The following is a 72,089-nucleotide window of genomic DNA, read 5'->3' as shown; positions in this document are numbered from 1 at the left end:
AAACACCTTTTTCTCAATGATTCTAGCAAAATATTCTGCAGTTGCTCCTCATTGGCCTGGGGAGGAACATGTGCATATCTTTGGAATAATCACTAGATCCAGGAAAATGGGATATGTTGATTGTTCGTTCCTGGGTCATATGTCCACTCCTGGACCTAGGATGGGGGTGAATTGTTTCATTTGAAACACAGGAACTCAGAATAGGTAAGAGGGTGTTTCTCCAAAGGAAAATCAAGGTGTTGCTATCAAGAGAATGAGGAACAGATGATGGCAGGCAAAATGCAATAAATACTACTTCGTGATGTCTAAATGTTCTTCTAATGCCAATATGCTATGTTTTAATCTTGAGTCACTGAGTATCTTGAATGATACTGGTCCATTGTTTTATAGAACAGTGCTGCCATTGTTTATAAAGTTCAGCATTCTTTCCATAATCTCTGGAAGAGTAAAAGAAATATGTTATTAATTTTGAAGTTTGAAGTGTATGGAAGTACATTTCTCTACTAAAAATGCGAAATTGGACCCCCAAGGAACTATGCACCAGCCATCATCTTAAGAAGTGCAAAGTTGCCCGGCGCGGTGGCCCACGCCTGTAATCCCAGCACTTTGAGAGGCCGAGGCGGGCGGATCATGAGGTCAGGAGATGGAGACCATCCTGGCTAACACGGTGAAACCCCGTCTCAACTAAAAATACAAAAAATTAGCCAGTCATGGTGGTGGGCGCCTGTGGTCCCAGCTACTCGGGAGGCTGAGGCAGGAGAATGGCATGAACCCAGGAAGCAGAGCTTGCAGTGAGCCGAGATTGCACCACTGCACTCCAGCCTGGGCGACTGAGTGAGACTCCGTCTCAAAAAAAAAAAAAAAAAAAAAAGAACTGCAAAGTTGAACTTCACTGCAGAGGATTATTCTGAGAGGTTTGCTTTCTTTTCTTTTCCTTCTTTCTTTCTTTCTTTTTTTTTTTTTTGAGATGGAGTCTCATTCTGTTGCCCAGGCTGGAGTGTAGTGGCACGATCTTGGCTCACTGCAGCCTCTGCTTCCAGGGTTCAAATGAAGCTCCTGCCTCAGCCTCCAGAGTAGCTGGGATTACAGGTGTGCACCACTACGCCCGGCTAATTTTGTATTTTTAGTTGAGACAGGATTTCACCATGTTGGCCAGGCTGGTCTTGAACTCCTGACCTCAGGTGATCCACCTGCCTCAGCCTCTCAAAATGCTGGGATTACAGGCGTGAGCCACCACGCCCAGCTAAGAGGTTTGTTTTCTAACGTGGTTTTCTATTGATGGCCATAAAAATAGAATTCTATAAACCTACAAATAGCTACCTAAATAGAACGCTAACCATCACATAGCGAAGAACAATGAACTTATTTATTAATTAAAATATATTGATGTTTACGGTGTATCGATAATTTTTCTGTTTTTCTGAAAAATCTCTGTGCTCATTTATAGGTTAATGTTTAATGTTTTTGTGCCTTTTTTTTTTTTTTTGCTACAGCTTCTAAAGCATAGGGCACAGAGCAACGAGGCCCTGAGACCCAGGGCCTAGGAGAGGATTCTGTGGATATTTGCTACTTCACTTGTTTGTTTTGCAAAACTGTACCCTATTGCATGATGCTTATGTTTTCCTGCTGTTCATGGAAGTATCACCAATGTTCATTAACATTCACGAACCAGGATATAGTTATTTTTTTTTAGCACTTATGTTGTCACTAGGGTAAGCTATGAAATAGAGGTGGAAAAGGCCAGGCACAGTGGCTCACACCTGTAATCCCAGACCTTTGGGAGGCCAAGTTAGGAGGATCACTTGAGCCCAGAAGTTTCAGAACAGTCTGGGCAACATAGCAAGACCACATCTCTAGGGAAAAAAAAAGAGGGCCAGGCGTGGTGGCTCACGCCTGTAATCCCAGCACTTTAGGAGGCCAAGGCAGGAGGATCACGAGGTCAGGAGATCGAGACCATCCTGGCTAACACGGTGAAACCCCCTCTCTACTAAAAATACAAAAAATCAGCGGGCGTCGTGGCGGGCACCTGTAGTCCCAGTTACTCGGGAGGCTGAGGCAAGAGAATGGTATAAACCCGGGAGGTGGTGAGTGGAGATCATGCCACTGCACTCCAGCCTGGGCGACAGAGCAAAACTCCGTCTAAAAAAAAAAAAAAGAGAAGTGCAATGGTTCTGTCTGAGGAGTATAGATTATACAGTCCCACGTCCTGGCAATGGTTTATAAAATGTGGGATGCCCCACTTCCTGTCATTTGTCATGAGCTGTTAGTTTCATGCAATATTTCCTTTTCCTTAGTTGTGAATTTAATCTCTTATCTTGTCATTCATACATGCATGGTCACTACCTTTCTCTTCTCTACATGACCAAGGATAAGAGGTTTGTCTCTTGAGTAAAATGGAGCCCACCATGGGATGTACTCCTAATTAAATTTTAGAAAACTAATGTTATTTTGAGGATTATTTGTTCCTATTTTCTTTGTCTATACTGACAAGATGGTTAACTTCTACTGAACAGAAATGAAACAGGGCATGGCACTTTAAATACTATCTGTGAACAGAAATGATGGACAATGCACTTTTTTTTTTGTTTTGTTTTGTTTTTTGAGACAGAGTCTTGCTCTGTCACCCAGGCTGGAGTGTAGTGGCATGATCTTGGCTCACTGCAAGCTCCGCCTCCTGGGTTCACACCATTCTTCTGCCTCAGCCTCCCGAGTAGCTGGGACTGCAGGCGTGTGCCACCACACCCAGCTAATTTTTTGTATTTTTAGTAGAGACAGGGTTTCACTGTGTTAGTCAGGATGGTCTCGATCTCCTGACCTCGTGATCCTCCTGCCTTGGTCTCCCAAAGTGCTGGGATTACAGGCATGAGCCACCGTGCCTGGCAGGATAATGTGCTGTTAATATACTGTTTACCTCTGGAAATTAAGATTAGAAGTTAGGCTGGGTGCAGTGACTCATGCCTTTAATCCCAGCACTTAGGGAGGCAGAGGCGGGAGGAGAGCTTGAGCCCAGGAGTTTGAGAGCTGCCTGGGCAATACAGCAAGACCCTATTCTCCACAAAAAGGGGGAAAAAAAGACTAGAGGTTAGGGTGCCATGGAAAGTTGGAAGTACTCCTTATTTATTTATTTATTGAGACAGGTTCTCGCTCTGTCACCTAGGATGGAGTGCAGTGGCATGATTTCGGCTCACCCACCTCAGCCTCCTGTGTATCTGGGACCACAGGCACACGCCACTATGCCCAGCTAATTTTTTATTTGTAGAGGCGGGGTTTTGTCATGTGGCCCAGGCCAGTCTCCACCTCCTGGGCTCAAGTGATCTGCCTGCCTCAGCCTCCCAAAGTGCTGGGATTACTTATAGGCATGAGCCACCACACCCAGCTGGAGGTATCTTTTACATTATAAAATAAACTTTTCCATTTAAGCGTAGTTTATACTGACAAAAGTACATACATTTTAAGTATATAGAGCAATGATTTTATGAATTTTGACAAGGGGAACACATTCTGACCAACCCCAAGTCAGGAAATAGAACGTTAACCGAACCCCAAGCTCCCTTTGTGTTCCTGCCAATCACTACTTCCTCTTTCCCAAAAGTAAACAACTATCCTGAGTATTGACAGCATAGGTTAATTTGGCCTGTTTTGGAACTTAACATGAACTTTATTCCTTGGACCTCGCTTTTTCCACTCAACATTGTTTGTGAGAATCATCTATGATGTTGTGTATGCTCACATATTTATTGCTGTATAGTTTTGCATTATAACCACCATTTGTATTTTCATTGTTTCCAGTTTTTTGTTTTTACAAAATGCTCCTAGGAACAGTTTTTCATTATTTGACCTTATACACTATACTAAGGTTTTTTTAAAACCACGAAGATGATTTAATTAAAAGAAAACCATCATTAATGAGGATTGCTCCATATCCTTAACAATTCTTAACCCTTTGACTACCCATTCTTCATATTCTTTTTCAATTCCTCTTTCTTCCACTTCTCAAATGTGTTTACAACTTTAAGATTGAGTCTTAATCTCTGTTGCTTTTTTTTCTTTACATTAGTTCCTTCACAGAATTATTGCTGTGAGGGCTTTCATGTTGCTTTTATATAAATGACTTAAATCAGTGTCCCTTCCCCAACCCCACACTCACACTCATTTATTAGTCAGTCCTTAAGCCCTACATTTCATTTCAGTCACTTTCCTATTTATTACACTAGCTTAGCACTAATCCTATGGCTTTATACCCAGCTTAACTGTAAAAGGCAAATACTTTTTTATATGAGGGTCTCTGTCCATATAAACATTTGAGTCACTCAAAATCAGCAGTTCAATCTTGTGGGATCCCACAAAATAATACTGCTCTTACTAGGCACCTTTCTAGAAGTAGGCTGACTGCAGCCACAGCATAAGCATGGGTCCAGGAGCTCCCCTGGACATCTGGGAAACCCCACTTGGGGGAGAGTAGAAGAGGAACCAAATGACAGGTAGGGTGTTGGAGAGTGCCCTGAAGGGATGCAATGGACATGAGGCCACTGTCACCTTGCCTGGTCTCAGGCAGTGGACAAGACTTGGAACTATTTGAGAAAGGCACTCCAAAGCATGGGGGTCAGAGAGAGGAGGCCCTGAGGCCCAAAGCCTAGGAGAGGATTCTACTGTCTAAGGGCAGTCCGGTCTTCTTATTACCTTCAGGGTAAAGTCCAGTCTTCTGTAACATTTTAATTTCTCCACAATCTGGCATAACTCTCTAACATTTGTACAGGAAGGACCTTGATTCAATGGTGTGCTGGAACTAACTTTCACTGCTTCCAAGAGGCAATCATGGACATTTCTTCCCAAGTCCATGTTTAGTGATGTCACATTGGTAGCTTGAAATTTTCCATGGCGGCTTATTGGCAAATGCTACAAATCATGTTTTTCTGGTTTAAGAGCCAGTTAAACATATAGCCATACATCACTGCATAGATTACTGTGGAAGGAATGTCTTCTTACTAGAGTGAGAGACGTATGTTTTACTAAGGCCCCCAAGAAAAGTTTGTTTTCAAAGTGTTTCCTGGTCAGAGAGTTTTTTGGAACTGAAGAATTTAAAGGGAGAGTAAGAAAATTTACCAGAAAAGGATGGAATTCTAGGAAGGTTTTATTTATTTACTTGAGACAGAGTCCTGCCCTGTCACCCAGGCTGGAGTGCAGTGGCGTGATCTCAGCTCACTGCAACTCAGCCTCCTGGGTTCAAGCGATTCTCCTGCCTCAGCTACCCAAGTAGCTGAGACTACAGGCATGGGAGACCATGCCAGGCTAATTTTTGTGTTTTTAGTAGAGATGGGGCTTTACCATGTTGGCCAGGCTGGTCTCGAATGCCTGGGCTCAAGTAATCTGCCTGCTTTGGCCTCCCAAAGTGCAGGAATTACAGGTGTGAGCCACTGTGCCTGACCAAGGAAGATTCCTTTATATAAACTTAACTTAAGGCCTTTGTTATCAGGCAGACATGGAAAAGTTGGACATGTCTGTCATTATTTTTATAAATTTAGATGATTTTAATACCAAAGACTAATAAGGAAAAAACAAAATTAGATCCAAAATTTATATAAAAATATTAGTAACTATAATCCAATAGTTAAAAATTGGTATTAATAATAAAGAATACCCAATTAGGGGCTGGGCAAGGTGGTTCACGCCTGTAATCCCAGCACTTTGGGAGGTTGAGGTGGGTGGATCATGAGGTCAGGAGATTGAGACCATCCTGGCCAACATGGTGAAACCCTGTCTCTACTAAAATACACAAAATTAGCTGGGCGTGGTGGCATGTGCCTGTAGTCCCAGCTACTCAGGAGGCTGAGGCAGGGGATTTGCTTGAACCTGGGAGGCAGAGGTTGCAGTGAGCCAAAATCACGCCACTGCACTCCAGCCTTGTGACAGAGCAAGACCCTGTCTTTAAAAAAAAAAGAATACCCAATTAGGACTTATTGTAGGAATTCAAGGATAGTTCAATATCAGGAAAACTCTCAGTATAATTAGTTATATTAGCAAGTTTTTTTTTTTTTGTTTGTTTGTTTGTTTTTTTTTGAGATAGAGTGTCACACTCTCGCCCAGGCTGGAGTGCAGTGACGTGATCTTGGCTCACTGCAAGCTCTGTCTCCCGAGTTCACACCATTCTCCTGCCTCAGCCTCCAGAGCAGCTGGGACTACAGGCACCTGCCATCACGCCCAGCTAATTTTTTGTATTTTTAGTAGACATGGGGTTTCACCATGTTAGCCAGGATGGTCTCGATCTCCTGACCTCATCATCTGCCCACCTCAGCCTCCCAAAGTGCTGGGATTACAGGTGTGAGCTACTGTGCCCAGCCTATATTAGCAAGTTTTAAATAATCTAAGTAGATTTTGAAAAGATAATTGATAAATTTCAACAGCCATTTCTAATAAAACTCTAAAGTCAATGAAAGAATTGATATATTTGACTATATTAAAATTGAAAACTTCTGACTGGAGCACAGTGGCTCACTCCTATAATCCTAGCACTTTGGGAGGCCAAGGTGGAAGGATTGCTTGAAGTTTGATACCAGCCTGGGCAACAAAGCAAGACCCCATCTCTACAAAAACAAAACAGAAAAATTTGCTGGGTGTGGTGGTGCATACCTGTAGTCCCAGCTACTTGGGAGGCAGAGGCAAGAGAATTAGTTGAGACCAGGAGCCAGAGGCTGCAGTGAGCTACAATCATACCATTGCACTCCAGCCAGTGTGACAGTGAGACCGTGTCGCAAAAAATAAAACAAAATAAAAACTTCTTTTCATGAAAATATACCACATACAAAATGAAAATGTAATCTGTAGACTGAGAGAAAATGCTTGCAAATTTGTATTTTCATAGAAGTTTTTTTTTTTTTTTTTTTTTTTTTTTTGAGATGGAGTCTTGCTCTGTTTCCTAGGCTGGAGTGCAATGGCACCATCTCAGCTCACTGTAACCTCTGCCTCCTGGGTTCAAGCAATTCTCTGCCTCAGCCTCCTGAGTACCTGGGATTACAGGCACCTGCCACCATGCCTGGCTAATTTTTTTGTATTTTTAATAGAGATGGGGTTTCACCATCTTAGCCAGGCTGGTGTTGAACTCCTGATCCTGTGATCCTCCTGCCTCAGCCTCCCAAAGTGCTGGGATTACAGGTGTGAGCCACCACGCCAGGCCAGAAGTTTTTTTTTTTTTTTGAGACTGGGTCCTACTCTGTTACCCAGGCTGGAGTGCATTGACATGATCATGGCTCACTGCAGCCTTGACCTCTCAGGTTCAGGTGATCCTCCCACCTCAGCCTCCTGAGTTGCTAGGACCACAGATGTGCACCACACTCAGCTAATTTCTATTTTTTATTTTTTTAATTTATAAAATATATTAATTGAAAAAAAATAGAGATGGGGTCTCGCTATGTTGCCCAGGCTGGTCTTGGACTCCTGGGCTCAAGCAGTTTTCCCATCTCAGCCTTACAAAGTGCTAGGATTACAAGTGTGAGCCACTGTACCTGGCCTAGTCAGAAGATTTAAATAACTTCTTTTTGTTTTTGTTTTTTTTTGAGATGGAGTCTCACTCTGTTGCCCAGGCTGGAGTGCAGTAGTGGCGCTATCTTGGCTCACTGAAATCTCTGCCTCCCGGGTTCAAGCGATTCTCCTGCCTCAGCCTCCTGAGTAGCTGGGATTACAGGCATGTGCCACCACGCCCAGCTAATTTTGTATTTTTAGTAGAGACAAGGTTTCTCCATGTTGGCCAGGCTGGTCTCAAACTCCTAACCTCAGGTGATCCGCCTACCTCGGCCTCCCAAAGTGCTGGGTTTACAGGCGTGAGCCACTGTGCCCGGTGCTTTGTTTCTTAAGTTGTGTGGTTGGAAAAAGGTTATTCTTTATTTTTCCTCTCTAGCTTCAAGGTCCTTTTCATGCACGTCCATGTGAAGAGACCACCAAACAGGCTTTGTGTGAGCAACATGGCTGTTTATTTCACCGTAAATAAACAGCCCGGTGCAGGCGGGCTGAGTCCGAAAAGAGAGTCAGCAAAGGGAGATAGGGGTGGGGCCGTTTTATAGGATTTGGGAAGGTAATGGAAAATTACAGTCAAAGGGGGTTGTTCTCTGGTGGGCAGGGGTGGATCTCACAAAGTACATTCTCAAGGGTGGGGAGAATTACAAAGAACCTTCTTAAGGGTGGGGGAGACTACAAAGTACATTGATCAGTTAGGGTGGGGCAGGAACAAATCACAATGGTGGAATGTCATCAGTTAAGGCTGTTTTTACTTCTTTTGTGGATCTTCAGTTACTTTAGGCCATCTGGATGTATACGTGCAAGTCACAGGGGATGCGATGGCCTGGCGTGGGCTCAGAGGCCTGACAGTCCTCTTATCTGTTTTGTGCCCCAGGAGGCAGAGGCTGACCTACATGACCTGCACCAATGAGCTTCCTTGCTCTCTGGCTTCCAATTGGGTCCAGCTACTAGGGATCGTAAGGAGATGGGGAGGGGTAGAAGAGTAAAGCTGGGCTATCATCCTCATGTTTGTCTTTCGCTCAGGTTTTTCTTATTTACTTAAATAGTCTATGTGAACATGGAGAAAATATGACAGACACAAATCCAGTTGTTGACATGGGTGTGGTAAGAGTTGGAGGTGGGGTAGAGGTGCTGATATGAGTGCAAGGGAAGGAAAGAAGAAAGAGAAAGCCAAACCCAGAAGGAAAACTAAAAGGATGTAAGGGTCAGATCCGGGCATTTTATGAAAGCTCTCTAGTGGATTCTGTTTTTCATCTAGACAGAATCAGCCAATGCAAACTCTTTGAGGCAGAAGGAGGCCAGCATGGCTGGGCTGGGTGACTGAGGGGAAGGATGGTAGGAGCAGAGGTGAGAGGTGGGGTGGGGACACTGTAGGAAACAGGATTTGGCTCTTACTCTGATGTCTGAACTAACAGCGTTTTGCTAATCTCATCCATAAATTCTCATATCACTTGGGAGGAGATTTGTCAAACTCTCCCCTCCCCTTCACCGCCACCCTTATGGGGTTAGTCTCACTGTGCCTGGGGCTAAGGAGTGGGGCATTTCTAACCCTCGGCATCTGCGCAAAGGGCTGATGGGTAGTTTCCAAGTCAGAACTGGAAGAACAAGTCAAATCTGGGTTGCCAGTCAGGTGGGATAAATAAAGAATGGAAGCCAAGGTATGGAGTCAAATGCAGGGCTTTAAGGAACCACGCCAGACAGGAGGGAGGGGCAGCGGTGCAGGCCAGTGGGAGGGAGGGATTCAGGAAGTGAGGCGCAGATGTGGCAGTTTAATTTATCTTCATCACAAATCTTGAAATCACTGGAGCAGCTACTTGCCCTCTTACAATCTAGACATCAATCTAGAGTTTCAATTTCCTCTTACCAGTCTTCTATTTTTTCATTTGTAAGATATTCCCCTTGATAAAGAAAAGAGAAGTGAAATTGTTAAAATAACCAATTTTCTTTGTTTCTCAGCGTCGCCATCTCAGTCCATTCTCTTCCCACAGCCACAGCAATCTTTCTAGTAAGCAAAGCTGATTGTGTCTGGCTCTCTCTCTCACATTTACAATAAAATCTAAACTTTCTTTCTTTTTTTCTCTTTTTTGGGAGGGAGGGTCAATAAATCTTCCCTAATTTTATCCCCGCCCCCTTTTAGAAAACGTTCCTGGATCATCGCTGCATTTTTTCTATTCCTCTCTGTAACCTTGCCATTCAAAGAGATGCCATTTGCGGTTACAGCAGTTTTTCAACAGTGGCAGTATTTGAGGTCAGATAATTCGTTTGTCGTGGTTAGCTGTCTGTGCACTGTGGGACGTTTAGCTGCATCCCTGACCTTTACCCACTAGCTGCCAGTAGCACTCCTCCAGTGGTGACAGGCAAAAATGTTACCAGACATTTCGAAATCTCCCCCGGGAGCAATATTGCCTCTGGTTAACCATTGGGATAGGGTGTGCTGTTTCGTGTCTACCCTCCCCCACACCTGCTCTTCTTTCTGCAGGCAGTGGCCTTCTCCCTGCGGTTATCCTGGCAAACGCAGGCTCATCTCTCAAAGTCTCTGCTCCATCCTCCCTCCCTGGTGAAGCCTTGCCCGTCTTCCAAGGTGGAGTTAGGCAAGTTGGCTCTCCCATTTAGATGGCACCTTGCTATTAGTCAGGTCAAATTGTATTGTAACTCAATGGAGTTGTCTGTTTCCATCTCAGGCTGAGGGTTTAGAAGGTCAGATTGTTTTTTAGCATTTTGTGTCCTGTACCCAGTTAAGTACCTGGGTCAGAATATTGACATCTATGTATATCTTTAACAATTTATGTTTCAATGTTGGAAATGATTAAAACAGTTTAGAAATAACATTTAAAGGCAGATTAAATTTTTTTGCCTCATAACTGATATGATGTCTGTGATATCTAGTTTTTAATAAGCCACCACATCTCACATATGATATTTTGTATATGATTTGTGAATGGTTGCCTCTAGTTATTAAACTTGTTTTTGTCAGGTCGGGCCACATAGTCTCACGCCTGTAGTCCCAGCGTTTTGGGAGGCTGAGGTGGGAGGATCTCCTGAGCTCAGGAGTTTGGGATCGGCCTAGGCAACATGGTGAATGAAACCCCATCTCTACAAAAAAATATAGAAATTAGCCAGGCGTGATGATGCATGCCTGGAATCTTACCCCAGAGGCCGAGGCAGGAGGATCTCTTGAGCTCTAGAGACGGAGGCTGCAGTGAGCCAAGATAGCACCACTGCACTGCAGCCTGGGTGACAGAGCAAGACCCAGGTCTCAAAAGAAAAAAAAGAAAAAAGAAACAAATAACAAACTAAGACACAAACACACCCATTATCCTAGGCCTCATTAGGCGATAGAAGTTTTTCAGCCCCGTTGTAATCTGTTGTATTTTCAGTCTCATTACCTACTGAACCGTCATTATGTGTCATGTGACTGTACTCTTGAATAACCACCTGCATAAAGCCACGCTATTATTTGACAATAATTTAGTATTTCTTCATTTTTAGTTATTTAGGACCAACTATACTTTAAAACGTTATTCCATTTAGGAAGCTCATTATCTATCAATAGTAATTGTGAAAAATATTTTTAACTTTTGATTTTTAAATACCTTACCAATGCTGCCATCTCCTGGATGCTTTTAAGCACTGTAACAATCAAGGAAGTTTACAGTTCTTAATAATGGTTTCCAAAAATAACATGATATATGCCTATAAAAAGCTTTTATTTTTTGCCCTATTCTTTTTCTTTTTCTTTTTTTGGTTAGTTTGCAAAAGGCCTGTATACATTTTCACTATTTGCTCCATAAAATAGTTGACTATCTACCTACCTTTCTAACCTCCCACTGCTGGAGACAGAATGGTGCAGTAGTACTGTAGTGTAAAGTGATTATGCTAAATACCTTCATTTTGCCCCTCTAGACCAATATCCACCCTTCTGTCCTCTTCTTTGTGTCCTAGGAGGCAGAGACTGACTTATATGGAATGCATCAAGAAGCTATCTTGACTTTTAGCTTCAAATTGGGTCTGGGCAATGGGAAGCACTCAAAGGAAATTAAAGAGAAAGAAGAGCATAGAGCTGGAGAATTTATCCCCCCAGCTCCCTTCTTATGAGGTCCCAGGGCTCTGTCCCTTCACTGAAGGTCATATCCCCCACAACGGCCTTTACCAAAATAGTTCACTCTATGTTAGGGAAATAGTATTTACGTCCTTTCTATATCTTTCAGGCCTAAAGATGATAAGAGTACCTAACTGTTGTGAAACCCAGAGCACTTCGCTGACCCCTGGGGTTATCATACATTCTGCCCATACCTTTTAGATGCTCCTTTTATTAAATAGTCCTTAAATTACCTAGCTTGAATATATTTCATTTTGCCCCGACCAAAACAATGAGAATAATGATAGCACTTAACTCAGGCTTGTTACAAGTGTTAAGTAAGTTAAAACTTGATTAATGTTTAAACAATGTCTAAGAAAAGAGATAAAAATGAAAGCAATAGGAAAGAAAATGATGGTGACAGGAGACAAAGATGATCCAATACTAGGATAATTGCTATTTGTTTAGTGGTTAGAAGTTCCCCCAAATCAAATATTTCTATTGAAATTGTCTTTAAATAAACAATTCAGAGATAAAAAAGAGAAAAACTTGTGTTTTAACTGTAAAATAAGTTTATTGGTAGTAACCTTATATAATTTTATTCCTGATAATTGATGTTACAAACTTTGGGGTCTTTGAGGTATGCAGTATCCTTGTAAGTAATTTGCATAAACCCCATTATTTGAGCTCTCTTAATTGCTTTTGTGATTTCTTTCTGTTTCTTCCCACAAAGACCTGTTATGTGCCTTCCATAAATGCGTCCAGTAAATGGAGAAATAAAATGAGACAAAAGCGGTACATTCTTATAATTTACATGCTTTCCACACGATATCTATGTTAAGCGCATCTGTATAAGAGACCACCTGAGCAGGCTTAGTGTCAGCAACAAGGCTGTTTATTCACTTGGGTGCAAGTGGGCTGAGTCCGAGAAACGAGTCAGTGAACGGTGGTGGGATTATCATTGGTTCTTATAGGTTTGGGATAGGCAGTGGAGTTAGGAGCAATTTTTTTTGTGGGTAGGGGATGGATGTTACAGAGTACATTCTTAAGGGTGGGGAGGATGTTACAAAGTACATTCACAAGGGCGGAGAGGGTGTATTGTCACAAGGCAGGGAGGAATGTTATAAAGTACATTCACAAGGATGGGGAATATCACAAAGTACATTATCACAAGGATGGAAGAATGTCACGATGGCTTGACCATGGTGTGGCCAGCTCAGAGGACCTTACATTTCTGTCTTTTTATGTTAATAATGAAGAACTAAAACGAGAAAGAGTAGTGAAAACTTGAGGCGAAAATTTTGGGGGTGGTATGGAGGGGTGATGGGCAACGTTTCTCAGGGCTGCTTCGAGCGGGATTAGGGGTGGTGCGGGAACCTAAAGTGGGAGAGATTAGACTGAAGTAAGATTTTGGGGTAAGGGGTGATATTGTCAGGTTGTTAAAAGCAGCATTTGTCATATAGAGTGATTAGTGATAGCCTGGATGCGGTTTTCTAGGAATTGAGAGATTAATTGGAAGACACGAGGCCAGAATAAGAGAAGGAGGAAGATAGGTATTAGAGGACGAACAATTGGAAGAAGCAGGATACCAAGTTAGAGAGTGGCCAGGTGGGTCCAGGATAATTAGTTGCCTGATTAGCGTGTTTTTGAGCTCTGTGTTTGAGTTTTTTGATGTTATCATATACCAGAACAGATTGATTTAAGTAAAAACAACACTCTTCATTAAGAAATATACAGAGTCCTCCTTTTTTCAGCAGTGAGTAAATCGAGGCCTTGGTGGTTATGGAGGACAACTGCAGCTAAAGAGTCAGCCTGGGCTTGGAGGACAGATAAAGTTTGTGATATATCTGTAATGCTAGCAGAGAAGTCATTAGAGAGGCTGCGGAATGTTGTGACAGAGGTTGAGATGCCTGCTATTCCAGTTCCAAGTGCAATAGTGGAGGCAGAAAGTCCTAGACCCACAAGTAAAGGGATTAGTGGGATGACTCTTTTTTGTCGTGCTGGTTTCATGAGGGGGACAGGCAGTTGATGGATCCCATCTGCAAACTGGATTTTGGGGTTAAGGAAGACTAGAGTACATGTGCCCGTCCAGCTGGCAGGTAGGCACATGTAGGTGGAAGAGCCACATAAAAAGAAGAGACCTTGTGTCAGGCAGAACTAGAAATGTAAAGTGAAAAGGTGAGAGGGTGTACTGAAAGAGGAGACCTGCACCCAGAATCCCAGCAAGGGCAGCAGCCATTAGAGGTTGTAATGGGGATTGATGGTGCAACTGCGTAGAGGGAGGGGTTCGGTTTTCATGGTGTATGAGAAAGCGCATAGTGTCTATGAGTAACCTTTCACTGCTATTCATGGGGCTGGGTATAAGCAAGCAAGAGGAGGGGCTAGGAGGAGAGTCAGATGAGCAGGGGGAGGGTAGCCAAGCTGGAGTGAGATGCAGGGTAGGTGTCTTCCTAAACAAGAGTGACTGCCAATGTTTTTTAGTTTGTCAGTAATGATAGAGGCTTATCAGTAATGTGAAGTTGGAATGCTCCCATCTGTTTGGTAATGTGTGTGGCTAGGTTCTGGAGATAAAGAGTAAAGGAACATTTGGACGTTGGAAGGTTGTCTAAAGGGATTCTAGTAGGCTGTTGTCAGGAGATACATAAAGGAATGGCAACAGGGATAGTTGTTTGTGTGGTTAGGAGTCCAAATATGGGGGCAGGGGGTGGAATTGACATAAGGAGAAAGGTGCCATAAGTAGATGTGGAGAAGTGTGACAGCTTGTTGGTGCGAAATGTCTGGGGAGTTCTCACCAAATCTGTCTAGAAAGTAAAGAAGTTCCTCAGATGGGTAAAGATGAGGGCTATTAAAGGAAGTTTGGAGGTGCAGGGAGACAGGAGAGGTAGTCCAGTTGGCCTGTAGAGCAGGGATGGCTGTATAAGAGCAGGAAGAAAGGGAAACGCATAGCCAACAATTCTTTGCTAGAGAAGGATTGGAGGCAGTGAGGAGAGAGTGGGTGAGATTGATAGTATGCTGGAGGTAACTAGGGAGAGGTAGAGAGTGACTGGAGAATGGGAGCAAGGATAAGAGCGAGTAGAAAAGTAAAAAAAAAAGGACTTCATCAGCATAGAAGAATTGGAGTGTACCTTGCCACTGAAGATCTTCTATCCACTCCAAGAGAGAGTTAAGGCTGGTGGTCTGAGATAAAACCAGGAGGTATCAGTTATGATGGTTTGGAGGAAAAGTGTAAATTGGCAGTGTAAACAAGGGCAGGGCATTTGCGAGTAGTTGAGAATGGTGAATAGGAGTATGACTAGACAGAAGATAGTAGGGATGACAAGTTTTTGGGGTGCAGTCCAAGTAGTGGGGGTGACTGCGTAAAGCCCTGTTGTAAAAAGCAGGGTAAAGACCAATAGACCTAATAGAATGAAGGGATGTATTAGGCTCATAAGGGTTATTACTGTTCTTCAGAAATGTGAGTTTAAGAGAAGTAGGGGAGAGTACTTGTGACTTCCAAGAGGAAGAGGAGAGATCAGGCTGGCTGTCCGAGGGACATAGCTTTATTCTGGAATGGTGAACCCAATGGGGAGAGTCCTGCAGGTGGACGGCAATTGGGGTACTATAGATGACTAAGTAGGGTCCGGTCCGTCGAGGTTGTAGAGTTTGAGGGGTCAGATTCGTAACAAGAACTGATCGTCCAGCTAGGGTGTCTTCATATAGCTGGGAGACTGGAGTAGGCAAGAGAAGATTAGCAGCCTGGTGAATTTCCTGTCTAGCCTGCTGGAGGACTGGAAGATAGTCACCTAGAGGGCTGGTGTCTGGCACGAGGTTGGGGCTGAACAAGAAGGTACGTCCATATATTGAATAAGGTGAGAAACAGACGGACGGAGAGAAAGTAAATTATGAAAAAGAGCTGACAAAAGTAATGGGGGCTGTCTCTGAAGCCTTGCAGCAGTACAGTCCAGGTGAGTTGCTGAGATTGGTGGGTGTCAGGGTCAGTCCATGTGAAAACAAAAAGAGGTTGGGATGAGGGGTGCAAAGGAATAGTGAAGAAAGCATCTTTGAGGTCAATAATGGAATAATGAGTTGTGGAGGGAGGTATTGAGGATAGGAGAGTTTATGGGTTTGGTACCACAGGATGGATAGGTAAGACAATTAGGTTAATAAGGTGAAGATCCTGAACCAACCTGTAAGACTTGTCCGGTTTCTGGATGGGTAGGATAGGGGAGTTGTAAGGAGAATTTGTAGGCTTTAAGAGGCCATGTTGTAACAGGTGGGTGATAACAGGCTTTAACCCTTTTAAAGCGTGCTGTGGGATGGGATATTGGCATTGAGCAGGGTAAGGGTGATTAGGTTTTAATGGGATTGTAAAGGGTGCCTGATCGGTCACCAAGGAGGGAGTAGAGGTATCCCATATTTGTGGATTAAGGTAGGGAGACATGAGAGGAGGATGTGAAGGAGGCTTTGAACTGGGGAAAAGGGTGGCAATAAGGTGTGGCTATAGCTCAGGAATACTCAGGGAAGCAGATAATTTAGTTAAAATGTCTCGACCTAACAAGGGAGCTGGGCAGGTGGAGATAACTAAAAAGGAGTGCATAACATAATGTCCAAGTTGGCACCAGAGTTGGGAAGTTTTAAGAGGTTTAGAAGCCAATACCAACAACAGTTATGGAGGCAAGGGAAATAGGCCCTTGAAAAGAAGGTAATGTGGAGTGGGTAGCCTCCGTATTGATTAAGAAGGGGACGGACTTACCCTCCACTGTACGAGTTACCCAAAGCGTCTGTGATGGTCCAGGAGGCTTCTAAGGTGATCAGCAGTGTCAGTCTTCAGCTGCTAAGCTGAGAAGATCTGGGAAGGAGTCAGTCAGAGAGCCTTGGGCCAGAGTTCCAGGGGCTCTGGGAGTGGCTGCCAGGCGAGTTGGACAGTCTGATTTCCACTGGGGTCCCGCACAGATGGTACATGGCTTAGGAGGAATCCTGGGCTGCGGGCATTCCTTGGCCCAGTGGCCAGATTTCTGGCACTTGAAGCAAGATCCTGGGGGAGGAGGTCCTGGAGGAACCCCTGGCTGGTGCGGTTTAGGCATTTTGAAGTTCTTGTATGCTGGAGATGTGGCTGGGGTTTCTCTCACAGTGGAGGCAAGTAATTGCAACTCAGAAATATGTTGCCACTTGGCTGCCTCTTCTCTATTATTGTACACCTTGAAGAGAAGGTTAATTAAGTCCTGTTGTGGGGTTTGAGGGCCGGAATCTAATTTTTGGAGCTTTTTGTAATGTCGGGAGCGGACTGGGTAATAAAATGCATTTTGAGAATAAGACGGCCTTCTGGGCCCTGTGGGTCTAGGGTGGTAAAGCGTCTGCGGGTTGTTGCCAAATGGGCCATGAACTGGGCTGGGTTTTTATATTTGATGAAAAAGAGTCTAAATGCTAACTGATTTGGGAGAGATCAGGTAAAGAAAAAGGAGCATTAACCTGGATTATGCCTTCAGCTCCAGCCACCTCTCTAAGAGGAAATCATTGGGCAGGTGGGAGAGGGCTAGCCATGGAACAAAAGTGTAAGCCAAACCGGGTGTGAGCAGGGTAGGTGATAGAAGGATATAGGGTGGGAGAGTGGAGGCTGAGGAAGAGTTGGGACTGGCTCAGCCTGGGGAGGAGGGGAGAGGTCAGATGGGTCTGTAGAAAAGGAGGATTCAAAGGACTCAGAGCTTGGGGTGGAGACTGAAGGAACAGACAGGAGAGAAAGAAGAAAGTTTTGGGACGAGTTGCACTGGGAGCAGAGACTAGGAAGTGACCGGTGTGTAAAGAATGCCTGGATGTCAGGCACCTCAGACCATTTGCCCATTTTATGACAAAAATTATCTAGATCTTGTAGGGTGGACAAATCAAAAGTGCCATTCTCTGGCCACTTGGAACTATTGTCCAGTTTGTATTGGGGCCAAGCGGTATTACAGAAGAAAATAAGACGTTTAGGTTTTAGGTCAGATGTTAGTCGAAGGGGTTTTAGGTTTTTAAGAACACAGGCTAAGGGGGAAGTGGGAGGAATGGATGGCAGAAGGTTGCCCATAGTGGAGAAGGTAAGTTTAAAGAGGAAGGTAGAGACACGGAGAAATGGAGGTGGGCAGATACCAGGCTTCCAGTAGGCATCCCTGACTGAGTCCTGGGCTGTAATGTGGGTGAGCAGCCAAAGCAGGTGTCCCCTCAATTGACCTGCCACCAAGGGAGTGTGGGTGAATGATCAAGGCAGGTATCCCCGCTATGATCAAACACCAAGGGAAGACTGTCTTCCTAAATCTGTGACCCACATTGGAGTTTTTGAGTTCATGGATAAAATGTGTCTCCTTTGTCTCTACTAGAAAGGAAAAAGAACTGGAATTGGAAGGATAGGGAGATTGAAGGGTAGCAAGAGAGGCTGGAGAAGAGAGTGAAGAGACCGCTTACCTGATTTAAAATTGGTGAGATGTTCCTTGGGCTGATCTGAGGACCTGAGGTCATAGGTGGATCTCCTCACGGAGTGAGGGTGAGGATAGGGGGCCGGTCTCCTGAAGGAGTCTCCCTGTCCCGGGTCTTCAGCACCAAATGTCATATGCGTCCATATGAAGAGACCACCAGACAGGCTTTGTGTGAGCAACAAAGCTTTTTAATCACCTGGGTGCAGGTGGACTGAGTCTGAAAAAGGAGTCAGCAAAGGAAGGTAGAAGAGGGGCAGTGTAACAGAACTTGGGTAGGCAGTGGAAAATTACAGTTAAAGGTGGTTGTCTATTATTATCAGGGGAGGGGGTCACAAGGTGCTCGGTGGGGAGCCCATGAGACTTATTGTCCAGGGGAGGAATGTCACAAGGCTGATTGATTAGTTGGGGTGGGGCAGGAACAAATCACAATGGTGGAATGTCATCAGTTAAGGCAGGAACTGACTGTTTCACTTCTTTTGTGGTTATTCAGTTGCTCCAGGCCATCTGGATGTATATATGCAGGTCACAGGGGTTATGATGGCTTAGCTTGGGCTCAGAGGCCTGATAGTCCCCATACTTCAGAATGTGACTGCATTTGGAGACGGGGTTCTTAAAAGGGTAATCAAGTTAAAATGAGGTCATTAGGGTGGGTCCTAATCCAATATGACTGATACCCTTATAAGAAGAGAAACTCTGGACACAGACATGTACAGAGGGATGACGATGTGAATATACAGGGAAAAGATGGCCAAGTCAAGGAGAGAGGTCTCAGAAGAAACAGCTCTGCCAGCACCTTGATCTCAGACGTCTAGTTTTAGAATTGTGAGAAAATAGGCCGGGTACAGTGGCTCATGCTTGTAATCCCAGCACTTGGGGAGGCTGAGGCGCGTGGATCACTTGAGGTCAGGAGTTCGAGACCAGCCTGACCAACATGGTGAAACCCCGTCTCTACTAAAAATACAAAAGTAGCTGGGTGTGGTGGCATGTGCCTGTAATCCCAACTACTCAGGAAGCTGAGGCAGGAGAATCGCTTGAACCTGGGAGGTGGAGGTTGCAGTGAACCGAGATCGTGCCATTGCACTGCAGCCTGGGCAACAAGAGCAAAACTCTGTCTCGAAAAAAGACAAAAGCAAAAGAATTGTGAGAAAATAAATTTCTGTTTTTTAAGCCACTCAGTCTGTGGTACTTTGCTATGGTATTACACATCAGGCAAGTGGTTTTCAAATAATAGACTGGCATTATCAAATTCAAAATAAATTAGGAGTGAAAACTTTGAAATAGGACAACAAATAGGCTGTGAAAATTTCAGGTGTATAGAGTAAGATGGCTACTTATGAGAAAACTGAATAACATTTTAAGAGGAAGATAAAAATCAAGTAACAAGTAGGCCGGGTGCAGTGGCTCATGCCTATAATCCTAGCACTTTGGAAGGCCCAAGAAGGAGGATCACTTGAGGTCAGGAGTTTGAGACCAGCCTGGCCAACATGGCAAAACTCTGTCTGTACTAAAAAAAAAATACAAAAATTAGCTGGGCATGGTGATGTGTACCTGTAGTCCCAGCTGCTTGGGAGGCTGAGGCGTGAGAATTGCTTAAGCCTGGGATGTGGAGATTGCAGTGAGCTGAGTTTGTGCCGCTGCACTCTAGCCTGTATGACAGAGCAAGACTGTCTCAAAAAATAAAAAATAAAAATAAAAATAAAATAAAATAGTAAGTTTTAGCTAAAAGATACATACTGAAATTTAGGGATTTTTCTATGATAATGATTTTTTATTAAAAAATTCTTGTTGCCTGGCTGAGATTATGGAAATCCAGAGTTTGATTCTGTGGGCTCATGGATTGCTAACATTACCAGATATCTTCTATATAAGTCAGGCATTATTTGGGAAAGAGTGGAACCTTAACTTTTGGAATGATGATATCAGGGATAATTTGGATGATGTGGAACACCCAGATGTCTCATACCCCCAAGGTCCTTAAACATTCCCTGTAACATTCACACAATGAGTTTCCCTTGCTCCAGAATGCTGCTCCACTCCTGTGTATGAAGGAACTATTTCAGCTTTTCTTTAAGTTGCTGTTGCTGTGTTTTCTATTTAGACAGTGTGGGAAAAGGTGAATAATTTCCCTCATATGTCTTTTCTCTTTGCAGTAGGCTAATAACCAGTGTCAGAGCCCAAGGTGTAAAATGCAAAATAAAAGCCTGACAAAAATGTTCATAGATTAAATTAATTCCAGGAATTTGATAATTTGCATCAGGGAAAATCTCCTAATGTTATCTGAATGGATCAGTCTAAGTATTTCCGTGTGATGTGGTATGTGGCAGGACCATCTATTCCATGAACATGAGTGTGTTGTTGCTTTTTTTTTTTTCTGGTGAAATGAGCTCCTCAGTAAGGAGCAGTGTGGGGAAAACTTGGGATGGCAGCATGGAGAGGGAAGCAAAGCACCTGTCCAGGATCTGCTTGGAGCCAAAAGGGACCACCTATTTCAGGGAAAAAGTAAGCCAGAGATCTCCAGCACTTATCATTACCACCATGGACACTTGAAATCTTAGCTATAGGAGAGCCCCACAGGCTTCACAGGCCCTGAGCCCAGTATAGGGAGCTACCTTGAGTCCACATAGCTGCTGCATTGCTCCAGAGAAGGAAATCCCACTGGGTGCCCCTCAGTCCTCAAAACCCAAGTTGCTATGGCATGGTGCCATTTTGAGAACACATTCACTGCATACTGCCCTGGGGCACAATAGCTTTTACATCCCTGGGGTCCTGTCATTATCCCACCATGCCTACACAAAAGGCTCCAGTGCTACAACATGTGACAACCTTAGTGGACACAGCAGTATAACCATGACCCTGGCACCTGAGCCCGTGCAGTGCCCTACACTCCAAGGAACAGGGAGTACCCCATAGTGGGAGGCCAGCCCCAAGACTTGGGGGAGCAGATATGTATGTTTCCCAGGGCCTGAAAGCTGGCCACCTGGTGTCTGCCACTGCTGGCAGCCTCACCCCCTTGACTAAAAGATCTACCATGTATGTCCCCCAAGGACCTGAAGACTAGCCTGCTTAGCACCCACTGTCACCAATGACTCTTCTCCCTTGACTCGTGGAGACTTTGCACCTGGTACATGTTTCTCATTACAAGGGCATGAGAACTAGCCTGCCCAGTGGTCTCCATCCCAAGCAAGGCCACACCACTGCCCCCACAAACACAGTCTGGGCCACTGAGACACTCACGGACATTGCTGATGTTGACTATAGCCAGAGAAATCTCATGGAGACTACACTACTGCACCCTCCCCAAACCAAAGCCAAAGCACCATCCCAACTGAAACTATAGGACACATCTACAGGAAAGAAGTCTTTCCCTACGAAAGCTATACCACAAAATGGGAAGAGGTGACTATTCTACCACATGTACAGATATCAATGTAGGGACACAAGAAACAAGAAAAAGCAAAGAAAATGACACCTCCAAAGGAACACAATGATTCTCTAGTAACAGACTTGAAGAAAAGGAAATCAATGAAATGCCTGAAAAGAAATTCAAAATAATGATCTTAAGGAAACTCAGTGAGATACAAAAGAATACAGATAGACAATTTAACAAAATTAGGAGAGGAATTCATGATCTGAATGAGAAATTCAACAAATAAATAGATATCAAAAAAGAAACCAAACAGAAAATTTGGAGCTGAAGAATTTAACAAATAAAATAAAAAAATATGGTTGAGAGCTTCAACAATAGACTAGATCAAGCAGAAGAAAGAATTGCTGCAATTCTTTTGAAAGAATTCAAAAAGACTTTTGAAATAACCCAGTCAGACCACCAAAAATAAAAAAGTTAAAAAGAAAAAGCTGGGCACAGGGGCTCATGCCTGTAATTTTAGTTACTTGAGAGGCTGATGTGGGAGAATTGCTTGAGCCTAGGAGTTTGAGACCAGCATGGGCAACAAAGTCAGACCCCATCTCTGGGGGAAAAAAATTAGCCAGGTGTGGTTGCATGCATCTGCAGTCCCAGCTACTTGGGAGGCTAAGGTGGAAGGATCATTGTGCCCAGGAGTTTGAGGCTGCAGTAAGCTATAATCATACACTGCACTTCAGCCTGGGTAACAGAGACTTTGTCTTTAAAACAAAGAAAAGAATGAAGAAAGCAGCCTACAGGAATTGTGAGGCATCATTAAGTGAACATATATTTACACTATGGATGTTTAAGGAGAAATGGGAAAAGATATAGAAAAACCCATTTAATGAAATAACAGCTGAAAACTCCCCAAATCTTAGGAGAGATGTGGACATTCAAATCCAGGAAGCTCAAAGTTTCCCAAATAGATTCAACCCAAAAGGTCCGCTTCAAGTCACATTATAGTAAAACTGTCAAAAAGACAAAGAAATAATTCTAAAAACAGCAAGACAAAAGTGTTATTGCACACAAGGAAATCCCCATTAGAGAAACAGCAGATTTCTCAGCAGAAAGCTTACAAGCCAGGAGAGAATAGGATGACATATTCAAAGTGGTGAAAGAACAAAACTGCCAGCAAAGAATACTATACCCACCAAAGTTATCCTTCAGAATGAAGGAGAAATAAAGACTTTCCCAGGTGTATTTGGCCATTCTTGCATTGCTACAAAGAAGTACGTGAGATTGGGTAACTTATAAGAAAAGAGCTTTTATGGGCGAATGGTTCTACAGGCTGTACAGGAAGCATAGTGGCATCTTGCTTCTGGGGAGGCCCCAGGAAGCTTCCAATCATGGCAGAAAGCAAAGAGGGAGCAGGCACATCACAAGGTGAAAGCAGGAGCAAGAGAAGGTGGGGAAGTGCCATATACTTTTAAGGGGCCAGATCTCATGAGAACTCACTGCTGGCTGGGCACGGTGGCTCACGCCTGTAATCCCAGCACTTTGGGAGGCCGAGGTGGGCAGATCACCAGGTCAGGAGACCAAGACCATCCTGGCTAACACGGTGAAACCCCATCTCTACTAAAAAAATAAAAATAAAATCAAAAATTAGCTGGGTGCGGTGGCAGGCCCCTGCAGTCCCAGCTACTTGGGAGGCTGAGGCAGGAGAATGGCGTGAATCCAGGAGGCGGAGCTTGCAGTGAGCCAAGATCGCACCATTGCACTCCAGCCTGGGTGACAGAGCGAGACATCGTCTCAAAAAAAAAAAAAAAAAAAAAAAAAAGAGAACTCACTACTGAGGACAGCACCAAGGGGATAGTGATAAACTATTCATGATAAATTTGCCTTTATGATCCAGTCACCTTTCACCAGGCCCCACCTCTAACACGGGATTACAAGTCAATATGAGATTTGGGCAGGGACACACATTTAAACTACATCACCAGACAAGCAAAAGCTGAAGGAATTAATTATCACTAGACTGGCCTTATAAGAAATGCTTAAGAAAGTCCTACGTTTGGAGGAAAAGGATGATTACTGCCATCATGAAATCACGTGAAAGTATAAAACTCACAGGTAGAACAGTTATCCAAATGAGAAAGAGAAAGGAGTCAAACCTCGTCACTACAGAAAACCACCAAATCACAAAGATAAACAATAAGAGAGGAAGAAAGGAAGAAAAGAAATACAAAACCACCAGAAAACAATTAACAAAATGTCAGGAGTTTTTTTCTTACCTATCAATAATCTTGAACAAAAAAAAAAATCTTGAATGTAAACATTAAATTCCCCAATTAGAAAGATATAGGCTGGCTGAATAGACAAAAAAAATCAAGACTCAACTATATACGGCCTACAAGAAACTCACTTCACCTACAAAGACACACATAGACGGAAAGTGAAGGGATGAAAAAAGATATTCCATGCAAATAGAAACCAAAAATAAACAAGAGCAGCTATGCTTGTATCAGACTTAAACAGACTTCAAGTCAAAAGCTATAAAAAGATACAGAGAAGGTAATTATATAATAATAAAGGGATCAATTCAATGAGAGGATATAACAATTCTAAATATGTATGTACTCAACACTGGAGCACTCAGATATATAAAGCAAATATCATTAGATTTAGGGGGAGAGAGAGATATCAATACAATAATAGTTGAGGACTTAAATGCCCCACTGTCAGCATTGGGCAGATTATCTAGACAGATAATCAACAAAGAAACACCGGATTTAAACTGCACCATAGACCAAATGAACCTAACAGACATTTACAGAATATTTTATTTAATAGTTGCAGAATAACTCATTTTTCTCATCAGCACATGGAACATGCCATATGTTAGGCTACAAAGCAAATTTCAACAAATTTTTAAAAATTGAAATCATATCAAGTATCCATGTTGCCCACAATGGAATAAAATTAAAAATCCATCACTAGAGTAACTTTGGAAACTGTACAAATACATGGAAATGAAATAACATGCTTCTGAATAACCAATGGGACAATAAAGAAATTAAGAAGAAAATTAAACATTTTTTGAATCAAATGAAAATAGAAACACAAAATACCAAAACCTATGGGAGATATAAAAAACACAGCACGGTGGCTCACGCCTGTAATCCCAGCACCTTGGGAGGCGGAGGCGGGTGGATCACGAGGTCAGGAGATTGAGACCATCCTGGCTAACACGATGAAATTCGTCTCTACTAAAAATACAAAAAATTAGCCGGGCGTGGTGGCAGGCGCCTGTAGTCCCAGCTACTTGGGAGGCTGAGGCAGGAGAATGGCGAGAACCCGGGAGGCGGAGTTTGCAGCGAGCAGAGATCGCCCCACTGCACTCCAGCCTGGGCGACAGAGCGAGACTCCGTCTCGCAAACAAAAAAACAAAACAAAAACAAAAACAAACGGAATAAGTGGGAAGTTGACGGCAATAAACAGCTATGTCAAAAAACTAGAACTTTTTAAAATAAACAGTCTAATTATGTACCTTGGGAGACTAGAAAAGCAAGAAGAAGCATAAGTCAAAATTAGTAGAAGGAAAGAAATTATAAAAATTAGAGCAGAAATAAATACAGTTGGGACTAGAAAAATGCAAAGGATCAATAAATCAAAAAGTTGGTTTTATGAAAAGATAAAAAAATTAGACAAACTTTTAGACTAAGAAAAAAATGAGAGAAGACCCTAATAAATAAAATCACAAATAAAAAAGGAGACATTACGACTGATATCACAGAAGTACAAAGGAACATTAGAGACTATTGTGAACAACTATACATCAACACATTGGAAAACCTAAAGGAAGTGAATAAATTGCTGGATGCATAAAACCTACCAAGATTGAACCATAAAGAAATAGAAAACCTGAATAAATCAATGATGTGTAAAAAATTGAATTAGTAATAAAGTCTTCCAAAAAAGAAAAGCCCATGGCCAGATGGCTTGACTGCTGAATCCTACAAAATTTTTAAAGAACTAACACCAATTTCTCTCAAATTACTCAAAAAAATTGATGGGGTGGAAATTCTTCCTAACTCATGAGGCTAGCATTGCCCTAATACCAAAACCCGACAAGGACACAACAACAACAAAAAAAACTATAGGCCAATATCCCGATGAACATAGCTACAAAAATCCTCAACAAAATACCAGCAAACCAAATTCAATAGTACATCGAACAGATTATACACCATGACCAAGTGAGGTTTATCTCTGGGATTCAAGGATGGAGCAACACACGTAAATCAATAAATGTGATATATCATATCAACAGAATGAAGGACAAAAACAGTATGATCATCTCAATATCTTTCTGCATCTCAATATCTTTCCGTTTTTGATAAAATTTAACATCCCTTCAAGATAAAAAAAACTCAACAAATTAGGTATATAAGGAATATACCTCAAGACGATAAATGCGATGTATGACAAACCCACAGTTAACATCACATTGAACAGGTAAAAGTTGAAAGCATTTCCTCATAGAACTGGAGCAAGACAAGGATGCCCACTCTCTGCACTCTTCTGCAGCGTAGTCTTGGAAGTTCTAGCCAGAGCAATTAGACAAGAGAAAGAAATAAAGAACATCCAAGTTGGAAAGGAGGACATCAAATTGTCTGTTTGCAGATGACATGATTGTGTGTGTGTATATATATATACATATACATATACATATACGCAGTAGTAGTCATCTCTCTTTACAAACAAGGTATATGACTGGTTGTACTGCTTGAAGTTTTTCCCACTAGTAGAATTTCCCTTAGCTATTGTTTTGAGGGACAATGTATTATACTGTAGTACTACAGCAATGAATTTTTTAATTTTTGTAAGCATTTAGTGTAAAACCATCTATAAACCCACTCTTAGTTAAGTGGCTGTAAGGAATTTTCCATGAGGCCATGCATGTATATTGAGAGGAGGTAACGAAGCAGGAATAGATGTTCTGGAAATCTGCCGTCCCTGTTTAAGCAACCAGCTTGTGCCCTCAGTACCTTTTGAGACGGATACACATTATTTCCACTTTGTGATGAACTAGCTGCTGTGTCTGTCTAACACACAATTTGTGACGGGTAGCTCAGTTCTCATGATCATTTGAGGTATGATGATCAGGCATTTAATCTTTGCCAAAGCTCAGTAGAACTCCAAGACATGTTTCTCCAAAGAAGACATGTTATCTGCAGAAGAAAGCAAGCCTTACTTCAAAACTTTAAGAGGAGACATTGTGATTCTTCTATTGCCACGTTCTAGTTGTTCTGAATAGCATTCTATCTGTTGCAAAAGCTGACTGTTATTGAATCTGCTAGGTCATAAGTTCCAGGTGGCAGAACAGCTTTTAAATTTCTTGCAGGACCTGCTGTAGAGCTTTCTTTTACTTGTGGATTCACACTGGCAGTATGCTCAAATATCTATTTGTTAGCTATCAAATCAAGAGAGATCCAAATCATGTGTGTCTCTGTTTTCTTTGCACGAAGTGCAGCTTTCAGCAACTTCTCCTTTATTTTAGAGGAGCTATCTCAACATGACCCAGACTACTGAGCCCCTAGAGATGTCACTGAGGTAACAGAGTATTATCTGCCATCCTGGATCACATATGCGTATCACTTTGACAGATAGGATACTTGCTATTTTCTGCTCATCAGTTCTACTCAGCATGTTGTGATCTGTGAGGTGGGTTGGCATGATGTTCTGTGGCATTTCAAGACAATCAGTGTCTCTGTGAATTAAATCAGAGGTTGATATTTTCTGTAAAGGACCATGTGCTGAATATTTTAGGCTTTGTGAGCTGTGTAGTCTGTGTTACAACTATTCAACCCTGTAGTGTGAAAACAGCCATAGATAAATAATATGTGAACAAATGAGTATGGCTCTGTTCTATCAACACTTCATTTATGTGAAATTTGAATTTCTTTATTTTATTATCTATTTATTTTTTAATATCTTTTATTACACTAGTCAGAAAAATTAGAATTTCATTTAATTCTTATTTATCTTTAGATAAATTCATCATTTACTTTTTGTCAACCATTTAAAAATATGAAGACAATTCTTAGCTTACGGACTATACAAAAATGTGTCAGGATGAATTTGGTCTGTGGGTTGCAATTTTCTTATACTTGGGTTAGATTATGGCAGAAAACGAGAAAATTGACATTGACACCTAAGGAAGGACCATGAAAGTATACTGCTGACTCTACCAGGTGAAGGCAAACTGTTTCTGTGATCCTTACACATTGTTATTACAGAAATAAACATATAACACTGCAATAATAGATGCCACCGGCTGTATTGATTCACTCCACTAAACAAACCAAATCTGAAACAGTAGCTGCAACTGAACTCACCACCTAATTTATTTTATGATAATCTATAGTCAGTCTCCATGATACCTCTGCCTTCTGACATGTCATATAAGCAAGTTAAATGGTAATGTAATAGGAATCACTACCTTAGAATCTCAAGTTTTTGATAGTAACACTGATCTCTGCTATCCTCCAGAGAATTTTAAAGTATAATAAAATGCAATTAGTTAGAAATAATTATGTAGAGTATAACGGTGATTTAAATATATATGTTTTTATGCATATATATATATTACTAACATATATATTACACTATTAAAATGGCTTTTATTGGCCAGGAGTGGTGGCTCACACTTGTAATCCCAGTTCTTAGGGAGGCAGAGGCAGGAGGATAGCTTGAGCTCAAGAGTTCGAGACCTGCCTGGGCAATATAGTGAGATCCTGTTCTAAAAAAAAAAAAAAAGTTTTTATTTGGTCATGGAATTACATTTAATATTTATTTAATATTTTTTACTTTTGTACTTTTAAACATTCCATTTCTTGCAGTGAACATATATTCCTTTACAGTCATAAAAAAAATCTAGTTTGGGCGGGGCGCAGTGGCTCACGCCTGTAATCCCAGCACTTTGGGAGGCGGAGGCGGGTGGATCACCTGAGGTCGGGAATTCGAGACCAGCCTGACCAACATGGAGAAACCTGGACTCTGCTAAAAATACAAAATTAGCTGGGTGTGGTGGTGCATGCCTGTAATCCTAGCTACTCAGGAGGCTGAGGCAGGAGAATCACTTGAACCTGGGAGGCAGAAGTTACCGTGAGCTGAGATCACGCCATTGCCCTCCAGCCTGGGCAACAAGAGCGAAACTTCATCTCAAAAAAAAAAAAAAAAAAGAAAATCTAGTTTGTATTTTATGTGAATCACTTTTATTTTTAAACTTTTTGTAGAAGCCAGCTGTGGTAGCTGAAGCCTGTAATCCCGGCACTTTGGGAGGCCGAGGTAGGTGGATCACTTGACCTCAGGAGTTTGAGATCATCCTGGGCAACATGGTGAAACCCCATCTCTATAAAAAATCCAAAAATTAGCCAGGAATAGTGGCTTGTGCCTGTAATCCCAGCTACTTGGGGGGCTGAGGAGGCAGGATTGCTTGAGCCCAGGAGGCGGAGGTTGCAGTGAGTTGAGACTGTACCACTGCACTCCAGCCTGGGCAGACAGAGTGGAAACCCTGCCTCAAAAAACAAAACCAAACCCAACTTTTTGTAGAGATGAGCTCTATGTTGCCCAGACTTGTCTCGAACTCCTGGCCTCAAGTGATTCTCCTGCCTCAGCCTCCCAAAGTGCTGGGATTATAGAAGTGAGCCACTGTTTCTGGCCTGAATCACTGTTAAAGTCAGAAAACTAAATTTAACTAGATGAGGGTCTATAAATGTAATCCTGAGAATAGTTGTACCAAAACTAACCTCAGCAGATTTAAATGTTTGAATCAAAAGTCACTACACTAATTTCACAACAATTTCAAATAGCTCATTATTCTTATTTTATTCTTTGATTAAATATTTGAATTAATATACATTTGGTCTTTATCATTTTACATATATTTTCAAACAGAATCCTAAAAGCTTTAACTTTTAAGTGAAAGAAAATTAATTGAAAATTAATTAGTGGTACATAATTTTTATAAATGCTTCCCATACTGGTGTTAATAGCGTATGAAATACATAACATTAAACTAACTAGACAATTCAGTACTGTTGCGTTTAATCACTGTGTTATTAAAATAGAGGAAGGACTGGGCGTGGTGGCTCACACCTGTAATCCCAGCACTTTGGGAGGCCGAGGCAGGCAGATCACGAGATCAGGAGATTGAGACCATCCTGGCTAACACGGTGAAACCCCGTCTCTACTACAAATACAAAAAATTAGCTGGGCGTGGTGGCAGGTGCCTGTAATCCCAGCTACTCGGGAGGCTGAGGCAGAAGAATGTCGTGAACCTGGGAGGCGGAGCTTGCAGTGAGCCGAGATCGTGCCACTGCACTCCAGCCAGGGTGATAGAGGGAGACACCATCTCAAAAACAAACAAACCAACAAAATAATAAAATAAAATGAAGGAAGATGATTTGCCACTGTCTTTTTATGGTGAAGCAGAGTGCATGTGAGTTCTTAGTCACCACTGCAGTCCTAGACACTCCTCTTAGCACTACCACTGTTTAGTTATTTGGACAAAGAAATAAGGATCATGTGCTTTTGGCCGGGTGCAGTGGCTCATGCCTGTAATCCCAGCACTTTGGGAAGCTGAGGCAGGCGGATCATCTGAGGTCGGGAGTTTAAGACCAGCCTGACCAACATGGAGAAACCCTGTCTCTACTAAAAATACAAAATTAGCCGGGGTGGTGGTGCATGCCTGTAATCCCAGCCACTCGGGAGGCTGAGGCAGGAGAATTGCTTGAACCTGGGAGGCGGAGGTTGCGGTGAGCCGAGATCGGCCATTGCACTCCAGCCTGGGCAACAAGAGTGAAACTCCATCTCAAAAAAAAAAAAAAAAAAAAAAGATCATGTGCTTTCTTCAAGAGAGCACGTGTTGGAAATCTTTTATCATCTGGGTATATTGGCTGGTGTTCATAGTGGGAATGAAAGCAAGGTGTCACTGGGAAGGACAAGTTCAGGAAAAGACTCTGACCACCTGTAAATGGAAGGCCTTAGACACAAATTATCTGACTTGGGAAAACCCTTCCACAATCCCTTATGTTTGGGAAAAAACGGTATAGAAACAGGAAAGTAGCACTGGACTGGGTTTAGGACTTTTTGGTTTCTGCTAGACTGTACTAATAAGTAAAGGTGTGACCTTGAGTAATCACTTAACTTCATTTTCTATCAGCTTTTGTATGTTCAAGAGATGGGATGAATCAATTGCTTTCTTGGGCATTTCAGCACTTGTATTCTCTTACAACTCTCTTCTGAACTCCTACCTGAATTTACCTCTCTCTAGCACAAATAGTGCTCTCTTCCAATCACTGTTCCAATGGCTGGCACTTATACCCTATTCCTCACTTCCTCAGCCCTGCCCCAGTAACCTGTAAGCTCCTTGAAGCATTCAATAACTGGCAGGAGCAGGCATGTGAAAACAACAAACTATAAATGATCAATTTGTGAAGACTACATTCTGTGGAGACTGTAATCATAGGCTGGATTTTTTTTTTTTTTTTTTTTTTTTGAGACGGAGTCTTGCTCTGTCACCCAGGCTGGAGTGCAGTGGCGCAATCTTGGCTCACTGCAAGCTCCGCCTTCCAGGTTCACGCCATTCTCCTGCCTCAGCCTCCCGAGTAGCTGGGACTACAGGCACCTGCCACCACGCCCAGCTAACTTTTTTTGTATTTTTAGTAGAGACGGTTTCACTGTGTTAACCAGGATGGTCTCGATCTCCTGACCTCGTGATCCGCCTGCCTCGGCCTCCCAAAGTGCTGGGATTACAGGCATGAGCCACCACGCCCGGCCAAGCTGGATCTTCTTGAGTAGTGGATATTATTGATGGAAGAGGAAGAAAGGGAATACATTTCTATTGAGCTCCTATATCTAGCCATTAAATATTTTTATTTACTGCATATATGATATACATATAATTATTGCAATTTCACAGCACACAAAGTGCATGATTTGCTTTAGCGAGTGGACAACTCTGAATATTAAACTTGGGATTCTCTTAACTTCATAACCCGGGTTCATTTCACAGTAATATGCCTTTAGTGGCAGTAATTGGTGGTACAGCCTCTATAAAATAAGATTATTGCTACAGATTTAGGAAAATGGAACTTAGGAGTGTTCGGACTGGAAAAAGCCTTTTTGAGATCCTATCTATGTAAAGCTTACTTCAGCAGAGTCACTATTTGTGATATTTATTCAAACAGTTTCAGAAAGGAGAATGACACAGGGGAAGAGGGATGGCAGAATATACTTACTGTATTTTACCATTAACACTTTTTTAAATTATTTTCCTTTCATCATTCCTCAGTGCTTCAAAAAAGCCTTATTTTTAGGTCATGCACAGTGGTTCACCCTTGTAATCCCAGCACTTTGGGAGGCCAAGGTGGGAGGATTGCTTGAAGCCAGGAGTTGAAGACCAGCCTGGGCAACATAGCAAGACCCCCTAACCCCTGTCTCTACTTCTAAATTAAAAAAAAATTAGCTGGGCGTGGTGGTGTGTGCCTATAGTCCCAGCTACTCGAGAGGGTGAAGTGGGAAGACCCTTTGAGCCCACAAGCTTGTTCAAAGCTGCAATGAGCCATGATCATGCTACTGCACCCCAGCCTGGGTGACAGAGGAGCAAGACCCTGTCTCAAAAAAAAAAAAAAAAAAAAAGCCTTATTCTATGTTTATGTAGATGTTTATGCATCTGCCCTTGACTCTGCTTCTGTATCTTCTATAACTTTGTATCTCATTCTAACACTATATACCAAGTAGATGTTCAATAAATGCTTGTTGAATGTCTATCATCTTTCTCTTTTTTAAATTTATCCTAAGATCTTCTTTAATTTTATTTATGTATGGGAACTTCCTCTATTCCAAGTAGAGAGGGACAACATCAAGGAGATTTAAAAAGATACAATAGGGCAGGTGTGGTGGCTCACGCCTGTAATCCCAGCACTTTGGGAGGCCGAGGCGAGTGGATCACGAGGTCAGGAGATCGAGACTATCCTGGCTAACACGGTGAAACCCCGTCTCTACTAAAAATAAAAAAAAAATTAGCCAGGCGTGGTGGCGGGCACCTGTAGTCCCAGCTACTCGGGAGGCTGAGGCAGGAGAATGGCGTGAACCTGGGAGGTGGAGCTTGCAGTGAGCCGAGATCGCGCCACTGCACTCCAGCTTGGGCGACAGAGCGAGACTCCATCTCAAAAAAAAAACAAAACAATAATATTTTGTGAAGACATAGCAAGTATGGTGTCCAGACCCTACTTCAATGAAGGAATTGTTTTCCCAACTACCGGGAGTGCTACGAGGGGAAAGCCTTCAGCTAGCAGTGTCTTCAGGGACTGCATCAGCTTCATGTGTGACTAAGGTGGGGCACCCTTACCAGGACAGCCTACATCCAGTGATCAAGGTGGAGGTATAAAGGCCTGGCTGTTTTAGTCCACTGTGGGACAACTCTGCCAATTCAGCTTCCTTTTAAGAAAATTAAGCTGGGATCAGGCGCGGTGGCTCACACCTGTAATCCCAGCACTTTGGGAGGCCGAGGCAAGTGGATCACAAGGTCAGGAGATTGAGACCACCCTAGCTAACACGGTTAAACCCCATCTCTACTAAAAATACAAAAAATTAGCCAGGTGTGGTGGCGGGCACCTGTAATCCCAGCTACTTGGGAGGCTGAGGCAGGAAAATGGCATGAACCCAGAAGGCGGAGCTTGCAGTGAGCCGAGATTGCGCCACTGCACTCTAGCCTGGGAGATGGGGATACTGTCTCAAAAAAAAAAAAAAAGAAAATTCAGCTGGGATTTTTTTTTTCTCTTCTTTCTTGAGACAGAGCCTTGCTCTGTTGCCCAGGCTGGAGTGCAGCAGCGCAATCTTGGCTCAGTTCAACCTTGGCCTCCTTGGTTCAAGCGATTCTGCTGCCTCAGCCTCCTGAGTAGCTGGGATTACGGGGGCTTGCCACTGTGCCCAGCTAATTTTTTTGTATTTTTAGTAGAGATGGGGTTTCACCATGTTGGCCAGGCTGGTCTTGAACTCCTGACCTCAAGTGATCTGCCCACCTCAGCCTTCCAAAGTGCTGGGATTACAGGCGTGAACCGCCACGCCCTGCCCTTTTTTCTTTTTTCTTTTCTTTTCTTTTGACGGAGTCTTGCTCTGTTGCTTAGGCTGGAGTGCAGCGGTGCAATCTCGGCTCACTGCAAGCTCCACCTCCTGGGTTCATGCCATTCTCCTGCCTCAGCCTCCCGAGTAGCTGGGACTACAGGCTCCCGCCACCACTCCCAGCTAACTTTTTGTATTTTTAGCAGAGACGGGGTTTCACCACGTTAGCCAGGATGGTCTTGATCTCCTGACCTCGTGATTGCCCACCTTGGCCTCCCAAAATGCTTGAGATTATAGCCTTCTTCTTCTTCTTTTTTTTTTTTTGAGACAAGATCTGGCTGTGTTGCCCAGGCTGGAATGCAGTGTCAAGAACCCAGCTCACTGTAACCTCCTGAGCTCAAGTGATCCTCCCACCTCAGCCTCCTGAGTAGCTAGGACTACAGGCACATACCACCACTCCCGGCTATTTTTTTTTTTTTGTATTTTTTGTAGAGATGGGGTTTTGCCATGTTGCCCACACTGGTCTTGAACTCCTGGTCTCATGCGATCTGCCTTCCTTGGTGTGAGTCACTGTACCAGGCCGGGATTTTTTTTTTTTTTTTGAGACAGAGTCTTACTCTGTCACCCAGGCTGGAGTGCACTGGCATGATCTTGGCTCACTGCAAGCTCTGCCTTCCAGGTTCACACCATTCTCCTGCCTCAGCCTCAGCCTCCAGAGTAGCTGGGACTACAGGCGCCCGCCACTGCGCCCAGCTAATTTTTTGTATTTTTAGTAGAGACAGGGTTTCACCCTGGTCTCAATCTCCTGAACTTGTGATCCGCCTGCCTCTGCCTCCCAAAGTGCTGGGATTACAGGTGTGAGCCACCACGTCCGGCCTCTTTTTTTTTTTTTTTTTGTGGCAGCAAGATTTAGTAAAGCCAGAGGGAAAGTAAAGGGAAAGCGAAAGTAAAGCTTCCACGTGGTGGAAGGAGACCCAGAAGGATTGTGTTTTTTGGCTTGGGTGTCTTATGCTTATATCCCCTTATGACTCCTCCCCTTTTCTTTTTCTGTCCTATAGGATTGGCTTATTTTCTATCCACTTGTGGGTTGGCAGACCTGATTGGTTAAAAACATCAGGCTGCAGCTAGAGCTTGAACTCCCTATATGATTGGTTGAAGTTTCAATCCCTTAGTTTGTAGCTGTGACTCATTTTGGCTTAGGGGAAATTCCCCTTTGATTGGTTGAAGTTTCAATCCCTTTAGCTTGCAGCTATGACTAATTTTGGCTTAGGGGAAAATCCCCTTTCATTGGTTGAAGTTTTAATCTCTTAGCTTGCAGCCGTGACTAATTTTGGCTTAGGGGAAAATCCCCTTTGATTGGTTCAAGTTTTAATCTCTTAGCTTGCAGCTATAACTCATTTTGGCTTAGGGGAAAGTCCCTTTAGGGAAGTCCTTGTTGACCCAGGAAGTCCAGCCAACTTAGCCACTTAGTCCCTCAGTCCCCCCTTTCAACAGGAAAGCCCAAGTGCTGTTGGGAAGTTGGGTGACGATTGTTCTAGCTACTTCCTGCTGAACTGGGGGGTAGAAGGGGCACTGCAGTTGAGGTTTCCTCAGGAGGGGAGTCTTTGGTGTTGTGGTGTGAGAACAGGTTGGTGGGTGGGTCTAGGGGTCCTTGACAGTAGGTGCTAGTGGTGGTCACTTGGGGCTCCATTTGTAGAACCATTGGCAGCTTCATGGATTCTATTCTGGAAGAGACAAATTTTACAAGGAGGTTAAAAATACAGGGTCCAAAGATAAGCAACATCACAATAGCCACCAAGGGCCCCAAGAAGGGGAGAAGCCAGGGCATCCATTGGTTGATAATATTCCAAGGTCCTGTGTCTTGGAGCTCTTGTGCCCAGCACTGTATCCCATCTCAAAGTTCCTTAACCTTCTCGGTGACAATTCTGGATTGATTAATGAAATAGCAGCACTCTTCTAGAAAAAGAGGTTCCACCTCTTTCAGCTGTTAATAAATCTAAGGCTGTCCGATTTTGAAGGGCTACTGCTGCTAAAGAATTAAGCTGGCTTTTTAAGGTGACCAGCAAATCTGCGACTCATGCCATGTCATCATTTAACTCTTATGATAATTTGTAATAGAATTGGGTGGAGGTGGTAATGCCTCCAATGCCGGTTCCTAGTCCTCCTAATATCCCAGCTCCTATAATGAATGGTAGGACAGTCCAGGTGAGCTGAGACCCTGGGTTTGACAGATCTTTAAAGGCAAATAAAAATTGAGAGTCAGGATGCAGAGGGATGCAGAATAAAGTGTCCTTAAGATCTAGGACTGTAAACCATTCTGCTTCCTCTGGTATCTAGGAGAGTAGAGTATAAGGATTAGGTACAACTGGATACAGAGGAACAACTGCCTCATTGATAATTCTGAGGTCTTGCACTAACCTCCATTGTCCGCTGGGACTCGTATGCAACAATACGAGTGTTGCATAGACTGTTGCATGGTTTTACTAATCCCTGTGCTTTTAGGTCTTTGATGATCTTTTGTAATCCTTGTTGGGCTTCTGGTCTGAGGGGGTACTGCCTTTGATAAGGAAAGGAGGTAGGATCCTTTAATTTAACTTGAACTGGACAAGCATTTTTTGGTCGTCTGTATTGTTCTTCCTCTGCCCAGACATCAGGATTAACTCCCTTCTCGAGTAGAGGGCAGCAAACAGGTATTTCTTCTCCAATATTCAAGTTTATTATGGCCCCTCCTTTAGCTAACATGTCCCTCCCTAGTAAAGGAGTAGAGCTCTCAGGCATGATAAGAAAGCCATGTGAGAAAAATAAGGCTCCTCAGTCACAATTTAGGGGGTGGGAGAAATACCTAGTGACTGGCTGTCCTAGGACCCCTTTGATGGTGACAGACCTGGAGGATAGTTGTCCAGGACAGAAGAGTAAAACTGAGAAGGCTGTGCCAGTGTCCAAGAGGAAGTTAGTTTCCTGGCCCTCAATGGTTAAGCTTACCTGGGGCTCTGTGAGGGTGATGGCATGGGCTGGTGCCTGCCATGGGTACCCTCAGTCCTGTTGTTGGACCATCTGGTTAGTGGCCTTTGGCCCAGAGGACCTTCACCCTCAGAGGCAGTGTGCCTTCCAGTGATCCCTCTGGCACAAGGGACATGGACGAGGGGGCGGCTTATTTTTGTTTGGGTAGTCCTTTTTGAAGTGCCCCTGTAAGCCACACTGATAACAAGCCCTGTTAGGCTGGTTGCCTGCCCAGCCCTTCTTTCTTTCAGAGCCACCGAAGTTCATCTGCCTGAGGGCCATAACTAAGGCGGGGCCATGACTAGGGTGGCGGCCTTTTTCTTGTCTCGTCTGTCTCATTCAGCCTGCTCCTCCTGATCCCTATTATAAAACACTGAAGTTGCCAAATTCAATAGAGTTTCCAAATTTTTCTTGGGGCCTGGGGCAGACTTTTGAAGCTTTTCTCTAATGTCTGCAGCTGACTGAGTGATAAACTTATCCTTTAAAATTAGTTGGCCTTCAATAGAGTCAGGTGACAAGGAGGTATGCTTTCTTAAAGCCTCTCTTAGTCTCTCTAAAAATGCCGTAGGGGTTTCTTCCTTTCCCTGCATTATGGTTGACATCATTATGTAATTCATTGGCTTTTTTCTGGTCTTTCTTAATCCTTCTAGTATACAAGTCAGTAAATGCCTGTGACTCCAGTCTCCGTGCTCCAAATTGAGGTCCCAATGGGGATCCACACTGGGAACGGCCTGTTGGCCTGTAGGGAATTGTTCCCTTCCTTCTGATGTCATTTTATCATTTACCTGGCTTAGGTACCAGAGATCCCCAAACTCCCGGGATGCAGCTAAGGTGGCCTCTTCTTTGTTGGGAGTTAATGTTTGACCTAACAACATAATATCTCTCCATGCTAAATCAAAAGATTGTCCTAATCTCTGTAAGACATCTATGCGTCAATCAGGATTATCTGAGAATTTTCCTAGGTCCAGTTTGATCGTTTTAAGTCTGAGAGGGAAAAGGGGACATGTACTTGAACCGGGCCAAAGTCTCCTTCTCCTCCCACAACTTGGAGGGGGCACAGTTGAGGGCCATTGGCGCCTTTTGGTTCCTTGACTTTTTGTCTGGTTCCTTTTGGGCTGTTAGGGCCAAAGGAGAGTTCTTACTAGTCGGAGGGGGAGCTATGGGGAGACCTGAGTATGGGGGTAGGCTTTGAGGACCCCTGGTAGGATGTAAATTATATTTTTTACATCATTGTGGGTTATCCTTTAGTGAGAAAAAAAACCTGTACATATGGCACTTCACTCCATTTGCCCTCTCGTTTACAAAAGAGATCTAGCTGTAGGATGGTATTATAGTTTATACTTCCCGGGGTGGCCATGTCTTCCCTCTGGGAAGAGGATATTGTGGCCAGGTGGTGCTGCAGAAAAATATAAGTCACTTCTTCTTCAGTGTTTGAGGGTCAAATTGGTCCTAATTATCCAGAATACACCTCAGGGGTGGCTTCGCTTTTGAGGGAATGTCTTGCATCTGAAAGGAGAACATAGGAGTGCCTGCACCCCTAGTCATCCCCTAGTGAGCACTAGCCCTAGGGTGTCCCCTATGGTTCTAGTGTCCTTTTCTTTCCAGGTTTCCAGGGTGCACAGTCACCCATGGAACCCTGCTTATTGGATTTAATTGCACTTACTGATGTAGCAGTTTTGCCCACCCCATTTCCCGCCTGTTTTAGCCACAAAAAATGGGGCTGGGACTGCTGGATTTTAGTGGCTCCTTACCAGCATGCCCACAATTGCCTTTGCATCTGTGAGTGGGTCTTAGGTTCAGGGTGTATTTTGAGTTCAGAGACCAGGCACCAGTTAGCATATTTCTGGGCTTGGAGCTGTCCCAGCAAGATAAATTCCTTGAAAATAGCACTGAAGCACAACAGTTTTAGGGTAGGTAGTGGCAAATTGGAGGACCAGTCCTTTTCATACCTGAATTTTCTGTCCCCTATTTGCCCTCATAAGAATATTCATTGACCTTTGGACTTGGATCGGGGGACCTATTGTCTATTGTATTGTTTTCGGCCCGTACATCTGACTGCTTCAAGTGGAGAAGTTCTACAGTTCTAATTGCTGATCCCAGACAGGAAAGGTGGTAATTAAAGTAGCCTCTACAATCTGGAGAAAGTTTAGGGCAACAAAGGGAAAAATGTCCTAGACCTTCTATCAGCCACTGACATGCCTTTTGATGTCCCAGATAGTGCCTAGGGTACAGGTTATGAGGGACAGGTCCTGTATAAGTATATTGATACCCATTTGCATAAGAATAAGCCTGAGGACACCATGGGCAAGGGTCTTTGGATTGCCAGCCCCCTCGACTTAGGCTCCTAGCCAAAAGATTCTTAGACTCAGGGGTAGGAAAGATCCTAGAGGACAGGGCCTCAAGAAAGTCTTCTCTGAGGACGTTAGGACCCAGGAGGCATGGGTCAGAAAAGGCAGGGAACGCATACATGGACAGTTGTGGAGTAGAGGCTTCTTGCTCTGCCATGATCTCGACTGGGTCAGTGCCAGGAGTTTTGGAAGACAGTTTTCCACCTCTAGCCAGCCCTCAGCTTTTCCCAGGAAAGGTAGAGAAAGGTGGAACTGGTTCCAGTTAAACCAACGCTCCCAGCTTGGAGGGCCATGGGTTGCTAGAGAGCCCTTTCCCAGAAAGCCTCACACCCATGTCTTAAGTCTGGGCCATGCTTGTCACTTTTAAATGGCCGACAGGTGCCCGGTGTTTTCTTCCAATTTCTAGCGAGAAGATAGAACAGAATAGCAAGTGAAAGGGGTCCGAGGTTACTCACCACTTTGGAGAAATCCTGGACCGGTCCCCAGAAATGAGATGAGAAGTCTTCTCCTTATCAAACGTTTTCTTGATTGAAGGGTTTGTGGTCTCACAGGCTTCAAGAAATGAAGCTGTGGACTGCAGTGGTGAGTGTTACAGCTCAATTAGAGAAACACACAGACCCAAAGAGTGTGCAGTGGCAAAATTTATTCAAGTGAAAGTGAAAGTAAGGCTTCCATGTGGTGGAAGGGGACCCAGAAGGGTTGCCTGGGATTCTTTAACTTAATTATTCTGTCTCTCTTTTTAAATTGAAGTATGTTCATTAATGAATTATGAGTAATTATCACTAACCCACAAAGTATTTTGGACCCATGACCTCATTCAAATAAATTGAGTGAACCATTTCCTTTAGGAAACCCCAATTAGAAAACTATTTTTCATTTTCTTCTGTCCTTTCTCTATGTTATATCAAACTTCATTTTATTTATTTATTTTCTCAGATAGGGTCTCGCTCTTTTACCCAGTTTGGAGTGCAATGGTGCGATCCTTGCTCACTGCGGCCTCGAACTCCTGGGTTCAAGTGATCCTCCTGCCTCAAGTAGCTAGGACTACAGGCATGTGCCACCACACCTGGCTAATTTTCAAGCTTTAGTATATCATAAAAGTTTATGGGTGGGGCGTGGTGGCTCACGCTTGTAATCCCAGCACTTTGGGAGGCCGAGGCAGGTGGATCACTTGAGGTCGGGAGTTCCAGACCAGCCTGGCCAACATGGTGAAATCCTGTCTCTACAAAAATATAAAAATTAGCTGGGCATGATGGCGGGTGCTTGTAATCCCAGATACTCAGAAGGCTGAGGCAGGAGAATTGCTTGAACCCGGGGGGTGGAGGTTGTAGTGACCCGAGATCATGTCACTGCACTCCAGACTGGGTGATAGAGCAAGATTCCGTCTCAAAAAAAAAAGAAAAAAAAAGAAAAAAAAGTTTATGCATGAGGAAGCTGGGCATTTGATCCTTCTATTGTTTATTTTATTTTATGTTTTTTAATTTTATGTTATTTATTATCTGTGTTTCCAACAAGACTAAGTTCCTTGAGAGTGGAAAGCTTGTTCTCATAGCTTGTTTCATAGTAGGCAGGCAGTAAATACTGTATAATTTAATCTGCAAAAACCCAGCAAAGCATGTGAATGTGTGTATATAATTTTATTATTATTATTTTTCAATATATCAGAAAACTGAAGCTCATTTAAAGCCAAAGTCATTTAGCTTATAAGTGCAGAGTACCTTACAATTTTACAAAGGCATGCTTCTTTTTAAGAGTATTTCAAATATACCTTCCTTTTCTCTTTTGTATTATCCACGTGTAATATTCTTAATGTCCAAGAACAATATTCTTTTTTTGTTTTTTGAGACAGAGTCTCGCTCTGTCACCCAGGGTGGAGTGCAGTGGTAAGATCTTGGCTCACTGCAAGCTCCGCCTCCTGGGTTCACGCCAGTCTCCTGCCTCAGCCTCCCGAGTAGCTGGGACTGCAGGCACCCACCACCACGCCTGTCTGGTTTTTTGTATTTTTAGTAGAGACGGGGTTTCACCGTGTTAGCCAGGATGGTCTTGATCTCCTGACCTCGTCATCCACCTGCCTCGGTCTCCCAAAGTGCTGGGATTACAGGCATGAGCCACCACGCCCAGTCACGAACAATATTCTTACTGTTCTTTACCCAATGCCTCATTTTCTTCTCAGTTATTCCCATCTCAAAAGACTGTAATATTTTTAAAAATTCACTTATGCCTTCTGACTTGTAAATAACAAAGAACTGCCAATGACCCCGAAATATAATTGTCCAACCTATGGACTATGGCCCTGGAAATGTAAACTGATCCCAAATTGACATTTAATTAAATTTATCAAACATTTGAACCATACTAGATAGTTTATGCTACTAATGTGATTTGTGGTGGGGGTCTTGGGCCATGCTGAATCAGTTTGACCCCCAGAGGGGCTGGAGACTGAGTAAGGTCAGCCACGTGGGTGCTCTCTTCCTATGTGGCCAATCCCTAATTAAAACTCTAGACAGCAAGACTCAGGTGACCTTCTCTAGTTGGCAAGACTCCATCCATGTTGTCACACATTGTTGCTGAGAGAATTAAGTGCTGTCCGTATGACTTTACAGAGAGAGGAAAACTAGAAATGTGTTCCTGGTCTCTCCTGGACTCTATCCTTTGTGTCTTATTTTGCTGGGTTAAATCTTTATCCTTTCATCATAAGAAACGGTATGAGTTTAACAGCTTTTCTGAGTTTTGTGGTCCTTCTAGTGAATTGTCAAACCTGAGGGTGGTCTTGGGGTGCCCTGTCACAGCTGCTTAGTAAATGTATCAACTTTGGGATTCTTAACATAGGTTTCAAACCCGACTCTAAAACTTTCTGTGTGCTCCTGATCAGGTTGGTCAGTCAAATTGTTCCTCTATTTCTACATAACTAAAACTAGCACAGTAACAGCTACATTACAGTGTTAGTGTAAGGATTAAATAAATAATGTAAGACAGGTGCCTGGCAAGTGTTTAATTAAATGTAGCTATTTTTTTTTTATCACATTGGGGTAAGGGGTGGAGGAATACAAAGATTATTAAGACATTTTCCAGTGGCTAGTAATTTAATCAAGGGAAAATCCTTTTCTTGAGGACTGTGGGGAAATGAGGTTATTTTCCACCTGGTCCACTCTTTGTAGACTGACAGCTCGTTCAGTCAGCCATACAAACTGTCCCTGCTACTCATATGCACTGCTATCCTGGGGCAGGGACAGGACAGGCAAAGAAGGAAAGACTTTTTCTACCTGAACCTGAAGATATATCTAAGATTTGCATACATGCAATTAGCCTATATATATCTCTCTTTTATCATATCAGTAGCAGGACATGGACCTTCAATAGGGTACAACTGGCCTTTAGTAGCTTCGTAATTAATAATTCAGGACAGCCCCAAATGTTCCTTTTAGCCTTATTTTGCTTGAATAATGACACTGGAATGCAAGGGGACACCATGGGAGTGGCCTCCACTTCCCATTCTTTCCATGCCCCCTGAGTCACCTGATACACATTGGGCCAAGTAAAGCCCTACCTAGGGAATGGCAAGGGAGGACATGGAGTCACATCTGTCTCTTGAAATCCCTGTTAGTAGAATAAACATTTTCAAACATCTAAATCAGTCTAGGTTACTTTTTGTTTAAAGATTTCTTTTCCTGGCCGGGCGCGTTGGCTCACACCTATAATTTCAGCACTTTGGGAGGCTGAGGCAGGCGAATCACCTGAGGTCAGGAGTTTGAGACCAGCCTGGCCAACATGGTGAAACCCCATCTCTACTAAAAATACAAAAAAAATTAGCTGGGCATGGTGGCACACACCTGTAATTCCAGCTACTCGGGAGGCTGAGGCAGGAGAATTGTTTGAGCCCGGGAGATGGAGGTTGCAATAAGCCAAGACCGTACCACTGCACTCCAACCTGGCTAACAGAGATTCTGTCTAAAAAAAAAAGATTTCTCTTCTTTTTAGAACAGGATCTCACTCTGTCATCCAGGCTGGAGTGCAGTGGTGCAATCTTGGCTCACTGCAGCCTCAACTTCTTGTGCTCAAGCGATCCTCCCACCTTAGCCTTCCAAGTAGCTGGGACTACAGGCATATACTACCATGTCCAGCTAATTTTTTTATTGTATTTTATTTTTATTTTTATTTTAAGTTCTGGGATACATGTGCAGAGTGTGCAGGTTTGTCCATGGTGGTTTGCTGCACCTATCAACCCGTCATCTAGGTTTTAAGCCCCACATGCATTAGGTATTTGTCCTAATGCTCTCCCTATCCTTGCCCCCAACCCCCTGACAGGCCCCAGTGTGTATTGTTCCCATCCCTGTGTCTGTGTGTTCTCGTTCAACTACCACTTATGAGTGAGAACATGCAGTGTTTGGTTTTCTGTTCTTGTGTTAGTTTGCTGAGAATGATGGCTTCCAGCTTCATCCATGTCACTGCAAAGGAGATGATCACACTAATTTTTTATTTTTTTGTAGAGATGGGGTCTCACTATGTTGCCCAGGCTGGTCTAAAATTGCTGGGCTCAAGCGATCCTCCTGCCTGGGCCTTCCAAAATGCTGGGATTACAGGCATGAACCACTGCAACCAGTAAGCAAAGGAGTTTTTAAGAGTGGGACTCTTTGGGTAAAAAAAGACTAAAATGACCTTTATTTGCATTTAGAAGAGATCTAGATTTGAGGACTCTCCCAGGCATCCTGGAGCTAGGCACTGGCTACCGCAGAGTGTTTTGTAGTTATGAAATGTGATGTGGACTTGGTTAGTGGCAGAAGAGGGTCAGGAATGGGGAGGGAAGTACTTGCATATATCTCTCAACCTTCCCCTTTCCTACTGTTCCCACTGGTTTCTAAATACAAAATCTGCTCTGGGCCATGTAAGAAGCAGGGCAGGACTTTGGCTTCACTGAGGAGGAAGTAAAAGGAATAGGCAGGGAATTCTCAGGCAAGGGAAGCTGAAAGAAAGGAGTTTCTGGGATATAAATCAGAGGCTCCAGTATGAGAAGCCAAATAGCTTTTCAACAGACTGTATTGAGGTCACAGGGAAACTGCAGAGCAACTTGTCTTTTTCTTAAGAATGGAGACATGTGTACTGACCCAGTTTAAAGCCACTTACCCTGATTTTTCTATTCATATCCAGACTCATATCTATGTTATTTCCCCAAACCCACACCCCTCTCCCAGCACAAAGCAAGCCGATCTCAGATATTTACAAATTCACACCTGCAGTAGAGCTCTCCTTCCATTCCAACCCTATTGAATAGATAAAGTACACATTTGATTGCCATAAATGCTCAGAAAAGAACAAAGTCCTTTAGTCTGTCTTGATTCAAAAGTAATCTGAAAAATTAATCTTTAGCCAACAATACTGGAAACAATGTGAAAAAGTCCCCACATGTACACACATGTAAGGATTATTGAAATTTTCACTCAAAAGAAAAAATTTTTTTTTTTTGAGATACAGTCTTGCTTTGTTGCCTAGGCTGGAGTGCAGCAGTGCGATCTCGGCTCACTGCTGCAATCTCTCCCTCCCAGTTTCAAGCCATTCTCCTGCCTCAGCCTCCTGAGTAGCTTGGATTATAGGTACACACTACCATGCTTGGCTAATTTTTGTATTTTTAGTAGAGGTAGGGTTTCACCATGTTGGCCAGGCTGGTGTTGAACTCCTGAACTCAAGTGATCCACCTGCCTTGGCCTCCCAAAGTGCTGGGATAAAAAATAATTCTAAACCTAATGATATGTGAGCTCAGGTAGAGAATCTATTTTTCTTTGTTTTTTTTGAGACAGGGTCTTACCCTGTCGCCCAGGGTGGAGTGTAGTGGCATCATCACGGCTCAGTCATGGCTCACTACAGCCTTGACCTTCTGGGCTCAAGTAATCTTCCCATTTCAGCATCCCTAGTAGCTGTGACTCCAGGTGTGCGCCACCATGCCAGGCTAATTTTTATATTTTTTGTAGAGGTGGGGTTTCACCATGTTGCTCAGGCTGGTCTTGAACTCCTGAGCTCAAGCAATCTGCCTGCCACAGCCTCCCAAAGTGATGGTATTACAGGTGTGAGCTGCAACTCTCAGCAGTGTTTCTATTAAAACAAATAAAAGGAGACTGACTTAGGTCCATATGTGCTGGTTCCAAAATCCCAGAAGAGAAAAATTAGACTGTGCAGCTGAAGCCAGGAGGACAGAGATACGTAGCAGCTGAATACTTAGAAAGGATTATGGGAGCAGACTCTTATAGAAGAGAGAATGACAAATTCTCTTTTAGGAAGCATGGAGACAGAGAGGAAGTAATTGGCATTTCGAATACGGAAATCTTATTCATCGTTATATTCCTCGTACCTAGTATATATAATGATGTTAAGTAAAACTGAGTTGAACTAAGGGATAAAAGATAGGCAATTGCAAGTACATAAGATAAAGATTGAATCTATTTTGTTTCAGGTAGGAGGCACTGACTTTCCTTCATTTCTACTGTGGATGCTGTGGTGTGCTGCCCAGCCACCAATTCCCATCTAAGGCTTGAAGAATTCCTCCAGCTGTGGGAGTACTGGCAATCAACAACTCTCAGCTGAGTCTGTCTTCTAGAATTGCCCTTGGCTAAAGGGAGCTGCCTAGCCCAAGGTCATACCTCCTTCCAGGAGGCAATTCATATCCAAAGACTGTTAAATGCAGGGGCACACAGGCCTAGCCCTATGACTCCAATCTGGGGCAACTCTGAAGGGTAATCCCAACTCTAGAGCTCCTAATAGGATGCGCTGAGACCTTTGTTTTGACAGAATCATAGTTTGACTTTTCTCTCTAAACAATCTTGGGTTTTTTTGTTTCCCCACAGGAGTTGACCCTAAGATTATTCGCCAATAAAGTTCCTACATGCAAATCTCTGCCTCAGAATTTGGTTCATGGGGAACTCAACTGGAAATAGCTGGCACCATGAGTGTCTGAAAATGAAAACTCTAAGACAGGACTTTGGAAATGGATCATTCACAGGCCAAATATCAATGAGGGCCCCATCATTGGTAGTAGGTGGCGCACAGACAGCAAATAGTCCATGGCATGCAGTAGCGATGCAATTTTTTGAACTTTCACTAGCAGTGAACTTGGATAGTCTACCAATGGAAGGGATGCACTTGTAGGTGCAACGTATCCGTCATTTGAGAAAGAGGAAATACTAAATATAAGGACTATAAAATTGGATGGCTATTGCTGAGGGCTATTCAGTTCTGCAGAAAGATAAAAGGGTCATTAATTATCAATTAATTAAAGGCTAAGTGTGAAAGCCAGAGGGTCTCCTTGGCAGCATAAAAAAGACTCTCATCTCCTGCAGGATATGTATGGTAGAGCTCCAGAAATGGTAGATTCTCAACCACGGAAAGTTTTCTCTGCACTAATTGGGAGCCCTGATGGGGAAGAAATGTAACCCTGACACAGGGAAGGGAGACATCTGGGTTGATGCACTGGGGAATCTTGAATCCTGAAATTCTTCTACAGAAATAGTCCACTTTTCCCTTGTAAAGACTAATTCTCCCTCTTCAGGTAAGCAAACAGTGATCTCTCTAAGTAAGCAAGTAGGCAATGATCCAGCCAGGTGATGTCAGGAAGTCTCTGTCATCAGCCATTCCAGTGCTGGTTCACTGGTACATGAACAGAATAGTCATGGTGGCAGGGATGAAGTCTATACATGGGTCCAACAAAATGGGTTGCACTTACCCAGGCTGATCTAGCTTTTGTTGCTGTTGAAAGCTATGGAGACAAATCCTGAACCCCAATATGGCACCATCCCTCAAGGAGACCAATCATCCACTTGGTGGCATGTTAACTATTTGGATCCTGTAATGAATGGAATGTTTATTCGTATGTTGAAATCCTAACTCCCTAGATGAAGGTATTAGGAGGTAGGGCCCTTGGGAGGTGGTTAGGTGATAAGGGTGGAGTCCTCATGAATGGGATTAGTGTTCTTACAGAAGAGATCTTGTTTGCTCCTTCTGCCATGTGAGGATGCAGCAAGTAAAAGGCTATCTATGAGCCAAAAAGCAGGATCTCACTAGATATTTAATCTTTTATTTTCTGAGATAGGGTCTTGCCTTGCACGGTACTCTAGGTTGGAGTGCAGTGGTGAGATGTTAGCTCACTGCAGCCTTGAACTCCTGGGCTTAAGCAATCCTCCCACCTCAGCCTCTCAAGTAGCTAAGACTACAGGAATGTGCCGTATACCTAGCTAATTTTTTTTTTGGTAGAAACAGAGTCTGCCTGTGTTGCCCAGGCTGGTCTTGAACCCCTGGGCTCAAGCAATTTGCCCACCTCAGGCTCCCAAAGAGCTAGGATTACAGGCATGAGCCAACATACCTTGACATGTCAAGATCTAGACATAGAATCCTGATCTTGAACTTCCCACCTCCAGAACTGTGAGAAATAAATTTCTGCTGTTTATAAGTCACCCAGTCTATGTTATTCTGCTATGGCAGCTAAATTTATCTTGGCTGGAATTGATGTATTCTGAGTATGAGTTTAACTTTCTTGCCTGCAGGGCCTCATCCAGCATCACTTGTTGAGGGCTTACAAAGTATTTGATCTACTTGACATGGGATCTGGATGACATCTCATTGGACTAAGGAACCCACTTAACAGGATAGGAAATGCAGCAGTTCACACATGACTTAAGATCCACTGGTCCTCTCACCTACCATTCCACCCAGAGCCTGCTGGTCTGATAGAGTGATGAAACAGCATTGGTGTAAACAGCTCTGATGAAACCTGTTAAGGCACCAACTTGGAGAGAACACCGTGAGAGGCTGGGGCACCATTTCCCAGAATTAGTATACATCTGAAGTCAACCAGAGCTGTATGGTATGGTATCTTCAATAAATAAAGTCTGATAGAGTTAATTTACAACTGGACTAGAGCAGCACCGTCTTTGTCTCTGTGGATGCCTTGATGTCTGGTTTCTGACTGTCAGACAAGATAAGAAAAGTGGAATTTATGATGTGCTCTTTGAAGTCTGAAACTCCCCTCCTAACTGCCAGGGCCAATTTCTATACTGAGGGCCTTAAACTGGCCTAACCGGTTTGATAGGCCTGGCTAAGGGTACATAAAAACTCCACTGGGAACTTCCTTATTGAATTTCCCCAAAGCTAAGGTTCCTTGCACAGATCTTGGTGGTTTGACCTAGATTCTGAGTGCATTGTGTGCAAATCAGGACCCTGGGGAGCTGTGTCGGAGCTGTCTCTCAGATTCCAATGCTTGCCTGAACTCTCCATCTCTTGATGCAGTGCATCACTTGCCTTTAAATAAAAGCCTTGAGTCTGGTAAGTCCTTTAAAATATCTGAACTTGAGAAGTCTTTGCAATGGAATATACAGGTCTGGGAACTAATGGATGGAGGCAAGAGTGGCTCCACCAACCGTTACTCCCCAGTAACTCACTGGGGAAATTGTGTTTCCTAGAGATCCTGATCCCAAAGAGTGAGCACTTTCACCAGAGGATACAGAAAGTGTTGCATTAAACCTCAAGCTATGGCTGCCATCCGGTTACTTTGGACTTATCGTGCCAACATACCAGCAGTCAAAAAGGAGATTCACCCTCCTGGAAGAAGTAATCAACCCTGACCATTAGGAAATAATATGTTTGGCACCCACACAATCCACTTGGTTTCTTGATACAACAGGCATGCACGTCCTGAGATGGGGATGATGACCAGGGTCTTAGATCCTCTCAGAGATGAGTGTCTGGGTCACTCTACCTAGGTGATAAGGTTTCGCTCTCTGTCCCCACCCAAATCTCATCTTGAATTGTACTCCCATAATTCCCATGTGTTGCAGGAGGGACTGGGTGGGAGATAATTGAATCATGGGGGTGGTTTCCCCCATACTGTTCTCATGGTAGTGAATAAATCTCATGAGATCTGATTTTTTTTTTTTTTTTTTTTTGAGACAGGGTCTCACCCTGTTGCTCAGGCTAGAGTGCAGTGGCTTGATCTCGGCTCACTGCAACCTCTGTCTCCCGGGTTCAAGCAGTTCTCCTGCCTCAGTCTCCCAGGCAGCTGGGATTACAGGCACTCACCACCACAACATGCTAATTTTTGTGTTTTTAGTAGAGACGGGGTTTCACCATGTTGATCAGGCTGGTCTCAAACTCCTGACCTTGTGATCCACCCGACTCAGCCTCCCAAAGTGCTGGGATTATAGGTGTGAGCCACCATGCCTGGTTGATCTGATGGTTTTATCAGGGGTTTCTGCTTTTGCATCTTCCTCATTTTCTCTTTGAGATGGAGGCTCACTCTGTCACCAGGCTGGAGTACAGTGGCACAATCTTGGCTCACTGCAACTCTGCCTCCCGGGTTCAAGTGATTCTCCTGCCTCAGCCTCCCGAGTAGCTGGGACTACAGGCGCCCACCACCACACCCAGGTAATATTTTGTATTTTTAGTAGAGATGGGGTTTCACCATGTTGGCCAGGATGGTCTCGATCTCTTGACCTCGTGATCCACCCACCTCGGCCTCCCAAAGTGCTGGGATTACAGGCGTGAGCCACCGCATCCGACCTGCATCTTCCTCATTCTCTCTTTGCCTGCTGCCATCCATGTAAGACGTGACTTGTTCCTCCTTGCCTTCCACCGTGATTGTGGGGCTGCCCCAGCCATGTGGAACTGTAAGTCCAGTTAAACCCCTTTCTTTTGTAAATTGCCCTGTCTTGGGTACGTCTTTATCAGCAGTGTGAAAACGGACTAATACACTAGGTAAGCCACCTAGGTCAGGAGAGTGAAAGGGAATCTAAGAGACCTATAAAGTAGAATGATGATAAGTATCATTTGTGCTCTTGAGATCAGCTGCATGGTGGGGATGGAGGCCCTGTGAAATTTTAAGGACCTGCTCTTGGAACTTGAATGAAGTAGGTGGATCCAAGAGACTCAGGGGTGGACTCTAATGGATGTTGTACTAGCCCACCTTGATCTCCCCACTCCAGGACTGAAGCCTTTGTTACTCCTGCTGCTGGGATTGTTGTCAGTTAACAGACCTCAGCTGAATTCTTCTCCAGTTCTTGGCCTTGGTTGAAAAACTGCCCCTTCCCAAGAGTAGCTAACATCCAAGTGTCTGGTTGTTTTGGGAGCATAAAGACCCAGTCCTCTTGCTTCACTTTGGAGCAACTCTAAAGTGTCATCCTATCTCCAAAGCTCCCTTTAAGATGAACCTAGGCCTTTGTTGTGACTCACAGCTTAACTTCTCTCTCTGCCCAAATATACTTTCTTTTTTTTTTTCCCAATGATACTTTCTTCATGTCCCCACAGGTTTTGTTCTTGAGAGTACTTCCTAAGCAACATTCTGTACTCAATCTCTTAGAGTTTGCTTTTCAATGAACCCAGTCTGTGACCATCTGAATGCATCTTTCTTTCTTTTCTTTTCTTTCTTTCTTTCCTTCCTTCCTTCCTTCCTCTTTTTTTTTTTTTTTTTTAAGATGGAATCTTGCTCTGTCACCCAGGCTGGAGTGCAGTGGCGTGATCTTGGCTCACTGCAACCTCCGCCTCCAGGGTTCAAGCAATTCTCCTGTCTCAACCTACCGAGTAGCTGGGACTAGAGGCACGCACCCCTGTGCCCATCTAATTTTTGCATTTTTAGTAGAGACGGAGTTTCACCAAGTTGGCCAGGCTGGTCTTGAACTCCTGACCTCAAGTGATCCACTCACCTCAGCCTCCCAAAGTGCTGAGATTACAGGCATGAGCCACTGTGCCTGGCCCTGAATGCATCTTTCTAAAATCCAGTCTAGTCTCTAAGAAGCCTGTAATTGCCTTCTTATTCTTGGTGTAAAGCTGCAATGGTTTTTAAACTGGGTTCCAAAAAACCCTTCTGTGGCAGTGCTTCATTGCAAATATTTAATTTGAATTTCATTCTTAAAAAACAATGGATACATTGTTTTTTTACCAAAAATGACTGGACACAGTGGCTCATGCCTATAATGAGCCACTATATTTGGGAGACTGGGGTGGGAGGATTGCTTGAGGCCAGGAGTTTGATACCAACCTGGACAACAAAGCAAGACCCTATCTCTACAAAAAAATTAAAAAATTAGCTGGGTGTGGTGGTGCATGCTTATGGTCCCAGCTACTTGGGATGCTGAGGTGGGAAGATCGCTTGAGCCTGGGCTGTCAAGGCCATAGTGAGCCATATTACACCATTGTACTCCAGACTGGGTAATAGAGTGAGACTCTGTCTCTCAAAAAAAAAAAAAAAAAAAAAATTAACAATGTAAAAAGCACTAAAGCCAAAAATACAAACTACTGAGAAAAATGAGCACAGAAATATAAATGTGCTGTATCCTAAAGTTTACACATATTTTACAGTGTATTAACTTGTGGTGCCAACTCCTATGATTTTTGTGCAGAGCCCAGGAGAAAGTTTCACTTTTCATTATTGTGTACATATTTCAACTTTTAAGAAATTATTTTTGGCTGGGCGCGGCGGCTCACGCCTGTAATCCCAGCACTTTGGGAGGCCGAGGTGGGCGGATCACCTGAGGTCAGGAGTTTGAGATCATCCTGGCCAACATGTTGAAACCCTGTCTCTACTAAAAATACAAAAATTAGCTGGGTGTGGTGGGGTGTGCCTGTAATCCCAGCTACTCGAGAGGCTGAAGCAGGAGAATCGCTGGAACCCAGGAGGTGGAGGCTGCAGTGAGCCAAGATTGCACCACTGCACTCCAGCCTGGGCGACAGAGCGAGACTCTGTCTCAAAGAAAAAAAATATTTTTGAATATATAATATATGTACATAGTTTGGAATTAAAAGATATAAAGGAGTATATATATAATTTTATATATATATGTATTTATTTATTGAAAAGAATAATTCCCTTTTACCCCCATCTTCTAGTTCCTCTGTTCCCTCTCCAGGGTCAACTACAGCACTCAGTTTCTTGCGTATTTTTCTAGAGATATCTTATGTATTAAATTATGTATATATAGTGAGAGTTTCCAGAATCAAAATGGAGTCTCTTGTGTCAGACCAAATCAACAACAACAAAATAAAGCTGGGAAGTTAAGAATGAAGGGCCCTCACTCACACATGCCTATGATAAGAACTATTACAAAGACTCTCTAAAGGGCTCTTACAAGTGTGCCTATAGCAAGAATCTTTGCCAAGGATTTCCAAACTGTAGCTTGCTAGGTGAGTCACAAGGACAGCTAGCCAGATCCATAAGAACACTTGCCTGACACTGTCTCTATTAAAAAACTAGTGTCATCTCCTGTGATAAGCCTCTGTAAACAATGTTCTCTGTTTCAAAACAAATTATATGTACTTTTCTCTTTTGCCTTTAAAAGCATCTCCTTGCCTTAACCTCCTTGGATACAACTGTAGTCTCCTTGGCCTGCATATCTTGGATTTGCAGATCCACTCTTCACTCCCCATTAAACTCATTATGTTTGAAGACTATCGCTGTTGTCTGTTACTTAGGTTGACAACACACACATATGCACATACCTTTTCTCCCTATGTACACTGTAACGTATGCTAAATGCTGTTCTAAAGATTTCTTATTATTTTTAATTTAACATATCTGCAACATTTTTGTTTATGGAAAAGGTCTCTAATATGTCACTAGTTCATAACTGCTGCTTTGCATATTAAAGACCTTTACCTTTTCTAAAAGACCTGATCTTTTCTATAATAAATATGTGGATTTTGGGAAAGAGATTCCAAAGCAGAATATCAATAGCATGGATTGGCTGATATTAGCTGCATTCATAAGGTTATAAAAGAAAGAAATGAACTCAGAAAAAAAAATCGCCTACTTGCAAGCAGCACTAAAAAGTAAGAGAGAATTCGGACATTTTAGGACTGTGTCGAAAGATACCACTTTTTCTTTCTTTCCACCTAGTAAATGATAAAAGGAGGAATAATTTCACCTAGGAAGGCCAATTCAGCCTTAGGACAAAGACCAAATCAATGATGTAGCTATGAGTTGTTCTGCTAAGACCTTGGATTGTATTAAACTGGACCATATTAACCCATGCAGCTGAACAAAATGGCTTCTAGAAAAGTGACTAAGGGCAAGGTCCTGTGGAAACCTGATAAACTTAAAGGACCTGTAATTAAATCTAGAAAGAAAGTCATGTTTCAAAAAGAATTGTTGGTGTGACTGAAGTCATAAAAAATGGACACGTATTTTGGAGAGAGATTTATTGTCGAAAATGCCATGAGCTTGTATTACAAGAGACTGGGACCATTTAGGCTATAAACGACTTTTGGGGCCCCAGATTTCCATAGGCTGAGAAAGGTGCCCCTCTGCCAATGAGACTATGTTCTCTATTGCGCTCTTTAGCTATGTCCAAGGAAAAAATGAAAGATCTAGAAAGTGCAGCCAGGCACCACAGAGAAAAGTGGACTAGGGAAAATAGTTTGAGGATCAATTAAGGGCCTCCCACAAACCATTAGTGAAGTCTTGGGGCTCTGGGTGTAGTGGGGTGTCCCAGCCTTCCTAGCAGCCTCCTGAGAAACAGCAAGATTCTAGAGGGAATGGATGCATGGTCTCCAGGGAGGGAGACCACAGGGCTGGATTGGTCGTTGATTGCCTGTGTGACCATGTTGACAGTAGTAGTGCACATCTGAGCTATACCCTGTGTAGAAAAATGATTGATTATTGAGGGCTGACCCAGCCCTCAACTACTACAGTCCCACTCCACCTCTTCTGCATTTTGGCACTATATAGGGCTTCAGAACTTTGGGCTGAGGCTGGTTGCAATGGCTCATGCCTATAATCCCAGCACTTTTGGAGGCTGAGGCAGTTGGATCACTTGAAGTCATGAGTTCAAGACCACCGTGGCCAACATGGTGAAACTCCATCTGTACTAAAAAAAATACAAAAATTAGCCAGTGTGATGGCAAGTGCCTGCAATTCTAGCTACTCAGGAGGCTGAGGCAGGAGAATTGCTTGAACCCGGGAGGCAGTTTGCAGTGGGCCGAGATTGTGTCATTGCACTCCAGCTTGGGCAACAGAGCAAGACTTCATCTCAAAAAAAAAACAAAAAAAACGAAAAACCAAAAAAACAAAACCAAACTATGGGCTGAATGAAAACAACAAATAAGATTGAGGCTGAATTTTTAGTCCATCAGGATTGGGGTTGAGAGTTAATTAAAATGAAGAATAGAATATAAAGAAGTGAGTTATTACTTGTATACTGTAGTATACTGGAGTTTGTTGATTCCTATCTGTTATAAATTCATTTACCCATTCAGTCATCAAAAATTTTCTGAGTGTGCACTTTTTGTCAGGGCCTGAACTAGGTCCTGGAAATACACTGGTGAACAAAATCTTCGTGGAGTTTACATCCTGATACATAGATGTCTTAGTCTGTTTTCTACTGCTATAATAGAATACCACAGCCTGGGTAATTTATAAAGAAAAGAGATTTATTTGGCTTATGGTTCTTGAGGCTGGGAAGTTCAAGGGCATGGTGCTGGCATCTGTTTGGCCCTCTGGTGAGGTCCTACTTGCTGTGACACACTATGGCCAAATGACAGGAATGGCAAGAGAGCACATGCAATAGAGTTTCCTTTTATAACAAAGTCACTCCTGAGATAACTAACCCACTCCTTTAATAATGACATCAATTCACTCATGAGGGTGGAGCCCCCATGATCTAATGACTTCTTTTAAAGCCCCTACCTCTCAATACTGTCACATCAGCAATTAAATTTCAGCGTTAATTTTGGAGGGGACGTTCAAACCATAGCAATAGGATTTGTGACATTTGGCTGGAAACTTGGAAATAAGAGTATATATGTTGCCATGACATCCTGTTTATAGGTCCCACATCCACATTCAAATAATTTACTACTAACAAAGAGGTAGGTGCTATGTAATTATATTGTTCCTAGAACAGGGTAAAAGTAACATTGGAATAATATTTTGTCTAAGGCAGGCTGGTTACACAGCTATCAGCACAAGCAATCTTTGGCTAATTAGGATTTCAAAGGAAACATAAACATTTAAATATAACAGGATTATACCTGGGTGGAGACATTAAGGATATCTATCTCCCTCAGTAGCTTTCAGGCTTAGTTAGAGAGCTAGGATGGTTAAGATTTAATTTTCATTGATTCAAAAAGAAATCAAATGCATTCTTCCAAGTGGGAACAAGAAGATTGGTGTCAATCTGTTCTTTCCACTGCCCCACTCAACTAGTTAAGCAGATGTTTCACAGCAAGTATCTGTCTGTTGGATGTTTAAATTGTGTCAGGAACATTAATAGAATTTTTGTTATGTGTTATCTCTTAAAAAATAGACCAATATTATTAATGTGAATCCTTTATTAATATAAGATTATATTAATTATTAATGGAGTCACATTAATAACATTAATGTTAATTATTTTGTTGTTAATAATAAAATATTAACAATTTATTATTAATACCAACAATGAAATATTGATTAATAATAATGATTAAGCTAATTAAGTTCACATTGTATTAGTACGTTCTCACACTGCTAATAAAGACATAGCCAAGACTGGGTAATTTATAAAGGAAAGAAGTTTAATTGACTCACAGTTCAGCATGGCTGGGGAGGCCTCAGGAAACTTACAATCATGGCAGAAAGGGAAGCAAACACGTTCTTCTTCACATGGGGGCAGGAAGGAGAAGAATGAATGCCCAGTGAAGGGGGGAGCCCCTTATAAACCATCAGATCTTATGAGAACTATCACGAGAACACAATGGGGGAAACTGCCCCTATGGTTCAATTATCTCCACTTGGTCCCTCCCATGACACGTGGGGATTATGGGAACCACAATTAAAGATGAGATTTTGGTGGGGACACAGCCAAACCATATCACATATATTAATGTGATAAAAGCAGGTAAAGTTCTGATTTTTTTCCCTTTCAAACAACAAAACAATAAAACCCTAAATAAAACAAATAACATGATTATAGAAAGCGTAATGTGGCAATAATCTCCCATTGAGGCTGTAGTTCTAGTTCTTTCTTTTTCAAAGTTTCAATGCCATAATAATTTGTCAGAGGAAAATTAGGCAGTAAAAAAGCATCTTTTCTTTCCCTCAGAAGATTGAGGGAAAGGATAAGGAGAGGGGAAAATAATGTGAGTTAATATGGTCAGCCTAAAATAGAGTTAATGTAGCTCCATATCTAACATTGTTTACCCAGACTGCTTTTTTCCACGAAGAACACCAATAATTATCAGTATTTGTCAACAAAGATTGCAGATTGCTTCATGTGAGGTTAATATTTAACTTCCATTTTTCTCGGAAAAGACTTTCAAAAAGAATTTCTATTTGGGTGTTCTTGAGGGAATTGTACTGGTTCATTTCTTTGTTATAAACTATTTTGGGGGAAAAGCTGAAATGTTACATACCTACTTTTGTTTCTTTGCTTGGTGAAGTTGATTGTGCTGGATTTTGTAATTCTATTGTTTTGTTAAAATGAGAATTTTTTTTTTTGAGACACAATCTCAATCCGTCACCCAGACTTGAGTGCAGTGGCATGATCTTGGCTCACTGCAACCTCTGCCTCCCAGGTTCAAGTGATTCTCATGTTGCAGTCTCTCGAGTAGCTGGGATTATAGGTGCATGCCACCACGCCCAGGTAATTCTTTTATTTTTGTAGAGATGGGATTTCGCCATGTTGGCCAGGCTGGTCTTGAACTCCTGATCTCAAGTAATCCACCTGCCTTGGCCTCCCAAAGTGCTGAGATTACAGGCATGAGCCACTGCGCCCAGCCTAAAATGGCAATGTTTTTCCCCTATAGAAGCCCTTCTGAATTCAATGGGAGGCCTTCTTTGAGTTACTTGTTTTTACTTAGGGGGATATTCTGAAAGCCAACTATGGTGAATTCAAAAATCAGGGAACTACAGGTCATAGAAATGTATCAAAATGTAGTGGCTGTCAGACAGTATAACTTAATTGATTTAACAGTTTTTATAATCAAGTTCTAGTGGTTGATTTCAATCTCCTGTCAGTGTGGGTTGACCAACTAAATAATTCCAGGTTTTCCGCCCCTCCCCTGGCATGTAAAGTAATCCAGGTTTTTCATAGTGAAATTGGTATGCATTTTTTAAAGAGAATCAACTAAGCTTGGGTGTTTGGGATAATTAAAAAAATGCTTTCTTACCTTCTACCTTATTAGCTGAGTCTTAACTGAGAGAATGTTTTTGAACTCTATTATTTCTCATTCATTCTACTCCCAGCTCCCTGGGATTTCAGCAATTACGGTAGTTCTTCCTTCTGATTTTTTATTTTTTCTCCACAAGACATTTGGTATTCATGAGGTCAATCTCATCAGCATTCAAAGCTATTAGGGATTTCCAGGTCATAATCTCAGATCCTACAAGGCTCTATCTCTGTTTTGGTTCCTTGGGGAGTTTGCCAGTCTTCCTCAAGACATCAAGAAATGTTCATCAAGCTGGGCATGGTGGCTCACGCTTGTAATCCCAGCACTTTGGGATGTTGAGGCGGGTGGATCACCTGAGGCCAGGAGTTCAAGACCAGCCTAGCCAACATGGAAAAACCTTGTCTCTACTAAAAATACAAAAAAATTATCTGGGCGTGGTGGTGCGTCTGTACTCTCAGCTACTCAGTAGGCTGAGGCAGGAGATCTGCTTGAACCCAGGAGGTGGAGGTTGCAGTGAGATAAGAGTGTGTCCCTGCACTCCAGCCTGGGCAACATGGTGAGACTCTGTGTCAAAAAAAAAAAGAAGAAGAAAAAAGCTGGAAGCCGTCATCCTCAGCAAATTAACACAGGAAAAGAAAACCAAACACTGCATGTTCTCACTCATAAGTGGGAGTTGAAAAATTGAGAACACATGGACACAGGGAGTGGAACATCACATACCAGGGCCTGTTGAGGGGTGGGGAGTGAGGGGAGGGAACTTATAGGATGGGTGAATAGGTGCAGCAAACCACCATGGTTCACGTACACCTATGTAACAAACCCGCACGTTCTGCACATGTATCCCAGAACTTAAAGTAAAATTAAAAAATAAAAAAAGGAAGAAAAAAATGTTCTGGCACATAATAGGTGTTTTATTTAAATTTTTGAGTAATTAATAAATTCACATGGTTTCATAAATAAATAAATAAATAAATAAATAAATAAATAAATAAAGGTGGCTGGGCACAGTGGCTCATGCCTGTAATCCCAGAACTTTGGGAGGCCGAGGTGAGCAGATCACTTGAGGTCAGGAGTTCGAGACCAGCCTGGCCAACATGGTGAAACCCCATCTCTACTGAAAATACAAAAATTAGCTGGGCGTGGTGGTGCACACCTGCAATCACTCAGGTTGGCTGCTTAGGAGGCTGAGGCTACTTAGGAGGCTGAGGCAGGAGAATTGCTTGAACCTGGGAGGCGGAGGTTGCAGTGAGCCCAGACTGCACCACTGCACTCCTGCCTGGGTGAGGGCGTGAGACTTCATCTCTAAATAAATAAATAAATAAATAAATTCACATAGTTTTAAAATCAAGAGGTATAAAAAGTTGTACAGTGAAAAGTTCCCTCCTTATTCTTCTATTCCAGTATCCTCATCTATCCCTCTTCCATTCCTCACTCATCATCCCTGGTACTAGTTTTGGTTTCCTTCTGGAGTTTATATGCATTTAAGTGCCATTACAGATTAATTGAATGATTTTCATCTTTTAACACCCACATGGCTTAAAATTTTATATGTTTATTATCTCCACCTCCTTATCATCTCTCATCTACTTAAAAAAATACTTTAGGCTGGGCACAGTGCCTCACACCTGTAATCTCAGCTCTTTGGGAGGCCATGGCAAGAGGATAGCTTGAGCCCAGGAGTTTGAGACCAGCCTGGGCAACATGGCGAGACCCTGTCTCTACAAAAAACAAATTAGGCCGGGCGCGGTGGCTCACGCCTGTAATCCCAGCACTTTGTGAGGCCGAGGCGGGTGGATCATGAGAGGTCAGGAGATCAAGACCATCCTGGCTAACATGGTGAAACCCCGTCTCTACTAAAAATACAAAAAATTAGCCAGGCGTGGTGGCGGGCACCTGTAGTCCCAGCTACTCGGGTGGCTGAGGCAGGAGAATGGCGTGAACCCGGGAGGCGGAGCTTGCAGTGAGCTAAGATTGCATCACTGCACTCCAGCCTGGGCGACAGAGCGAGAGTCCACCTCAAAAAACAAACAAACAAACAAAAAAAAACAAATTAGCTGGGTGTGGTGACATGTGCCTGTAGTTCCAACTACTTGGGAGGCTAAAGTGGGAGGATCACTTGAGCCCAGGAGGTAGAGGCTACAGTGAGTCGTGATTGCACCACCGTACTCCGGCCTGGGTGACAAAGTGAGACCCTGTCTCAAAAACAAAAACAAAAACAAAAACAACAACAACAACAAAAAACACAGACTTTATTTTTTCAGAACATTAAGTTCACAGCAAAATTCAGCAGAAGACACAGAGATTTCCCATATACCTCTTGCCCCCACATATGTATAGACTCCCCCACTATCAAAATCCTTCACCAGAGTAGTACATTCATTACAAACAATGAACCTACATTGGCATGTCATTGTCACTCCAAGTCCAGAGTTTACATTAGGGTTCATTCTTAGCGTTGTACGTTGTGTGGGGTTTGACAAATGCATGATGACATGCATCTGCCATTATAGTATCATACAGAATAGTTTTGCTTCCTAGAAATCCTCTGCCTGTTCATCCTTTCCTCCTAACTCCTAGCAACCACTGATTCTTTTATTCTCCATAGTTTTGCCTTTTCCAGAGTGTCATATAATTGGAATCATACAGCATGTAAACTTTTGAAATTGGCTTATTTTGCTTAGTTGATGCATTTAAGTTTCCTCCATGTCTTTTTATGGCTTGATAGCTCATCTCATTTTAGCACTGAATAATATTCCATTGTCTGGATGTTCCATAGCTTATTTATTCACTCACCTACCGAAGGACATCTTGGTTCCTTCCAAGTTTTGACAATTATGAACAAAGCTGCTATACACATTCATATTCAGGTTTTTGTGTGGACATAAATTTTAAACTCATTTGGGTAAATACCAAGGAACACAATTGCTGGATCATATGGTAAGAGTAAGTTTAATATTATAAGAAACTGGCAAACTGTCTTCCAAAGTGGCTGTATGATTTTGCACTCCCACGAGCAATGAAAGAGAGTTTCCCACTTACTTTTCAACAAACTGCTGGCACTTTCCCACTTTCCCCACCCCACTAAAACAACTTTTGCTAAGATAAGCAATGGCTTCCTAGTTGCTGTCAATGTACATTTTTTAGCTCTTATTTTACTGGACCTATCTGTTGACTACTCACATATACTTTACTCTCTTATCTTCACCTCGAATACTAGTCTTTTTGGTTACTCTTCTCCCATTTAGATGGCTCCTTCCCTTTTTCTGTTGTTAATGGTTTCTGGTCTTGGTTTATCCCTCAATTGTTGATATTTTAAAATTTTCTCCTTTATACTTTTGTAACTCCGCACACTTTTCAGAGGTAATTTCCAAAATCTAGAAGCAATCCAAAGATTGTTTTTGTTTGTTTGTTTGTTTGTTTTTTGTTTTTTGAGACAAAGTCTCGCTCTGCACCCAGGCTGGAGTGCAGTGGTGCCATCTCAGCTCACTGCAACCTCCGCTTCCGGGGTTCAAGGAATCCTCCCACCTCAGCTTTCTGAGTAGCTGGGACTACAGGCATGTGTCACCACGCTTGGCACTTCTAAAATTTTTAGAAGAGACAGGGGTCTCCCTCTGTTGTCCAGGCTGGTCTCGAACTCCTGAGCTCAAGTAATCCTCCTGCCTTGACCTCTTAAAGTTCTGGGATTACAGCAGAAATTCTTAACTGAATTGGAGATACACATTTTCATTGGCTTATTGCTAATCTCCACCTGGATGTCTATTAGACTGCTAAAATTCAGCACACTACTCCATTCCTGGGCACCAAAAGTAAGCAAATCTCTGCTCCTCTTCCTTTATTTTGATCCAGGTGGGTGGCACCACTGTCCATCTTAAACCGCTCACACCTGAAATCTGAAGCCTTCTTAGATGCCTTTTCCTTGCTTGGCCCTCCACATTCAGGAAAATTGATTTTACTTCCTAGACACACCTTCAGTCTGCCTCTCCTTTCCATTGCCACAGCCGCTGCCTTGGATCAGCCCTCCACCTTCATTTCCGGTACTGATGCAATGGCCTCCTGATTGTTCTCCTACTTCTGGTCTCACTCTCTGCTCTTCACCCTCCACACCAGTGTCTGGGAGATCTATTTATAAAGTAACCCTCGACAGCGTCATTCCTCTGCAGTACTCACGGCCTTGAGGAAAAAAAGTCTGAGCTCTCAAGTGTGGTGGGCAGCGTCCTTCATGGTCTGACTCTGTCTGTTCTTTCGACTCTGTTCCTCCCTGAATTTCTTGGGTCTTTCCATGCTTTCTTGGGCCCCTGGAATGTCACATCTCTGCCTGTGCCTGAAATACCCTTCTCTTGTCTGCCTAGACGCTGTCTTTATTCTAAAGGACCTCTTTTATTTGGAGCTTCTCTCTCTTCTACTCCCATCCCCACCTCCACAGCTGAGTTGAGTGCTTCTTTCTTTCTGTACTATAATCCCTTGACATCTCAGCAGCACTGCCAGTCACACCATTTTATACTGCTCTATTTTCTTGTTCAAGATCCTGTGGACTTTTTATGTGCATAAGTTTTACTTTAACACTTACAAATGGCTTTCCCATACGCTATTTCCTTTGATCTTCATGATACTCCTTTTGTCCTTGAATTGTGTATAAAACCCTAAAAACTAACAACAACAACAACAACAACAACAATGAGGCTGAAACAAAGTTTATACGTTAACACTTTATTTGGAGTGGAATTCCAGGGCAGCAAGAGTGAAGGAAGAAGGAAGGAGGGAATTCAAGCAGGGAGGGAGGTAGGCAAACATAAGGTGGCAACTTTCTTATCCTGTAGACCACTATTTCACAAAGAGACACAGCCAAGCCCATCACACAGGGCATCTCCTGAGAGGCTGCATAGATCCACTGAGTCCCGGAACAGACCATTAGGTTTGGAAAGGTGGAAAAGTAAGTGATTTATTCGTCAGTGGCTTCTTATTTTGTACTTTTCATTGGACAAAATTCAACGATTTCTTTTTCTCTTTCTTTACTTCTTGCTTTTTAAAAAATTTCAGAGCAGAAGAACTTGACCATCTATTTTTGAATTTCCCAGACCTCCACGGAGTTACTTGCCTCCCCACCCGCCCCCGCCACCACTTTTCCCCAGCAGCTGCTGGGAAAGCCAACAGCTGGGTGCGGTCGGGTAGAACTTGGGCGCCTGAGCAGCTAAGGCTCCTGCTGGGGCAGAAACAACGCAGCTGTATGGAAGCTCAGCAAGTGGCCTGAAGAGAGGAAGCAACTGCAGTGGCAGGGGGCTGTCACTTTGGCAAGCTGCCCAGAGGCCAGGGCAGGTTGGATCAAGCAATTCTTTTTTTCTAATTGAGATTTTATTGGTTGTGTTGGGGATCAGTATGTACACAGACATTTCACAATTTGTACACAATTTTGTACCAAAAATCTAAAAAGCCATGTATTGTAAGCTTTAAAAACAGATATTCTCATGACTTTGCTGCTTGAAATTTGAAGGCCAAATTTCCTTAAGATATCAAATGCCAGTGTCTTCAAATGCGGATAACCTGTTAGGTAAGTACCATCAATGAACAATTTTATATCATAGACACTACGCACTGCAATTTTCAATCTTTCACAGCACATTAACGAAGTTCCTAGGAAAGCAGGACCACCACAACCAAAGATGCTACAGAGCGCACATGTTTTGACAGGGAGGGCCACCATCAAGGAGTGGTTGTCTTTTTTTTATTGAGACAGAGTCTTGCCCTGTCGTCCAGGCTGGAGTGCAGTGGTGCAATCTCAGCTCACTACTATCTCCACATCCCAGGTTCAAGAAATTCTCCCACCTCAGCCTCCCAAGTAGCTGGGATTACAGGTGCATGCCACCACACCCGGCTAATTTTTTGTATTTTTAGTAGAGATGGGGTTTTGCCATGTTGGCCAGGCTGGTCTCGAACTCCTGACCTCAGATGATCCACCTGCCTCAGCCTCCCAAAATGCTGGGGTTACAGGTGTGAACCACTGCACCTGGCCCAAGGAGTGGTTTTCTTAGGAAACAATTCTACTAAAAAACAACATGGGAATAGGATTAAGAATGTTCAAGACATTAAGTGCGGGACTGTGACTCCATATTGCCATGTAGTATGCTTTCTATTATAGGATATAAAAACTATCACCCATTTGTGGAATATTAAGCTGACACCCAAGACAGTCAAAGTCTCCTGTAATCCAGTATCCCACATTATTTGCTGGTTGTACCAAAAAATAAATAACTAGCAAATGATTTCATCTCTGAATTAAAAGCATTCACACTTAAAACAATGGGATGAAGAGGGATTCCCTCCTTCTTAAAAATGTTTCTAGAGGCTGGGCACAGTGGCTTGTGTCTGTAATCCCAGCACGTTGGGAGGCTGAGGTGGGTGGATAACCTGAGGCCAGGAGTTCCAGACTAGCTTGGCCAACATGGCGAAACCCCGTCTCTACTAAAAATACAAAAAAAATTAGCCAGGCGTGGTGGCGGGCACCTGTGATCCCAGCTACTCGTGAGGCTGAAGCAGGAGAATTGCTTGAACCTGGGAGGCCAAGGTTGCAGTGAGCCCAGAATGTGCCACTGCACTCTAGCCTGGGTAATAGAATGAGACTCTGTCTTAAAAAAAGAAAAAAAAAAAAAGAAAAAAAGAAGTTTCTAGAGCTACTAAAACACTTGGCATTTACAAAATAGTTGATGAAAAATATTCGTCTGGATTGTACAGGAAGGGAGACAGGGACTGTGGCTAAGACAGGGCATATGATACTAATCAGACTTGGCTTCTTTGTCTCCAGGTTCATCAGAGGCTGGACTGTCCCCATTTTCAGTTTCTCCATTTTCTGTAGGTAAATCTTCTTGAGTTTCCTGGTTAGCCATTTTGGCCTGTTTTCCCTTTCCTCTTCTTTTTCCTCTTCTTTTTCTTTGTTTGCCTTTTTTGGTCTGGAAAGGTTTATCCTTTCCTGCTGCCTTTTTTGTTTTCCTTTTAACTGTTGCAGGAGCAGGTTTATCTGACAACCTCACCCATCTCCTCTTGGGATCTTCCTTCCCTGTGTCTTGGGCTGAGGTGCCCTCCTTTCGGGTATCTTGGTGGTGAGGAGGCCACTGCTACTCCTCTTACAGCTCGAGCTGCTGAGACCTGCAGCTAGGGCAGTGGGAGAACCTGATGGGACCTGGGTCAAGCCAATATGATACAGCACATACATGGTCAAATTCATCCATGATGTTAGAAAAACCCAGTTTTCCTCACATTGCTGATGAGGGAACTGAAACTAGAGAAACAAAGTAACTTGTCCAAAGTCACACAACCATTATGATTGAGTTAGAATGTATTTCGAAGTACTTTTCCCTATATATTTTACAATGTTTTGCACTGAACAAATGTATGTCTGAAGTTTCTATTTTTTTTCTCTCCTTCCTCAAACACTGATGACATTTTTTGTTTTCAACTTTTATTTTATAAAGTTCAGAGATACACGTGCAGGTTTGTTATATAGGTAAATTGTGTGTCATGGGAGTTTAGTGTACAGATTATTTCCTCACCCAGGTAATAAGCATAGTTCCCGATTGGTAGTTTTTTGATCCTCATCCTCCTCCCTCCCTCCAAACTCAAGTAGGCCCCAGTGTCTATTGTTCCTATATTATTATGTCTATGTCTGTTGACATGAAGTCCACTCAATGTGAGAACATACAGTATTTGGTTTTCTGTTCCTGTGTTAGTTTGCTTAGGATAATGGTCTCCAGCTTCATCCATGTTGCTGCAAAGGACATGATCTTGTTCCTTTTTATGGCTGTGTAGTATTCCATGGTGTATACATACCACATTTTCTTTATCCAGTCTTCCACTGATGGGCATTTAAGTTGATTCCATGTGTTTGTTATTGTGAATAGTGCTATGATGAACATACACATGCATGTGCCTTTATGACAGAACAATTTATATTCCTTTGGGTATATACCCAATAATGGGATTGCTGGGTCAAACAGTAATTCTGCTTTGAGTTCTTTGAGAAATCTCAAAACTGCTTTCCATAATGGCTGAACTGATTTACATTCCTACTAGCAGTGTATAAGCATTCCCTTTTTTTCACAACCTTGCCAACATCAACATCTGTTTTTTTTTTGACTTTTTAATAATAACCATCTGACTGGTATGAGATGGTATCTTATTGTGGTTTTGGTTTTGATTTGTATTTCTCTTTTGACTAGTGATACTGAGCATTTTTTCATATGCTCTATGCTTTTTGGCCATGTATATGTCTTCCTTTTTTTTTTTTTTTTTGGAGACAAGAGTCTTGCTCTGTTCCCGGGGTGGAATGCAGTGATGTGATCACAGCTCCCTGCAGTTTCTACCTCCTGGGCTCAAGCTATCCTTCTGCCTCCAGAGTAGCTGGGACCACAGGTATGCATCACTACACCTGGCTAATTTTTTATTTTTAGGAGAGACGAAGTCACAATGTTGCACAGGCTGGTCTCAAAGTCCTGGGCTCAAGTGATCCTCCCACCTTTTGGTCTCCCAAAGTGCTGGGATTACAGATGTGAGCCACTGTGCCCGGCTGTATGTCTTCTTTTGAAAAGTGTTTGTTCATGTCCTTTGCCAACTTTTTAATGGACAAATGGTTGTTAATTTGTTTAAATTACTTATAGATTCTGGATATTACTCCTTTGTTGGATGCACAGTTTGCAATATTTTCTCCCATTCTGTAGGTTGTTTACTCTGCTAATAGTTTCTTTTGCTGTGCAGAAGCTTTTTAGTTTAATTAGGTCCCATTTGTCTATTTTTATTTCTGTTGCAATTGCTTTTAGTGTCTTAATGATGAAATCTTTGCTAAGTCCTATGTTCAGAATGGTACCTCCTAGGTTCTCTTCCAGGGTTTTTATAGTTTCAGGTTTTACATCTAAGTCTTTAAACCATCTTGAATTGATTTTTGTATATGGTTAAAGGAAGGGGTCCAGTTTCACTCTTCTGCATATGGCTAGCCAGTTATCCCAGCACCATTTATTGAATAGGAAGTCCTTTCCCCATTGCTTGTTTTTGCCAACTTTGTCTAAGATCAGATGATTGTAGGTGTGCAGCTTTATTTCTGGGCTCTTTATTCTGTTCCATTGGTCTATGTGTCTGTTTTTGTACCAGTACCATGCTGTTTTGGTTACTGTAGCCTAAATACTGATGACTTTTGATTTAGCCAGCCAATTAACAGTCCAGCCCTTTCTGTCTGGACTGGTCTGTCCCTTTCCAAAACTCTTATTTGTATCCCAACTTCCTGAACTCCATTTTTTTTTTTTCTGCAAAGAGCACTGGCGGGCAGTTTAAAGTAGGGCAAGTTCCTTCAGACTTTAGGTTATCCCTGCCTAGGATGCATGGGGAACAGCTGCAGGTTCAGGCAGTTATGATAAAGCCAGAGATACTAAGTTCTGGACTTCTTAGTGGCCTATTTGATTGGTAATTATCTAGTCTACAAGTCCTCAGGTCCAGGTAGGACAAAAAGGACACTATTACTTTATCTTGATTGGCTCTCTAGACATGGTTACCTTTTACATAGAAGGGAGGCTCTATCAGAGGAAAGTTGGAGATGGGACAAATCTCAGGTGAACCCTATTCTAATTGAGTGCGCTAGCCCCATTAATCAGCAACAGCTGAGCAAGACCAGCATCCCTTGAACCTATTATCTTTGCGGCTGCCTTACCTTTGTTTCTCACGTTCACAAAGACCCTGCTGCTTGTGTTTGTGTGTAGATAGAAAGGGGATCTCTCGGGGCAGCTATGTCTTCCTCTACGGACAAGCTTGATACATATGGAAATTCCAAGTGGTGGTACCTGTGAAGAAGTGGACAATTCTGGAACCCTGGTGTCTGTGGCAAAGAAAGAAAGGAAGCAAGGAGAACGAGCCACCCTGAAAGGAGGTAGCAATGGTTAGCCTTATCCAGGGTTTCCTGATGTCACTCTACCTTCTTCATTTTTTTCTCTCATTTCTTCTTTCCCCCAAAGTAACAGTGCTAAATGTAAAATACTGTTGCATTGAACCAGGTCTCCTTCTAAGCGCGGGAGAGCTGGAAACTTCCTCCATTTTATTATGTATGTTTTTCTTTCTTACTTCCTCTTACTTCAGGCCAGAAAGCCTATATACTGCCAGGAATAAAACAATGAAAGCCAGTCTCTGCTGCTGGCTCTATGCATGTGGCCAAATGATTATTGGCAAGAGCACTGTTAGGATGCTAGCAGGGGATTCTGAAGGTGTCTGCTAATAACATACTCTCACAGGATGATTTAGGGAGGCTGCAGGAGTACAAGGCTCTTTCTGGTGTGGAAAGAAATTCCACTCTCCTTGGGGGCTGTCTGACCTTCTTGTCCCTTTTTCCTCTCACCTGAGACTGCCCTGTGGTCCCACCCAGTGTTTTCATAAAGAAACACTTTTAGATAATAACACACAGAAATTACCTGCTTGGCCACTTAACATATCTGGGTGCCCGAAAACCACCATGGAAGGGGCAGGCCTTCTGTGGGACTCCCCTGCTTAAAAACTGAGTTCAGTCTCTGTTCTATCTTCCAACAGTGTCTGGTGGAATTGTTTGAAACTTTCAAAACAATTTGATAGGAATTTTATGTCTATTGAATCTAATAAAAAACTTGAGCTTGTATTTCTTTTTTTTCTCATTTTCTTTCTCTATTGACTCATTTTTAGTGTATTAGGGAATCAGGGGTAACTGGAAAAGAACAACAAAAAAATCTGTTCCACGGGCATTTTGAGAAGCAGAGCCCCTAAGTCATGCTGGTGCCCAACTTCTCTTACCCATATTGGCGCAGGGATACCCTCTGCAGAGGTCTCCTCCCAGAGTCCCAAAAAAGGAATGGAGCAATTTCCCTGCAGTCCCCGGTGCTCCCCCTCAGCCTGTCCGCCTTACTTCCGGGAAACTGGGAACATGTCGTGGGACCACCTCCTCTCTTCCTCTTTCTTCCTGTCCTACAATCCCCTTCGTCAGGAGAGGGCGGATGTTTCTTTAACTTCCAATCTATCTACTATAATCCATCGGGACTAGCTCTTGATATACTTAATGTGAGTTAAAAATGTAGAGAATCCTTTCTCTCTCAACTGTGTCTGTTATCTAGTTTATTGTTATGCTACGCCATCTCTTGAATGTTATAAGTTGAATAATAACTCCTGCTCTTCTCATTCCTTCTTTCACAGTCTCGATCCAATCTGCACCTCCTTCTCTCTCAGGATACTTTAGGTTTTGACAAAGATTCTTTGCTTGGCCAAACTTTAGTCAGGCTTCCAAATCTTCTGCTCAGCCCATCTGTGCACTTTCTTGCAACATCCAGTTTTAGCAAAGAACACTGCTAAGTCAGTTTAGCCAGAACCCCTCATCCTCAATATCTGATCATCCTGGATATCTGATCAGAATTTTCCTCTCCCATCTCCCCAACGCGATGCCTGTTCACCCTGGCCTGTCTTCAGCAAGAATCCTGTTGGGTTGGTTTAGCCAGAATCCCCCTTACCCCTGATGTTTCCTCTTAGTAATTTTCCATCCACTGACCCCCACCCTGCTCGTTCGCATCAATTATGATTCCCACCTGCTTGTGTTGTATTCGGAGTGGCCCCAGTCTCTCTCCCTGACTGCAAGACCCCATTGTCCTGGTCCCTGTAGCTATCGTGATGTTTCTGAATGACGTTTTCCTTGCCATGCTTTAACTAGTATCACTGAATAAGTTTTCCTTAACAGTTAACTAGGGAGAAGGTCGCATAATGTAGTTTTTCAAAATACTATCTTCCCTTGCACAGCCTCGTGTACTGAGTTATGCTAACAGCACCACTTCTGCCACGGATCCCACACCACACCCTAATAACGTGTAGAGCTGTAAATATATGGCATAATTATTTCTGTTGCATCACTTGTAGTGAGCACAAGTCAGGCTCATTCTCACCCTTCAAGTCTCAGCCTAAATGCTGCCTCCCCAGAGATCCCCTTCTTGATGAGTGTCCTCTTCTAGTTAATTTCTATCTCATCATTCTGTTTTTTTTTTAAAATAACTTTATCACAATGTTTTATGCTGCTTATTTGTTTACTTACTAATTGTGTCCCCCATAGAAATGTAAAATCCATGAGGCCAGGATCTTTTATTTATTTTTAATTTTTTTTTGAGACAGTGTCTCACTGTGTTGCCCAGGCTGGAGTGCAGTGGTGTGAACATGGCTTACTGCAGCCTTGACCTGTGCTCAAGCAAGCCTCCTACCTCAGCCTCCTGAGTAGCTAGAACTATAGGTGCATGCCATGACACCTGGCTAATTTATTTATTTTTTATTTTTTTTGTAGAGATGAGGTCTCACTATGTTGCCCAGGCTGGTCTCAAATTCCTGGACTCAATCATTCCTCTTGCCCTGGCTTCCCAAAATGGGATTATAAGCGTGAACCACTGCTCCTGCGTTTACGTTTTCAGTTTTAACTTTAATTTGTTGGGAGGCCAAGGCAGGTGGATCACTTGAGCCCAGTGGTTCGAGACCAGCCTGGGCAACATGGTGAAACCCTGTCTCTACAAAAAATACACAAATTAGCCAGGTGTGGTGGTGAGCACCTTTAGCACCATCTACTTGGGAGGCTGAGGTGGAGGTGGGAGGAACACCTGAGCCTGGGAAGTTGAGGCTGCCAAGAGCTGTGATTGTGCCACTGCATTCCAGCCTGAGTGACATAGTAAGACCCCATCTCCAAATAAATAAATACATATTTTTCTTTAGAGACAGAGTTATGCTCTGTCACCCAGGCTGGAGTGCAGTAGCACAATCATAGCTTGCTACAGCCTCGAACTTCTGGGCTCAAGTGATCTTCCCGCCTCAGCATCCCAAAGTCCTGGGATTACAGGCATGAGCCACTGCAGCTGGCCCTTTTATTATTTTTTTATTATTGTATCTCCAATGCCTAGCATAGAGCCTGGTGTACAGCAGGTGATTGTAAATCTTTGTTGAGTAAGTGAAAAGGTACTAGAGAGCTCCCTCTTGTGGATGCTTAGGCTGTGAATCCCTTTTGAGGCATAGATGGAATTGCAACATTACTCCTGCCCATGATTTTTTGTATTTGAAACATCTGGAATCCTGTACAGGTGATTGCATTTTGCTATTTAGAAAGGGTGGCTAATTTCAGCTTAAGATGTTCAAGTTTCATTTAAAAAAAAGCTGATAGGTGATGGAGCTCCCCCAGGAGAATTCAGAGAGCGAACCTGAGAGAAGATAGAGGAAGAGAAAATGGTCACGACTCAGACAGAGGTCCTACTGTCTCTATTATGTCAGTTGCCTAATTTGAGGCATACTTTTGTGGCCCAGGAGGTGTCCAGGCAAGCGAGCAAGGGAAATGATTGTTGTAAATGACCATTATGCCAGTGCCCGGGGCAGTGGCTGAAGTGGAGGACCCAGTAGGTGCCACATTTTAGGGTAAAGTGGCCCAGGCAGGCTGCCACTCTCTGCACTGCATGCCACTTTATGGTTGAAGCTAAAGATGACACCTGCTCTTTCCCTAGGGTATTTTGTGAGTCAGAGACTGAAGCCAGCACAGCTGCTCCTCTGCAGGGCATTGTCATTCCCTGCTGCAGCCCCATATCTGGGAGCAGCCCTGGTCTCCCACTTCTCTCTTCCCTTCCACATTTGTCAATAGCCAATTGATTTAATCTTCCAACTCTCTCTTGATTATGGTTTGCTTTTCTCCTTCTCCTTTGCTTGAGACCAAGCTGTCATCTTTTTTGCCTAATTGATTGCAAGAACCTCCTGAGAGTTTATTCCAAATCAAACTTGATGGCTTCTATTTTAATTTTCAGTATGATCTCAATCAGGTCTGTCTCCAAATTAAATTAACGGATCCTCTGTTGTTTCATTGATCAAAGATCTCTGTCTTTCTCCTTCCTTAAGCCTTATCATATTACTTATATTTTCTTCTCTCCTCTCAATTCTTAATATTTTCCCCTATTTTTCCAGTTTCTAGAACTTATAATGCTTTTTTTCTTTTTTTTAAAAAATAGTGCTTTTGCACCATACTTTCATTTTGTCCAGCACACGATTAATTTATGTATACTGGCCTACTATTCTGAGAGCCTGTAAAGCTCATTTATTTCTATTAGCTTTAAAAAATTCCATAGTAATTTCCATAGAGATACTCATGTTGTCTGCAAATGAAGACAGGTTTACTTCTTTCTTTCCAAAGTGTCTGCATGTACTTCTTTTTCTTTTTATGTTTTTTTTGAGACAGAGTCTCACTCTTTCGCCCAGGCTGGAGTGCAGTGGCACAGTCTCAGCTCATGGCAACCTCTGCCTCCTGGGTTCAAGCAATTCTCCTGTCTCAGTCTCCTGAGAAGCTGGGACCACAGGCGTGCACACCCGGTTAACTTTTGTGTTTTTAGTAGAGACAGGGTTTCACTGTGTTGGCCAGGTTGGTCTCGAACTCCTGACCTCAAGTGATCCGCCTAGGTCTCCCAAAGTGCTGGGATTATAGGTGTGAGCCACCATGCCCGGCCATGTACTTCTTTTTCTTGCTTTATTGCCCCAGCTAGAATCTCCAGTGGTGTTAAATAAGCGTGGGGAGCATGGATGTTCTTCCTGATCTTAGGGGGAAAGGATTCAGTCTTTCACCTTTAAGTGATGTTAGTGTATTTTTTTTATAGGTTTTCTTTATCAGGTTGAGAAAACTTCATTCTATTTTTTTTAGCTTGTTGAAAATTTTTATCGTGAAGGGATATTGAATTTTGTGAAATACTTTTTCTGCAACTCTTAAGATAATCATATGATTTTACTTTTTACATGGACTGATTTCAAATGTTGAACAAACTCTCTATTCCAAGAGAAACTTTACTTGTTTATTCTTTTTATATGTTGCCAGATTTGATTTGTTAATATATTGTTAAGAATTTTAGCATCTGTGTTCATAAGAGATCATGATACGTACTTTTCTTATAATATCTTGGTCTGGACTTGCTATTAATGTTGGCCTGATAAAATTAGCTGGTATTTCATCTTCTACTCTCTGTAAATGTGTGTAGAATTTGTATTATTTCTTATCCAAATGTTTAATAGCCTTCACCACTGAAACCGTCTGGGCCTAGACATTTTTCTGTGGGAATGTTTGCAGCTATAAATTTAATATCTTTTGTATATGATATTCAAGTTAT

Source organism: Pongo abelii, chromosome 10 (genome assembly GCF_028885655.2).
Source record: "Pongo abelii isolate AG06213 chromosome 10, NHGRI_mPonAbe1-v2.0_pri, whole genome shotgun sequence".
NCBI lineage: Eukaryota > Metazoa > Chordata > Mammalia > Primates > Hominidae > Pongo > Pongo abelii.
The sequence above is the reverse complement of the archived record's forward strand: the minus strand, read 5'-3'. Positions refer to the sequence as shown.